The 71,502-nt window shown below is 50.2% G+C and overlaps 1 protein-coding gene and 2 long non-coding RNA genes across 7 annotated transcripts in view; 2 read left to right on the plus strand and 1 right to left on the minus strand.

Annotated features, from left to right (window-relative positions):
• The first annotated feature begins 9,603 nt into the window (after window positions 1-9,603).
• On the plus strand, window positions 9,604-14,245 carry LOC110309966. Its single transcript, XR_002379782.1, has 4 exons — window positions 9,604-10,043; window positions 10,828-11,091; window positions 11,213-11,384; window positions 14,195-14,245. It is a non-coding gene; the product is annotated as an uncharacterized LOC110309966 (long non-coding RNA).
• LOC115029214 lies at window positions 13,801-48,959 on the minus strand. Of its 2 annotated transcripts, none has more exons than XR_003834769.1 (3): window positions 48,790-48,959; window positions 14,449-14,579; window positions 13,801-13,885 (listed from the first exon to the last, which is right to left on the minus strand). It is a non-coding gene; the product is annotated as an uncharacterized LOC115029214 (long non-coding RNA). The 2 variants fall into 2 exon arrangements; XR_003834770.1 differs by lacking the exon at window positions 48,790-48,959 and adding an exon at window positions 18,573-18,617.
• A 16,973-nt stretch (window positions 48,960-65,932) lies between these two features.
• Window positions 65,933-71,502, plus strand: part of Zmiz1 (zinc finger MIZ-type containing 1) — a 206,056-nt gene continuing 200,486 nt past the window's right edge. For 3 of the 4 annotated variants that reach the window (XM_021182703.2, XM_021182704.2, XM_029468727.1), the window contains exon 1: window positions 65,933-66,305. The gene's annotated coding sequence lies outside the window, so the exon portion shown is untranslated. The other variant, XM_029468725.1, reaches the window with a different exon arrangement.

Raw genomic sequence — 71,502 nt, forward strand, 5'->3', positions numbered from 1 at the left:
AAATGATGTCAGACTATGAAAGTGACGAACTTTGACACCACATCTAGGGGAGGTGGGTTAAGAAAATAAAAAGGAACATCAAGGAGGGAGCATGGCAGCATCCAGGCACGCATGGTGCAGAAGCTAAGAGTGCCACCTCTTGTTCTGTAGGCAGTTAGAAAACTGGCTTCCAGGCATCTAGGGCTAGGAATTTAAAGCCACGCCCACAGCGACACACCCACTCCAACCAGGCCACACCCACTCCATCAAAGCCACACCCACTCCAAGGCCACACCTACTCCGACAAGGCCACACCTCCTAAGAGTGCCACTCCTGGACCACAAATATACAAACCATCACACACTGCTACCCCAGTGCCCAAAATAAACATATTTCTTTTGAAAAGGAAGTGAAAAGACAACTACAAATAGGAAGAAAACGCTTACAAATAAAAACTAATAATGAAGGAGACATATTGAGGATATACAAAGAAAATCTACAACTCACTGAAACAAACAACCAGAGCAGGGTTAGCTCAGTGGTGGAGCCTATGCATAGAGTTCCGGGGGTCTTGAGTTCAATTCCCAAAGGAATAGAAGGAAAGAGGGAGGGAGCGAGGGAGGGAGGGACGGACGGACGGAGAAATAAGCTTGTCACCAAAGAGAAACAAATGAACCACTAGTCCACGAGAAGCAGCTCACTGGCATTAGTCAAAGGGGAACATGAAGGAAAACCACAAGGAGACACCTCATGTATGGTGTCTTATGAAAATGGCTTATGAAATGGCTTATGAAAATGGCTCTAACTAAATTTTAAAAATTAAAAAAAAAAAAAGCAGGAAGCAACAGACGTTAGAGAGAAGGTAGAGAAACTGAAACCTTCACCCACTGATAGTAAGCATGCAGAACTACGGACTTATTGTTGTGCTTTGCCTTGTTTTGTCTTGTGAGATGGGGTCTCACTTTGTAACCAGAGCTGCCCTTGAACCCTTGCGCCTTCTGCCTCAATCTCGGGAATGCCAGGATTCCAGAGTGTGCCACCACACCAGGCTGCAACTGCCATGTTGGAGGAGAGCTGGATAATTCCTTAAACAGTGTCCACTGACCATATGACCCTGCAGTATGAGTCCAGGAAGAAATGGAAATCTACAACCACACAAAAGGATGGTCCATAAGTGTTGGACATAGGATTATGTGGAGTCGTCACACCTTGGAAGCAGTGCAAATGTTTGTGAACTGGAGACAGAAAGCACTAGAATACTCCTTATCAATGGGAAAGAGGTGTCGCTAGAGAGCCACGCCCCTTGAAGCATTACACGCCGATAAGTCAGACACAGAGACGTACCATCCAGGAGGCTAAGATGGTGACTTGCTGAGGGTGCTTACTACACAAGCAAGAGGGGCTAAGTCTGGTTTTCCAGAGCTCACATAAAAATGGGCCCGGCTGTGCACATCTGAGAGCTCAGTGCTGAAAGTGACAGGGCTTGAGTAGAGACAGACGGACGGACAGACAGACAGCCTAGCAGAGAAAGAACAAGCTCAGAAACAGACTCCTCAGAAAATGAAGTGGAAAGAGAAGTTGCGGAAGACACATCACACTGACCTCTGGTTTCCATATGCACGCACACACATACATATTCACTGGAACATACATGTGCACAGCCACACACATAAACATATGTGCACGCAAAAAAAAAAGTCATAATGTTTTAAGTACATTAATGATTTTGTATTGGGCCGCATTCCTAACTGTCATGGGATACATTGGCCTGAGGGAGTGATTCCCAGCCTTCCCGATGCCGTGACCTTTTAATGAAGTTCCTCATGCTGTGGTGACCCCCATTAAAATTATTTTCATATCTGTAAGTTGCTAACCTTATGGATTGTAATGTAAACATTTTTAGAGATAGAGGTGTGACAAAGGGGTCACAACCTACAGGCTGAGAACCATGGCCTAAGGCCAGACCTGGGTGCTTAGTAAGGGCTTGCTTACACCCCACCCCAGGGACACTAAACAGTAACAGACAAGGGTGACCAACATCTTTCCAAGTTATTTGGATGCTCTTCAACACTGGAGTCCCAACTCAAAGTTCACCCCAACCTGAGTTAACAAACATACTGTGCAGGACCATGGCCAGTGGTCCTAAAAGCCACCACTAGGCCTCTGTCCCCTCCACACAGCTCTCAGCATAAAAATCACTAATGAGGGAGAAGAGGTTGGAGAGATGGTTAAGAGCACTGGCTGCTCTTCCAGAGGTCCTGAGTTCAATTCCCAGCAACCACATGGTGGCTCACAACCATCTGTAATGAGATCTGATGCCTGCTATTGGCATGCAGGTATACATGCAAATACAGCAGTCATATACATAAAATAAATAAATCTGAGAAGGAGGAGGAAGAAGAGGAAGAGGAAGTAGATAACACCAGTGGGGATGTTTCCAAGTTCATTTCCATTTCCCCACAGGAAACTTTCACCAGAATGAATCAAAAGTTGAACCTGCAATTCCCCCCCCCCCCCGCCGCTATGAGTTCACACACACACACACACACACACACACACACACACACACACACACACGTGAGAAGCATTGTGTCCAAGCAGTAAAACAGCCTGGCTGTCTTGCTTTAGCCCCTCACCTGTCAGGCTCGGCTCTACCCCACCCAGGCACAGCCTGCCAAGGCAGTGAGTAGTGATAGGTGGCTATTGTCTCTGTGTCTTCTTTGGCAGACAGAGCTCTGACACTGGAGCCTGACAGCCTCTGAGACCTTTGTCTCCCAGGCATGGCCAGTGGCCATAATTGATATGGATGTCAGGGCTGCTGTCCTTGCCCAAGCTGGCAATTAGTGCTTGTGTTGGTGGCTGCCAGGGATTCCTGATGCTGCAGAGCAAAGACTTGTCAGGTTTGTGGCCACGCGGCTCATTATATGGGGGACATGGGCTCCCTGCCCCCACCCCCTCTGATCTCTCTGAAGCAGAGAGGGTAGCTGAGCCACCTTGTCACTTCCATCCTTTGTTCAAGAAGGTAGAGCGGAGCTGATGGTGACAGTCCATCTCCATCTATAGGTCCTGGGTCCTACACAGAGTGACCAATGGGAAGGGCTGTGAGAGAACTCAGGGTTATCAGAGAACTACAGCAGTGAGGGGCATATGCCTTCAGGAGTCGGGCAGGCACAGCCCATAGAGTAACATGACTGGGCTGGGTGGCATTCATGCTCAAGTTCCTTGTCAAAAAGGTGAGCAGTGGGTCAGATCCAAATTCTCTAAACTGTGGGTCACATCCACTAATAGCACATATAGATAATTTAGTGGACCAAGGCATCATTTTAAAGACCAAGAACAGGAGCTGGAAAGACAGTGCAGTGGTTAAGAGCATTTACTACTCTAACAGAGGACAGACATTGGGTTCCCAGCACCCACATGGTGGCTCACAACTATTTGTAGCTTCAGTTCCTGGGGATCCAAAACCTCTTCTGACTGCCAAAGGCTCCTACTTGAATGTCACACACTCACACACATAATTACATATTTAAAAATAAATAAAGATGGCTCCATGGATAAAAGCTAACAATGCAAACATAAGGACTAGAGTTTGCATCCCCCAAACCCACATAATAGCCAAGCAAGCATGGTAGCCATCTGTAATCCTGCCACTCAGGAGGCAGAGATCGGGGAGGGGCTTCCTCAGGACAAGGCTAACTAGACCAGCTGGAACTGAAGAACTTGCGATTAAGTGAGAGACCCAGTGCCAAAATATAAAGTAGGGAACAATCAAGGAAGCCCATAAGTGCTAACTTCAGTCCTCATGTGCATGTGCACAGAAACATATACACATTCAAGCATGCACATGCGCACATCACTATACGGAGAGAGAGAGAGAGAGAGACAGAGACAGAGACAGAGACAGAGACAGAGAGACAGAGACAGAGAGAGACAGAGACTAGAGTAGAATAAAAGCTAGAAGATTAAAATAGAGTAGACTCACGTGCATTTCCTGCACTGAAGACAAGTGCAGTCTCCTTAATTTTTGTTCAATTATGCACGCATAACATATAAATGAGTGTTGTACAACACAAAAGGTTTCTCGGGTTGTGGGATCAGTGACAAGGATGGGGCTGGCTACTCCAACCATTCCAGGGATCTCGGTTAAAGAGGACTCTAGAGGAAGTTAAAGTAGAGGAAGGCTCAGGTGTCTTCAGGAAATTTCCAGATTTGTTGCAGTAAGAGGTAAGCAAAGCAATCTCTCTTAGGGCCAAGGGTTCCCACCTGCCCTTCCTGGCCCAGTCCTTTAAGCATCTGTGAACTGGGTTGTCTGGGCAGGAAATGAGGTGCCTCTGCTGGCATCTTGGGTGCAAGCCTCCTTGCTCCCTGCTCGTGAGCCAAGTCACACTGAGGGATGCTGGGATACAAGGACTCTGCTAGTTCTGTGTACATGCGAAGGAACAGACATCAGTGTAGGATATTACACAGAAGCACACAGCAGATCTCATCACAATCATGTAACACCTACATCCAACCCAACAACAACAACAACAGCAATCTACCCTGGTGTGGCGAGAACTGCAGAATCCCTTAACTTCCAGGGACCATGCACAGAAAACACCATTCACTGACCCCTGCCGCGCACGTGACAGTTTACACAGCACTTTCCTGTACATCTTATACACTCATCGCTGTAGGGTCCCCCTCCCAGCTCCCAAGTCACAGTTGAGAAAACAGAAGCCCAGAGAAGCCCAGCAGCCTGCTCAGGGACGTGCAGCTAACAAGAAGATTAGCTAAGAGGCCACTCAGCCTGCCTGAGCTCAGCCCCACCCACCTCCGCCCTATTTATTAAACCACGCCTCCCTGAACAGTTTGGGATCTGACAAGCGTAGTCATTTTGGAAAAAAATCCCCTGCCAAGCCGAGTCAAATTTGACAGAGTTCAATAAGGGCTTTATATTCTCTCTTTGCTATTAAATCATACTTTCTTTTAAAAAGCTTGAAGCTACACAATTCACTACTGAAGCAGCCTGTTCTAGATGCTGGTAAGGTCAAGACTGGTTTCCACCCTCAAAGTGTGCCTGGCCCCACCCCCGCCCCGCCCCCTGCTACCCCAGTGAGGCTGTATGGGCCCTGAAGACAATTATCTGCCCTGAAAGCCGGCCCCTCTCCAGACAAAGGCACTCCCCCACTCACATTTATCAGTTTTATTCCCTTAATGATTCAAACTTGTGCTGCGATGTGCAGCTCAGAACGGAGGGTTTCATGGATTTAACAGTTTTATTAATTTAGGAGGTTTCCACTGAGCGCCAGAATGGCTCAGTGTGACAAAGAAGGTATCATAAATGAATTGATTTGTCACGTATCAGAATGTGATCCAGCAGAGATTTCATTATTGGAGTTATTTTCCTCCAATTATCTGCAAACTTAAAATGCTAAAGAGCACCCCCCTCCACCCCCACCCCCAGCAGCAGCCGGCCTGGATCATTTGAGCAGGAAATAAATGGAAATCAATGGCCCAAATTTGCTGCCACATGCAAAGGCCGCCCAGCCTCCCTCCTCCCTCTGTGTAGCCACTTGGGGAAAACAAAGCCAGGGCACAGAGGCCACAAAGGCCACCTGCAGCCTTGAGGCATGCTGTGCCTGTGGGACTGAGTCTTATCCCAGGGCCCTGGCCCCAGATGACCAAAGAACAGCCCTAGGCAGCAGCCTGCCTGGCAACACCAGCGACCGAGCATGGGGTGGGGGCTGGGGGTGACTATGGAATGAATGAGTGCTGAGCAGGGAGCCTGGATCATCCCAGACACTCAGAAACTCTCACTCCACATCAAATGTGGGTTCACTTGTACTCCCAGGCCACCAGATGCTGTTAGCCTCGGCCTGGGGATCCCCACTCACCCCAGCCCTCTCCTGTGTCCTCTACCTTCCAGTCTTTTCACTGCAGGCTGGTCCCTCCTCCCCTTGGGTCCCTGCTTCCTCTCTGGCCCAGGTTCCAAGCCAGCCTTCCCTATTCCTGCCCACTGAATCTCCTATCTACCCCACACAACCCCTCCTCCCGTGCCTCAGTTTTCTTATCACCAAGAGGATCATGGTTACAAACTCTAGCTCCCTGCTCAGGGCATTTGTATACAACACACCAGTCCTTCTTTGCCACTGAATTTGAGGTTGTGCCAGGCACCCATGAAGATCATCGAGAAAGGTGGAAACCACTTGCCTTCAGGGAGCAAGCCCCCTTTCATGACCACACAGAGATGAACCTGGGACTCAAAGCCTGACATTTGGCCTAAAGAATAGGACTCCAGGTTGACAGGGCTAGCTAGCTGCAAGGGAGAGACACGGAGCCAGCACCTCCAACATGAGAATTCTTTTACCTACCCCTTTGGAAAAGACACTAAGCCTGTCATAACCAGCTCAGTGTCCAGGGGAGAACAGCAAGAGCCACTTACTGTGTGTGACACCTTTTCTAGGTGCTAGGACAGCTTGGGCCCTTCTCATTTCTTCCTGAGGAGATTTTTTGCAAATGGAAGGGGGAAAGGTCCCAAAAGAAGAAATGAGCTGTGTAAGGTCACACTGCCCAACCTAGCCCAGGTCCATGTGACCAGAGAACACTTGCAAAGATGTCGTCCCCTTGCCATCCCCAACTGCACTGGCTTCCATCCCAGTTAGTGGCAACTGTCATCCATCTGGTAGAGAATGCAAAGGCTGAAATCAAGGCCAAGAGGGAACAGAGCAGGGCCAATCCCCAGGTGAGGGGCAGGTAAGCCAGATCCCACTTGGTCCCTTGCTCCTGGAGTATCTTCATCTGTCCCGAGATGAAGCAGAGGCTGTGGCTGGACCTCTTCAGCATTACTGAGTGAGTGTAGCAGAAAGCACATGGAAGACTGGAAAGTTCCCTGCCTAAGATGCTGTGTGGGGGAGGGGGGTGGGGGGTAATTGGGGAGGCAAGGACAGGCCTTGGGTCACACATGCTGTGCATTCAGGAAGCACCCTTGGGCCTCTTTCTGTCCTCGAGTGGGGCTCTGCATCTAGACCCTTCCAAGTTACTCACACCCCTAGAGGGCAGAGGCCCACCTATGTTTGTCAGCAAACACACTGGCAAGGCTGAGCATACTCAGCTGCCCTACACTGTACCTTCCCTTCACAGGAGCCTCTCAAGGAACCAGGGGCTGGGTTCCGGTGATGAGGAGCACCCCGCTCTACAGCAGACCACAACACCCCCCCGCCCCCCAGCTCGACAGATAAGCTCATTGCACACAGATGTTAGTTACATCTGACACAGCCATGTGTACACACTGGCCAGGTCCTGTGTCCACACAGATCAAGTCTCTCCTCCTCCCCATCTCCTTCTCTCTGCTTGCCATTCCAGCTCCAGAAAGCCCAAGAGCTCCTAAGGTCACGGGCAGCACTGACAGATGACAGGCAGCCACAGAAAGCCAGGGGGAAATGAACAGGTCCCAAGTTTAGCAAGATGGCTCCCTTCTGCCTCTAGGACTTCATCACCTCCCTGACCTCCAACAGCCAGTAAAGGTGTTTAATTCGTGTCCTACTAAAAATAGCTTCCTAATGGAGTCCAAGGCTCTCTCTGAACATTAGTGCAGTGACAAGGGACGTTGGTCTCCATTAGCCGATCCCTGGGCATAGAAATTCTCATTTTTCCAGGGTGGGCTAATGTTTCTGAGAGTCCCACTTCAATAGGGACAAGGGACATACTGAAGACACTAGAACTTGTCACTAGGCCACCATAGACAAACAACTGCCAACCAGTAGCTCAGGACAAAGACTTGGCCCCACAAGCCCCAGGGGGAAGTGTGAGTCTCTTGCTTGAGATTTCATCTGAACCAGCTAGCCTGTCTTGCCCTGGCCCAGAGCTGGCTGCTGTGTGCACAAGGGAAGTCTTTGAGATCTCCTTTGACATATTCTCAGCTCTCCCTAAACCAAGGGTCATACAGGGTACTGAGGCAGACACAAAGAATAATGCCCAACCCTCAGGCCTGCCAGCCGGGTCAAGGGCTAGACAAAGCAGTAAGAAGCTGGGGACTCAAGGCCTCTGAGGTAAGCTAAAGGAAATAGGGGGTGTAAAAATGTATCCAGGGTAGGGCCCTCAAAAGTTATAACATTCTTGTCAGAAAAAAATCCAGGAAAGCTTCTTGGAGGAGATGGCACTTGATCATTCTTGTTCCGTTCCGTGTTTGCATAAACAAAAGATGTACACTTATTTTTGGAGCTGTGGTGTGGGGTTGGATGGGACAGAACCCAGGACTTTACACACGCTAGGCAAGAGCTCCACCACTGAGCTACATTCCCCCAGCACTAACAGAGAGTCATTTCGGGGGCTGTGAACCCCACCAGTGCTGACTTGTAGAATTTCTCTTAAGATTCATTGCTGAATTTTCCAGGCACAGCCAGATCCTCTCCACCATTGCTGGATACACTGTGGAGTTCCGACTCTTACCAGTGTAACCAGCTTTCCCAGAGTAACAGCTGAAAGATGTCGAATCAGTTAGAGCCATTCAGGTGAACGTCCATCTTCTCCCTAACCCCAGCCCTAAACATCACCCCATTCTACCTATTCCCTCCCTCCCACAGGTCTCAGCTGAAGCCACCTCCTCCAGGAAGCCCTCTCTGGATGTAGCATTTCTACTATGCCCCACTCGGCACCTGAACTGTATGCCCCTTACATTTTAACTGTATTTCCATGTGGGGTTTCTTAGTCTTGCTAATTCTTTAACTTTCTTCCAGACCTTGAGTTTCATGAGGCCTGAGGTCAAGCCTGTACCCTGCCCTTGCATTCCCACAAGCGTGGCCAGCACATACCTCTTCACACACACTTTCATTTTCTAAGATTCCCATTACACAGATAGAGAGACTGAGGACCCAAAAAAGGAGAAGCAATGCCCATCATCCAGTGTCAGCTGCAACGTGCAGCTGGAGGCCCCGGCCTCTCAGACCCTCGTTCCCTCGAGCTGGGAGCTGAGTTTGAGACAGACAGCCCCGAAGGGAAATCAGTTCACCTTGTACCACAAGTCAGACCCATCCTGTTTTCCTGAACATCTCGTGTGCACAATGGAATCCATTTTACAACTGTTGAGTTCAGGCAAACCAGCTTCTCTGATACGGCTTGTCGTCCACCTTTGCCGCTGGAGCGCCAACCGCCCAAGGTCAGAAAGATGAGTTGACAGAAGGAAAAGACGAATGCAGAGCCTTTGCTCCTCTCTCCACGAGAGCCCCCTGTCAGAGTCTCAGTGTGTCCCCTGAAGGGGGCATACGGGGCTTCCCTGCCTACTCCCTGCTATGGAGTTTGGAGATCCACCCCCTAAAACCTCTTATCACCACACTATTGGTGTTGGCGTCTGTCTATCTGGACCTGTTCATCTTCAAAGGCCCACACCCAGGAGGCTGCAAACTCAGTCTCTTCCTCTTTGGATATCCCTGGGCCCTTTATCTGAGCTCAGCAAATGCTGTTGGGTGCGCCCTCTTCCTATGTGGTTGCTGCCTGCCTACCCTCTACCACGCCATGGTACTTCCCAGAGTGTCTTGTGCAGGACAGGAAGTGCGGCCCCACTGCTTCCTCTCAGAAATCCCATAAGCAGAGAGGACAGTGAGGGTGGGGTCTCTCAGGAAGGGCTCTAGCTACTGTTGTCCCACAGTGCCTTTCCTGTGAGCATACAGCATTACTCTCCATTGTCCTTCAACCTAGTTGTCACTTCCTCCAGGAAGTCCTCTCTGATTACTACTGCTGCTCCCAGGCCAAGAACACTGCTAATTCAAGGACAAGCGCACAGATTGGGACTTCACCTAAGAGGCCTTGGGCAAACCAGAAGCACATAGTGGTGCTGTGAAGACCCCGTGAAGCCGAAGGGCACCTGTGCAGAGAAGCAATGAGAACCAGTGTCCTCGGCAGACAAGAGATGGTGGTGACTGGCAAGAGGCAGGGGACAGTGAGGCGGAGAGGAAGCAGACAAAACCAAAGGACAGGAAGGACAAAGACCTCTGGGGTGAAGACAGAATGAAGGGATCTAGTGGGTAGTAAAAGCCCAGCAGACACCTGGGTAATGGAAAGTCACTATCCTGGCACTCCCAGAGGAGGTAAGAATTTCCTGTGACAGCCATGAGGCTGAGTTGAGCTGCAGTACACCTAGTATTTTTGTTAAAGATCCCTTATGTGTGCACGGGGGAGGCAGAGCCAGGCATATCTCTGAGTTTGAGGCCAGCCTGGTCTACAAAGTGAGTTCTAGGGCAGCCAGGACTATCCAGAGAAACCCTGTCTCATGGGATGTGGGGTGGGTGTAGAGGGTTGGGGGTGGATCCCTATGTGGAGCTAGCCAGAGAGCCCTGGGACAATGAGTCCCTCTGACAACCACCTTATCCAATCAGAAGGAAGAAGACCTTACTGGAGACCTCTCCCTCTGCTTCTCCCAAGAGCCCCCTGGAGTTGAGGCTTCAGACAGACCCAGCCTTCACAGCACCTGCTTCTGCCAGCTGACTGCTTAACCACTCTGCAGGGGTCATCCTGCTGGCTAAGACCAGGGCTGCAGAGCCAAGCCTCAGGCCTAGCTTGGCTGTCTGTGGCTGTGGATCCTCTGCTGACCATCTCTAGGACTCAGTTTCCCCACCTTTGGGAAGGGGATGCTATTAGTTGCCACCCCGTTAAGTGCTTTGGGGCTCAGAGAAGTGGCCACTGGGCTCTAGCAATGGTTTGGTCCCGAGCCTGGCCTAAGAAGTTCAGGACATAGGTGCAAGGCTTGCCTTATTTCTGAGGTGTCCAGGGTGGCCTCTGGTCTGGGAGAGGAAAGACAACAAGTCTCTAAGGCCTCCTCCCAGCCCACCTGCTTGTGAATGTATTCTAAAGGTTTTATATTTGCTCCCACAGTAGCTGATGGAAGGTGTAATGGCCATTGTCAATAATGGTTGCCCCTCAGGAGACTGACAGCCCAGCAGAATCTCAGGACACTGGAGGCCATACGTGTGAGGTCATATCTTCCCTTGAGAGCTGCAGTGGTAATCTTGTCTCTCCAGAATGTCCTGTGATGAGCTCCTCAAAAAAACAGCTCAGACTCCTCCCCCGCCTCAAGGCCCCTCTGCTGACTGAGCTTACTGCCTACCACCCCCAGTGCCTCCATCCCTAGACTAAGAGGTGCCCTGCCCATGACTGTGAACCTGCCTGCTTCAAGAGTGCGCTCAGGCCTTTATCATAGAAGCAGTGGCCAAGCACTGATCCCAGCTTGCCGCCTCACTCTGCCTCCCTCCCCATGCAGCTCAGCGAGCACACAGAAGCCAAACAGAAGCAGGACAGAGGGGAACCGTCCAACTTCCTGCCAAGGTGCTGAGTGGACAGACAGGCTTCAGAAGACAGGAGAAGGGGGAGAAAATTGGTGGCCTTGACCGTAAAGAGCACTGATGCCCTAGGGACCCATTGCATCCAGCAAGGTGATATGAAGCAGACTTAGCTGGTGCTGCTTCAGGAAGAGTGGGTACCCTCAGCACTTCCCCTCAGGGAGATTCAGTGGGCCGGGTCAAGAGGAGGGTGGCCAAGGGTCTCCAGTTATCAGTAAAAGGGAGGATTTCGAAGACACAGGAAGCCTAAACCTCGAGGAGGGGAAGAAGGCTGTGCCTTGGCTAGAGATTCAAGTAGAACCGAATTAAAATGACCTCCTCTTGTAATAGTAAGTCATGTTCTGCCCACCAGACTGCTTCCCCACCTGTCAAATGCCAGTGGCAGCCACTTACATTTCTTGAGAGTTTGCATATACTGGGCACCTGGCACTAACCTCACCTACATTAGCACACTAAGTTGTGTCTCGGGATGCCACAAGGAAGCAGCCGTTATTCAACCAGCACTTTACAGCTATTTTTACTAGGGCCCAGAACATCATATGTTCTCAGGTCCCATTGTGAGGTACATGACAGGCTTCAAATCCAGGCAACCAGGTTGTCCGCCAGCCCTTGGCCATTCCCCTCTGCTGTCTTTCCTCAGGCCACCAACATCCATACCTGGGGCTTTTCAGGGTCACTTCTCAGGGTCACTCAGGGTCAGGGGCTTCCAGAGTCACTCATAAAGTAGGAATAAGTACAGTTGTCATATGTGAACGTAACTCACTCACACAGTAAATCTGTGCAGGATCAGGGTTGCAAAGCCGTTTGCAGAGGAGAAAAAAAGAGGCCTAGCCACCTGCCTGGGACACCATGCTTGCAAACTGCAGAGGTGGGAGCTGAGCACACATTGTCTGGCTCCAGAGCCACCATTTTGCTGTCTGAAAGGATCTGCCCTGGTCCTGCATACAGCGACAGTAGGGGTCTGGGGGGACCTTTGCACTATCCACCTGCATCCGTCCTTCTCTCTAGACATGAAGTTTTATTCTGCAGAAACTGAGGTGGAGTCCCGCATGTCCCCTGTGTGGTGGACTCTGGGCCACACTGTCCCTGCCTGCTCTGCTAGTCTGGCCAGGAAGTAATTAGGTAGGTAACCCAGAAGCATCTCTTGGTCCAGGAAAACTGAAAGAATCTGGAAGAGGGGGTGTCTTTCAGAGTACCGGTAAACATAGGCTAACCAGAGGGTAACCCGTGGGTGAGGAGACATGCCTAGAGGAAGAGGGCACCTCTGTTGAGTCAAAGTGACAGACGGGCTGGCAGGGTGGTTCAGTCGGTAGGAAGCTCTTGCTGATTACTGCTCAACAACCTGAGCTCAATCCTTAGAAACAGCAGAAAAGAACTGACTCCCGAAAGCTGTTCTCTGACCTCCACACATTGTGAGCCCTAGGCATTCATACGTGTGCATGTGTGTGCACACACATGCATGCACATGTACACACACACACATACTAACAATAAGGCTTTAAAACATTTAATGAAAGAGTAAATGGGTGAGAGGCACTAGCCCACAGGTGAATTATGGCAGCCAACAGATGGAAGGGCTCTCAGGGCTTCTCATTCTAAAATGTCCCTCCATATTTGTTGGGGACAAAGTGACAGGGAACAGCCAGTGGAGACATCAAGGTCATTTCTGACACACAAGTCTAAGAGAATGACAGGAACAGCTCCTCCCACCCAGGGCCCAGCCCATCCCTAGCTCTGTCTTGGCAGAAAGCCTGGGCCGTGTGCCTGGGCTCACACCAGCTTCCAGCCACCTGGGAACACACCCCTTAAATCATTACTACCGACTGTGGGGGTGGGAGTCTCTGATGATGATTGTCCTTTCAGGTTGCTTGTCTACAGCATCATAACATGGTACTCTGGGGGTAATTAACCAACAGGGCTGTTTGTCCTTCATTCGGAGCTGGTGTGAGTCTGAGTGGGAATCTGTCCTTCTTCCCAAGAGTGGAGGTGGTGGCAGACCCTACTTATTCTTGAAGCAGAGTGACACCATCAATAAAGGCCCAGCCAGTGCCATACCAGGGCTCCCAGGCCATCTTCCCAACAGACATTCCAAATGACATCTGATCCCTTACACATCTACCTCTGAATGTCCTGGACCTCTCCCCAGAATGTCTCTTCATCCTCATTCATAACTCAACCTGTCCCTTCAGAGTGTCTCCCTGACCCTTCTGTGGACAGAAGTCAGCCTGGATCAGACCCAAACACTTACTGGCCAGTGAACATCTCAGTGTTCACAATGACCCCTTGGCCAGCTACTCCAAGGGAAAGCTCACTTAAAGAATGGAGACCTAGTTCAATGATTTCTTAGGCTCTGATGGTATTTGGGTTAGCAGAGGTAGGCCTTGATCTAAGAAGGTGTGATAGCCTAATGGGGTGTGATGTTACCTGGAGGAGGCCAGGCAGGAACCCAGGGCTGGAGGCTGTGGGGTCCCCCTATCACATCTCCTTAGGTGAGCCCCACATACCCTGACTTCCTGGGTGCAGTGCTCAGTAGAGACATGAGCAAGCTCAGAGGGGAGCAGTCAGGCCTGATGTCCACCGAACTGGAACTGGATCTGGAAAGGACAGGGTTGAGAAAGCCCCAAGGAAACCTGCAGCGCCTCCTCCACACAGACCGACAAACACTGTCCTCTCTGTAGACCACCCACAGTCTATGATGGCTCATGGCCTCTAAGCAAGGAGGTGAGACCCAGCCTGGTATTGTAGACCACTGGCTCCCTGACAAAGGCCTCCACCACCCAGGTCTAGGTCTCCCCAGCCTATGCTGTCTCCCAGAATAGCCAGTTTGATCTGTGTCATTCATAGATGGCTGTCTAGTCCCAGAAGCCAATCACCACCTCTCAGAGCATTTTCTGTTGTCCTAGGAATCACTCAGACCCAGGCAGGATGCTGTTCTATCAGTCCCTAGATTCCTGGGGGATCTCCTCAAGCTACCTTGGGAGAATGAACAAGGCCAGCCCACATGGATGGAACCAGGTCTGAAGTACGGATTCTCCCGAGGCCCTGAAGAACCTGGCCTTTCAATAGCCCATCACTTTGTCCCAGGTAGAGAGTATGTGAATAATTGTTAAGTCAGTTTTCTGTTGCTATAACCAATGCCTGGGGCGAATCAACTTACACAGCAGAAAGTTTCATTTTAACTCAGCGTCTCAGAGGCTCCAATTCATGGTGACTTGGTCCTGTGACATTCATAAAACAGCATATCATGTTGTTGATGTGGGATGGGGCAAACTGCTTATATCTTGGTAACTATAAAACAAAGAGAGAAGGACATCTGGGACTCTCCATGGTCTCTTCAAAGACACATTGCTAATGACTAATTTCTACCAAACACCACTCCCCCTCAATAGTTTTGTGGGCCCAAATCTTTAGGAGGGACCTTTAGAGAATATTCCAGACCCAGACTATAGCAATTGTGTGTCAGGAGCAGTTGGGAGAGGTCAGGAACAGAAACACAAGACAGAGTGAGAGAATACTTTGGACATGTCCTGTGCGCCAGGCACTGTCCTTGGAGAGCAATATGCACTCATTCATTTTGTCCCCAGAACAAGGAAGCAGACATCCACAGAGATGTCTAACCGGGCCAAGGTTATGGGTTCAGTGATCAGGACTTGGAAGCGAACTTGCTATGTCTTCATATCTCCATGGTACGCCTACGGACCGCCTTACAGGCTTCCCGGGGCAGCCCAGCATGGTGCAGGGATGAAACTGATATCCAACCTGGAAACCAGCTCTTGACTCTACTGGAGCCTGCACAGTTGCAGGGTCATTGTGCCTAAGGTAGAAAAGACGAGATCTCTCTCTCCCTCTGGGGCAGGGCTTCAGAGGGCCCTGAACTTCTCTGTCAACCTCAGCCCACTTAAGTGTGGTCACTGGGCCAGAGAGTGTCTGTCTGCTGCCACCTCTGGATTCTTTTGCCCCTGGGGCCTCCCCTCAAGCACTGGCTCTTAGGCAGCATGCTATCACCGTGTCCAAATGTTTGTCATCTCTTGACACTAATATTATTTAAGGCATAGAGTCTCATGTAAGGCTTCCTTTTAGCAAGATTGTCTCATTTAATAAAATTCCCTGTCTCTGTCCCCCAAGGTAATCATGTTGATGGCAGCGCAGTCCCCGAGCTGTGATTTGGTCTGGGAATAGAATTATCAGGAAGCCTGACTTGGCTGTCACAGATGCTCTGCTTGGGGTTTTCCCTTGAAGTAAACAGAAAGAGTCCCAGTGGAAGGAGCAACTCAGTAGGGACTATGGCAGCTGGCCTCCCCACTGGCCACTCTGTCCTCAATGGTCACCTCTCAAAGGCTCAATTAGTAAACATTTCTTAGTCTAGGGTGGGAAATGGCTACTGTTGATGCGGGTAAGTTACCTGATCTATTCTCTCAATCTCTCTCTCTCTCTCTCTCTCTCTCTCTCTCTCTCTCTCTCTCTCTCTCTCTCTNTCTCTCTCTCTCTCTCTCTCTCTCGCCCTCATTTTGCTGAATGTATTTTTGTTTTTGTTCTTTGAGATAGGATCTCATGTAGCCCAAGCAAGCCTCAAATTCACTTTGTCATAAGGATAGCCTTGAACTTCTAACCCCCCTGCTTCCACCTCCACAATGCTGACTTATAGGCATGTACCATCCTGCCTGGTTTATGCAGTGCTGGCACTTCGTGCATGCCGGCGTGTACTAATTGAACTATATCCCCAACTCTCAAATACGGTGGATGAAAAAGACAGAGACTGCCTGGAACAGAGGAGTCCAACAGAGCCAGCTCAGATCCTGGCCACACCTCCTGCTACTGTGACCTAGACAGGGTTACTTCCCTTCTGCAGCCCAATGTCATCTAAGACATGATCCTCATCACAAGGATGTTAAAATCAGTGGATAAGCAAGTGAAGGCCCCATAACACGAACTAAAGAGTCCTCTTCTTCCCTGCCCACGACCCAAAGAGAGGGACACTCTGGAATTTTATACATATTTAGAAAGAAGATTAATTGAGATAATGTATGCCAAGTAGTTGACATGTGGCAAATGTTCAGGAAACTTTTGCTGTGATTGTCATTATTATTCAACACCACCACAGCCACCACCACTGCTGCCACCAACCACCACCACCATCACCAGAGCCATGTTTACCAGTGTTGATGTTGTGTATCACCACCACCACCATCATCATAGCCATGTTTATCAATGTTTACCATGTTCATCACCTCCATAACCATCATCACCACCACCATGACTACCTCCTCCATCGACTCAGCCATTATCACTGCCATCATCATCATCCTTCACCATCAGCACCATCACCATGCCCACTCTCTCCATCATTATCACCACTGCCACCACCACCATCAGCACCACCATCACTATCACCTTCATTAGATGGGTAGGGAAGCCCTTTGGAACTCTAAAGGTCACCCTCATTCTCACTTGCTGTGTAGCCATGAGCTGGACCTAAGTGTCGTCTTCTCTCTGGACTAAGTGTCCATCTGTGAACTTGGAGACCAAAGTCATGATGGACGTATATGGTGGCATGTCACTCAACCGGGTATGCTGGTTCTCCCTGGACTAGAGGACCCAGGAAAGACCAGGGGCCTCCTGGACCCCAAGGAGTTCCAAACCTATAAATGACACATGCAAAATCACATATGACCAGAAACTGGGCCCAGCAGGCAGAGAGGGTATTTGAGTATTTGAAGACTCCAGGGGAACCAATCTAGAGCTTACTATGCTCTGCTAGCTGATGACTACAAACGGTGAGCCATGCTCTGCAAAAGGACACAGGGCATGCATCTGAGAGATGGGTTTGAATCCCTCAGCCTCCAGGCATTCACTGATGGTCCTTGGAAGCACTGAGGCCAGGTGTACACCTATCTCATGGCAGTCCTGTCAGAAGAACGTTCTCTTAAGGGACCTACAAAAGAGCTATGGACAGAGTTAAATAGTGCCAGAAGGAGGTGGTGGGCCACCTTGGCGTTCTAGCAGAGACACTCCATCCCAACAGGCAAACATCAAAGAATAAGGAATCACTTCTGGAATCCCTGTGGGGTCAGAGCCCACCACAGGAGGGGCATCACTGCTGCCCATGGGATGCTAACTGAGCCAGTGAGGGGGTTGATGACAGTGAATCTGGGAGCTGATGGCTGGCTGAGTTGGCAAAGGGCTTTCCATACAAACAAGAGGACCTGAATTTGGATCCCCATGACCCATGTTTGAAAAAGGCATAACAGCATGCACCCATAACCCAGACTCTGGCAGGAAGGAGACAAGTAGGTCCCTGGGGATCACTGGTTAAACAGTGTAGACCATTGGTAAGCTCCTGATTCAGTGAGAGACACTTTCTAACAAATAAGGTGGCATGTGATTGAAGAAGACACCCAATGCGGTCCTCTGGCTCCATACATGTATACACGCATATACGCACACATAGATAAACACACCGTGGCAGATCACATCTGTCAAATGTCTGTTTCATGCTTCTGGGCCCACATCTGACTTTCAATGGGACTTTACCCTTTATTGAGTCTGTGTACATCTATCACTGAACAGAGGAAATTTGACATAAAGTAACTTCAGATTTTAGTTCATAAAAGTACTGCACCTTCCAGAGGAACCAGCATCCTGGAAGGAAGTCTCAGCAGCTACATAGAGAGATGTCATGCAAGTGCTTGCATGCTACTTTAACTGGGCTGCAGGGTCAGCATCATGTCACATGGGAGGGTTATCTTCAGATGATAACACCCCAGCCAGCGTTTAGAGGGATATGGAATTCAGGCAAGCCATCTCTGTGGTGTGCCTGATCCAGCTTCTGAAAGCACAGTCTGTCTCCAGTGGTCTCCACATGCCAGTTTTCGGGAGGCCATTTTAGGCCACCATGGAGTGTGTAATGCAGAAGTCATATCTCTAACAAGCCACACTAGCGAAAGCCAGCCAGGAGCCAGAGAATAAATGAAGCCATAGGAGCCACCCTCCTGGAACAACAGCCAGGGAGAAGGGACATGGGACACAGAGGAGAATGCCTGCCTCTTATAGGAAGAGAGCCAGGATCTGAGGATGCTCCATACAGTCTGCCTGAATCTTGAAAGCCATTCTTATGTGGGATGGAGGCTTCATCCCACCTACCTGCACACATGTGCCCGTTGCCCAAACAGCCATGATACCTTTCCATCGTTTACCCGTTCCCACTCAGCCCTGATTTGTCACACTGCCAGCTTCCCGTCACACACACCTTCTTATCTGGAAACCCTAACTAGTCAGTCCTACCTGCTTCCCATAGAACAAACTCTCAGGCCAGTGGGGCTTCCATGCTGTGAACAAAAGAGGTAGGTGAGGGTTGTATTGTTGACTTCAAGAGGAGCTTCCTGCCTCTGCCCTCTGCATGCTGGCCTCTGTTCCTCCCTTGCTTTGGATTGTCTCAAAGCCCTTCATATACCCAGCCTTTTCTATCACAGACTCTCTAAAGAGCCCTCTACCATTCACTTTTCCTGAACCCCACCAACAATGGCAGCTTTTAAGAGAGTGGGCAAATGTATCTCTGTCAAGGCCAAGCAAGGGCCTCTAAATCTCCCGTGCACCTTCCCTGAGCAGTACTGGGCAGGACTTTCAATTGTGCAAGAAAAGTCATTCCCAGCAGCAGAAAGCATCCCTATCGCCCATGTACTCCCAGCATCTCCTCCAGGCTTCTCCACCCCCATCCCCCCAGGATCACACCTAATCACATATACTACCACAGGAGCAAGGCTCGTGGCTTCCTATCGTTCCTGATAAACAATAACCACACTTGATATCTCAGCCACTGTCACTCAACTAAGATTTCCTCATCGGGGACCCCACATCATGCGACACAGCTCCAGTTCAGGAAGGAGATGACCTGCCCAAGGTGTTCCAAGTGATGAGTTGCAGAGTCAGGGCAAAGCCAGAACTCTCCCTACACTAATGCCTTAGGGTCTTTCTCACTCCAGTGCTGCATGCTGGGCCTTCTAGTAAGGAACAGACACTAGATAAATATTTAGAGAAAGGCACAAGACCATAGCTGATCCTCACGGCATGGCAGCAGGCAGAAACCAACCCTCTGCAACCATTTCCAATTCAAATGCCTTGGCTGCATGGGTGACTCCTGATGCACTGATGCCTTTTGTTTTTTTGGGTTTTTTGGGTTTTTTTTTTTTTTTTTTTTTTTTTTTGAGGAGTTTGTGCTTTCAACAATAAGAGGTAGTAGGAGGATGTCCCCAGAGAATCCCTGGGAATCACTTCTGCACCATGATTTCAGATGGGAAGTGGAAAACATTTTGCAGCAAACAGGCTTTGCTTGTTAACAGAGGGAGGGAAGCAAGAACTCAGATCCCATTATTTAACAGGTGACAATACTCATGCTGCCAGAGTCAAGGGACAGATCTGAGGTCACTCAGATAGGGATGGGCACCAGCTGCCTTGATTCCCAGGCTAGGGATGGAGCTCTTGCATATCCTGTTACCAGCAGCTCTTAAATGAACTGCTCTGGTTGGCTTTTGTGGAAAGGGCAGAGGGCACAGTCCCAAATGCAGGCAGAAGCCATAAAGAAGTCTATCCGATAAAGGCTCATTGTTCCCAAACACCTCCTCCGGCTCAGCCCCCAGTTTCTGCAGCAGGTGGTCATCAGCTCACATGGCCAGAATCCCCTTCTTATATTGTACTTTCTCGAGAAAAGGCTACGCTGTCCATGCCTTGTCTATGGCACCAGGGTGGTGTCCCTGCACCCCTCAGAGGATCTTCTAGCCAAATGCCTAGAAACTTTCCAATCTCCACCAAACCATAGTATTTGAGGGTGGAGGAAGTGTGACAGAGGCTACTTAGCACCAAGTGGAAAGCAAACCCACCTCATCCATTGACCTTGAGACCTTGGGCAAACTTTATCTCTCTAAACCTCGGTTTTCTCGTCTGTTAAGTGGGGCTCGCTGGAGCTAAACACTCCTCTGCAAGTGTGAGACTGGCCCTGTCACAACTTAGAATCACACCTGCCCTGTCACCAGGACTTCTGCTCTGGTCCAGGCCAAAGAAACACCAACAAGTCAGTCCAGATGGTCTAGTCCCATGGCCACTGGAACCAGACAGCACCCTAAGGACTAGGCCATCAGGTTTAGCAGGGCAGAGAACTTTGCTAGTTTCTCAAGAACACTTTTAAGCAGTGACACAGAGGGACCTGAAGTGGGGTCAGGAAGCCTAGTGAAGCCAGAAGGTTGCCAGTGCAGTGTGGTGAGGCCAGAGAATGGCTGGAACCCAGACTCCTGCTCATCAGAGGCAAGCCACCCATTGCAAGGCCTGAAGGGTCATAGTCCATAGAACATAACAGAGGCTGCCAGGGCTCTGGGTAGCTTGAGCCTGTAGTAGGGCATGCCTCAGAAGCCAGCACCAGCTCTCTCCAGCCTGTGAGTCAAGTCCTGGGTCAGCCGATGACACTGTGCACTGGAGTGGGCACTGTGTGTACACTCGATTAAGTCTTGCTTTGCTCTGGTGATTTAGAGCATTCCCCAATCCATAAAGGATTCATAAGGTTATATAACGCAATAAAATAGAAACGGGCATAGCACAAGAAGTGAAAATCTGACTGATATAAAAGAGACACTCCAAGTCTTAAATGTTATTCAAAGTGTCAGTCTTTAGAACGGAGTCTCCTAGTAGGAAGTGCAACAAGGGACTCCCAGTTGGTTACATAACATCCATGACACACAACAAATAACGCTATAAAGCCCCACGCTTGGGAAAGTCAGAACTGCTTCTCATTGTAAGACAGACTGTTTCCTGGCAGTCTTCATTAGAGAATGTCACAGAAGAGACAAAAAGACACATTTGAGAGAATGATATCATACCAGCAAACTACTCAACAAAAGGAATCCCATAGAGACCAAAATACTGTTATTTTGAATACATCTTTCCCTGGCTCAGCTTTAGGCTCGGGTAGGTGAAGTTGAAGAGATTTAACAATGGAACAATCTTATCTTCATTGTTTGTTAGCTTATCAAATTTCATTTATGGCCAGTGAGATGCCTCAACGGGTACAGGTGCTTGCTGCCAAGCCTAATGACTGGAGTTCGATCCCCAGGCCCTATAATGGTGGAAGGTGAGACCTAGCTTCAACAAGATGTCCTCCGCACATACATACATACATGGCGTGGTATGAACACTCATACATGTGTGTGTGTGTGTGTGTGTGTGTGTGCACGTGCACTCACGCTCTGGGTAGCCCTGGGAGTCCTGGAACTAGATCTGTAGACCAGGCTGGCTTTGAACTCAGACATCCACCTGCCTCTGCTTCTGCCTCCCAAGTACTGAGATTAAAGGTGTGCGCCACCTCCTGGCCTAACTAGGGTCTTCAGGGGAAGCCAGGCACTATGGGGAATGGATGAGGGGCCTCACAGTCTAGGAGGTCAGCCTAGTGAGATCCAAGTCAGATTGGTGAGGCTGCTCAGGTAAGACCTGACTGGGTGTGTAGGTGTACAGAAAGAGCAGCACAGGCTGGATCATCAGAAGTCACTGCCAGAGGAACCCACAGCCAGGAAAGAGACCCCAGAGACTGGGCTGTTCTCCTGCCATTGTCAGAGAAACCTGCAGCAAAATGGAGCCATGCTGATGATAACCACCCCTTAATTTTCACAGACAGGAGATATCTGTGTCCGCTGGAGGAGCAATAGTCATTTTGCACAAGCCACTCTCAGATCAAGCCTACCTAAGACTCTCCAACCTGAGTAAGAGTCACCTGCCCAGAGGCCTTCATTTCACAGGTGAGGATCTAAGGACCCAAGAGGAAGGGAGCTATCTAAAGAGTCACAAGTGACAGTTCTGGAAGTGCAGAGCCAAAAGGAAGCAGTGGGGGTGTGATGGTGGGATTAGGCAAGGCAGCCAGGAGCCTTGAGAGAGCACCAAGGAAACCAAGGTAGAAGAACCCTGAGCTTGGAGCCCATTGCTGGGACCAGGCCATAGGGCTGTGTGCCCCATCCTGAGTCTCTTCATTTGGTCACCTCATGGGGCTCCTGAGAGGAACAGAAAGTGCTTTGTAAACCATTAAGTCCTATGTGCTGTCCCAAGTGTCAGGAAGAGGGTGACTTCAGGGACAATGAGCATTTGTAACCCTATGCTCAGCTCTGACGGTGGCCTTTGAGGGAGGAAGGTGGGTCCTCCTATGTCACAGACCACAGAGGCTAAGTTCACTCACCTACCCAAGCCCTTCCAGCTCAGAATGGGTAGGAAAGGGATAAGAGTCTAAGTCACACACCCAAGAACACAACAGACACACAGTGGAACATGGGTAGGGGAAGCAAAATCCAACCCAGCAAATCCAGAAAACATACAGACACATCTCATGGCCTCCAGTGTAAACAATGGTTTGCCCTGGTAGCAGGAGCTCAACCTAACTCCTAAACATGGAGCCAATGGCATGGAGGGGCTCTTCCATGGTAACCACGTGATGCAACCCACCTACCACAGCTGCCTTGATCATGATAAAGTCCTCGGATTCTCTGATCTTAGAACAGTTTACATGTCTAGCTCTGGGGCCTGGGATTCAGCAGGTGGGGCACAGCAGAGGTGGCATGGTTCTATGCCACGGTGTCTAGGGCCTGGGCTGGATACAGACAGGAAGTCTAGGTGAGTGCACTCCCCAGGGACTGTGGGGCACCATGCCTCTGGCGTGGCATCCTGAGCTTCCTCTGGACACAGCAGCCTGGGAGGGGACACTTCCTACTCAAACAAGAGCTTCAAGAGCAAGTGTCCTTGTCATGTAATGGAAGCTAGGAAGCAGGGAAACTGGATTAGGGTTAGGGTTAGGGTTAGGGTCTCTCTGGCCATACTCACTGGATATGGAAGTCACAGATCTGCTCACATTCCAAGGAAGGTCACAGAGACCCAACTCCTCTGTGGGCAGAATGTCCAAGGATGTGCACCCATGCAAAAGCAGAGAGGGCAGGGACCCACCCTTCAGAGACTGCTTAGCAAGGCCACTGGACAGCATGGCACAGTTAGCTAGGATGACCGGAGACCCACCCAGACCTCTGATGCTTGTGACCCTGGCCTCTTTGGCTCCTGGATCTTTCCCTAGAATGATGAGGAAATTAAGCCTGGCACTCCCCAAAGCAAGGTCAGATCCCATCTGATGCGGCCAATGGCCCTGAGTGAGCCACTTAACACTGGAAGCCTGGGATTCTACTTCTTCACAGTAATACCTTTTCTTCCCTCCCAAGGCTCCAGCGAAGCCTCAGAGGAGACAACATGTGTGAAACCCGGACACCACCAGTTTCTTTCTTGGGGTTGAGGTGGGGCAGGGTACCCAAGACAGGGACTGTGTTTGAGGGACTGATTCACCAGGTCCTTGCTGCAGGGGCATGTCTGCACTTGACACTGTGGCAAATACCTCTCAGGCATGTGGCCCCAGCTCCAATTATAGCATTCTGGACACATCTCCTGCTTCGGAGCTGACAGGGACCCCTCAGAGTATCCACAGACAAGGAACTGGCTAAAGACCCTCCATCCCTGACCCAAAAGAGGCTCTAAGGGCACATGGATTTGTGCCTCCCTGGATTGCCTAAGCTGACTGGGGATTCTTCAGACCATTAGTGATTCACTCAGACCATTCAGACATGTGTCCAAGCATGTCACTGGAATCTGGGAAGCCATTGTGGAACAGTGTTTCCAAGGAGCAGGGATGGAAAATGGGTCTATCTATTTTACCTATCTGTAAAATGAGAATACTCACCTTCTCCCTGGCTTCGTTCTACCCTGTGCTCACCCAAGGTCATCACCACAGTCACGAGATTCTGATCTCTACTTGCAAGGCTTCTGTGGCAGGAAGTCTAACACTCATAGGCAGCCTGCTCACGTCTAGGCAGCACAGATAATTATAAGAATTCCAATCCGGAGCAGGGCGTAGTGGAGCACTCCTTTAATCCCAGCACTCAGGAGGCAGAGGCAGGCAGATTTCTGAGTTCGAGGCCAGCCTGGTCTACAAAGTGAGTTCCAGGACAGCCAGGGCTATACAGAGAAACCCCGTCTCGAAAAACAAAAACAAAACAAAGCAAAACAAAACAAAACAAAACAAAACAAAACAAAACAAAACAGATTTCCAATCTGGGAAGTAGTGGCACAGGCCTTTAGTGTCAGTACTTGGGAGGCAGAGAGAGGCAGATCTTTGTGAGTTTGAGGCCTGTCTGGTCTACAGAACAAGTTCTAGGATAGCCAGGACTACACAGAGAAACCCTGTCTCAGTAAAAACAAAAACAAAAACAAAAAACACCACCAAAAGAATTCCAAAATCGATCTGTCTTTCCTCTCCAAAACCCAACCCCAGGCCTACCAAGGAAAGGCAACCAGGAGGAAAGGACAGGGCCTGGACTCTGGCATCAGGAGGAATTGACCACACTCTAGTCTTGGCCTTTGAGTCCTCGAGCCTTAGTTGTCCTATCTGTAAAATGAGAATAATGACAGCAGGCTGGGGGCAGGTTGAAGAGATGACACTGCACAACTTGCATGAAAGCATCTGGGACAAATTCACCCATTTTCCATCCCTGCTTGGACACATGCAAACAGCTGGTCTGAAGAATCACCAGGGAGCACAAATCCATGTCTCCCGACACATGGTTGCTACTTCTAGGAAAGCTGGGGATAGAGGGATTTTCCATTTCAATTGCTAGGTACATCTTATCATGTACTAGATAAAAACATCCATGCAATGGATGGATGGTGGATGGATGGATGATTGAATGGGTAGGTGGGTGGCTGAATATATGCATAGGTAGAATGAATGTATGTCTATATGAATGAATGAATATGAGTGAATGGATATGTGGGTATATGGATGAGTGGGTGAATGGGTGGGTTAATGGATGAACAGATATATGGATAGATGAATGGGTGAGTAGGTGGATAAATGTGTGAGTAAGTAAATGGATAGGTATGTGGATAGATGGATGGATGGATGGACGGATGGATGGGTGTATGGATGGATGGATAAGTGGATGGATGGGTGGGTGGGTGGATGGGTGGGTGGATGGATGGGTAGGTGGATGGACGGATGGATGGATGGATGGGTGTATGGATAAGTGGATGGATGGATAAGTGGATGGGTGGGTGGGTGGATGGATGGATGGGTAGATGGATGGTTGTGGGAAGGTAGGTTGCTGGTAAGATCATCAAGTTAACAGCTTCAGTAGGTCCCATCCCATTGGAAGTACCCACCTCTTTATTTATTGATTGATTGCTTTACCCACCTTGGACTCTCCCGGGGGAAATATCCTGTTTTTCTTGAGAGCAGGGCAGTGTAGAAAGCACTCAACACAGGAAGAAGCTTTATGAACATGGGTAGACAGATTCCAGCAGATTCGGACTCGGGGACCGGGGCAGACCTGAAACTAGGTTTCTAGTCAGTTCCAGTTACAAGTGAGCTTCTTGGTGCCCCACTAGCCACACTGGGAGTCATTCGTGTGTCCCCACAGAAGAACTGGCTTCAAACAGCTGCTGCATGACAAGCCTGTGGACATGATTTGGTGCCCAGGCTTGGGAAGGGGACCAGGGGAGTAAGAACGCACCCTTCCACCCCTGAGGGGCATAAGGGCATGACATTGTCCCACTCCCACCTCAGCTAATCTGCTAGCCAGCTCCAGACACATTCCTCTCAAATAAAGACCTGGAGCCGCTTGATTGCATGGAAGCAGAGCCTCATGCCTGGAAGGTGCCACTTCCCTGCAAGAATTCCAGCTATGCAGTAGCCCCAGTAAGTAGGACAAGGTGTTCAGAGGATCTGGCAGGCCATCAGCCTGTGATACGCTTTGCATCAAAAAGAAGCCCTGGATAGAGCCCCTGACTTCCCAGAACATACACATACACACACATATATAAGCAAATGTAGAAGGACCCAACACCTCCCCCCAGAACCCCAATGAATTTAACAGAGCCTCATCTCAAGGTTCAGCTTGGTCACTAACTCATCACGTGCCTTCAAATCATTTGTTCTCCCTCTGGGTTTTGGTTTCTCTACCATAAAATGGACTCCTCCTTGCCCTGGAAGGGATTTGTATCATATATGTTATGATATCTTCATATTTTCCATTCTTTCACCTAACTGATATTTGTCAAGCAATCCCCGTGACCCAGAACTAACCCATGCCAAGTGTTCAAGGAAAGAACTAAGTTGGACCTTGTGGAGCTGGCCCCGTTTCTGCTCCCTGGCACCTTGACCTTTTCTCATGCTGTTGTACACAAGTACACACAACTGCAGGAGAGGGGCTGTTATCCCATCATCCCTGTATTACATAGGCACTGGAAGTGGGGAAGCTGGGGACAGGCCTCAGCTCTTGTCCTCTAGCTCTCTGGCGGGAGAACTCTACCTTCTGTGGTGGTTCGAATAAAAATAGTTCCCCTAAGTTCATAGGGAGGGGCACTATCGGGAGGTGTGGCCTTTTTGTTGGAGGAAGTGAGTCACTCAGGGGTGGGGCTTTGAGGTCTCCAAAGCTCAAATCCAGGCCTAGTAGCTCACAGTTCACTTCTGCTCTCTATGGATCAAGGTGTAGAACTCTCAGCTCCTTCTCCAATGTCATGCCTGCCTGCGTGCCACCAGGCTTCTTGCCATGACAATAATGGACTAAACTTCTGAAACTGTAAGCCTGTCCCAATTGAAGGTTTTCTTTATAAGAGTTGTTGTGGTCATGGTGTCTCTTCACAGCAATAGAAACTCTAACTAAGACACCTTCCAAAGAACCCTCTCACAACCCTCCAAACTCCACACACATCAAGATCTTGGAAAAACACCAGGCCATGGAGAAGTCTTTTCTGGGGTCCTACCCACCTATAGAGGATCTAGGCTGGACAGAGCTTCTACCACCTTTCCCCGAGGCAAGCTGCCCAGCATCCCCCTTATCAGTGAGTACCTGTGTCACGGGTGTTACAGGAAGGCTGGGAGGTCCTTCATAGACATCCCATCCCACCTGCTCTGTCTGTCACTCACTGCAAGTGCCCACACATGACCCAAGAGGCAGAGGCAGCCAGACATCAAGAAGGGAGATGAGGATGGCCTCAGTGCAATAAGTCGCAATTCACCAATCCTGAGCCCAGACTTACATAACTTCAAGTCCCACTACACAAGGACACTTTGGGTCCACAACCTCATTTTTAGCTATGTGAGGTAAGACTGTGAGCTTGTAAGGACTCAGAACCCCAAAGATCTCACTCAGCTTTAGTGGGAATCTGCCCCCTCTCCCTCTGAAGAAGTGTTGAGAAAATGCCCCGTCCTTTCTGCCCACCCAGTCACGCTCTCCCTGCCCTCACCCTAACTGTCTCAGCACCAGTAGCTGTGTGTTCTCCTCACATCTGCAAGCACAGGTTGCCAATGTAAAGAACCCAAGTCTTGCCTGGGGCTTTTTTGAGCTTCCTGGGGCATTTGCCAGATTGAGGCGGGGGAGGGGGGTGGGGGGCAGAGGGCTGTGGGACACCTAAGAGATCCTTCGGGTGTCTTGGGCACTACTAAGACATTGGTTCTCTCCGGGCCTGTAAAGATGGAAGGCTAATTTTTCTCTTACACCTTTCCCTTTGCAGCCTATGAAGGGGCCTTTAGAGCTTTGATGACAAGTGATATCAGAAGCTAGAACACATAGGCAGGGCGAGAAGTCAGCTGTCTCAGCTTCTGGGAATCACAAAAGAGAAGGGCAACTGCAGAGCCGTGTGGAGGAAGTGGCCCAGCCTCCAGTGCTGATTGAAGCCTGACTAAAAGGCAGCTAATCCTGAGAATCAGGACCTCGGCCACAGTCAAGAAGAGGGAATGCAGGACTCAGTGTAACAGGCAGGTGCAGTGAGGTGGGGGAAAGTGTGCAGTACAGCACATGGCTACAGCTATAGGACTTGCTATGAATGGAACACATTCTGGCTCTAGGTAGCTTCACCGTATACTCCAGCTCTTCCTCCAATCCATTGGTTTCATCCAATCCAGTTCTCACAGTGGATTCTTCATTGGGCCCTTTGGGCCCTGAGCCCATCTGGGCCCCTCTGTTCCTTGCCATCTTTGTTGCACAACACAAACAGCTTCCACTTCTGTCCTGCCTCTGAGACTCAGGACAAGCAACGACACATGGGGTCCCTCATCATCACCATAAAGCTGGTTAGCACAGCTCAGACAGTGGACACTTGCAAGGCCTAGTGTTGTACCCTACAGAAGGGCTTGGCCCTGGACATATCTAGTCTAAGGATATTTGTACCTGTCCCTCTTACTATATGTAAAGTATATAACAGCAGAACATGGTCTTTCAAGGTCACACTCCCAAGCTTAGTTTTCTTATACAGAAACAGTAAAGGAATCAGAGTCTACTCTTCTATCCCCACCCTGTGTCTGATACCCCAGCAGGACCCAGTGAGACTGGAACCTCTCTGGGAGCAAGGGACATCTAACAACATCCATGCCTACATCCACCTATTCTTTCAGAAGCCATATCTTTGAATACATCCCATAGGCTAGGCACTATGCCAAGTGCTATCTGCCCATAGCAAGGCTTGTCCCCAAACTGGTTCAATCAGTGTTTGTAGACTGATTCTTGGCCTCTCCCATCTGCCTGGACAATGAAGATCATGACCATGGGTGGGCCCTGGAAAGACTCCCATGAGCAAGCCCCTGACTACCAGTAGCTGAAACACAGCTGTTTCTCCCAGCAGCTCTTGTGCCTGTGACTTTCTCTGACTTCCTCTGGGGTGAGCAAGGCTCTATTTCCCCCAACATAAGAGAACACAAGGCATAGAGAGGTGTAGTGTCTGTCTGCAGACACACAGCCAGAGCTAGGAGCTCAGGTCTGATGGGTGCAAATTCCAAATTTTAGAATGCGACCAGCTCAGGCAAGTAGAGATGTGTCGGAATGTGCCTGGGAGTCTGGAGTTGAGATTAGTCTCGAAGGCCAGCATCAGGCACTGCTGAAACCAAACCCCAGCAATGGCTGCCTTTACCAGCTGCTCAGCTGGGTAATGTGCCCTCAGATGTCTTGTGGTAAACTACAGGACATCTGTACCAGACAAAGCCTGCTGTCTGTCTAAGAGAAGAAAGGGAGAACCACAGTGCTTGTAGAGCCATTGGTCCCTGGGCAAGGACATGAAGTCTGAGAGTTCAGGGACAGTTCTTAGGGAAGCCGGAAGAGCAAGCAGAAGCAGAATCCTCCTGCAGAGAGGTCAGCTTCAATTAAAGCATCCAGCCTGGGGGGAGGGGGGGGCGAGGAGGGGGAGAGGAGGAGGAGGGGCGGAGGAGGAGGATGGGAGGAAGAGGAGGGGAGGAGGGAAGGAGGGGAGGAGAGAGAGGGGAGGAGGAGAGGAGGAAGGTCTAGGGGTGTAGAGGCCTTCCAACATGTTTTTCTGCTCCTCAGTCACAGAGGAGGCACTGTGTACCAGTGCCCAACCAGTATCCACATTTTCTAAAGGCAGGCCCGAGTTGTCAATCCAGAGACTGGACAGAAGAACTCAGCTCCACATGTAAGCGAGTTCCTGTCCCTAGGCAGGCACAGGCCTGGCCCTGGCTTCCTGATCTGTCTTGGCTATTGAAATCTAATGGGAAAGGGGGTGCAGAGGAGGCCTGGGATCTAGGCAAACTGACAGCTGAAGCATCAGCAAGACCCAGCCCAGGAGTCAGGCCTGACTGAGCTGGCTACTATCCAGACAGCTGAGCCTAGCTTGCAGTCCAGGGGCACGTGACACTCCAAGGACCAAGTAAAGGCTGGGCTCTCATGTGAGTCTGGCCACTCAGGACCACTTGGCAGGCAGCAGGGATCGGGGCCTGATGCTCTTCCCTGGTCTCAGGTTGGATTCCTACTGCTGAGACCTGCATGCATGTGGGAGCCATCTTGGCTGTACTGCCCATGGAACACATCTCTAAGGTCCAGCCTTGTTGTGCTCCCTGGATGTCCATAAGCAAGCCAATGGCCATTTGCCTGTGACTTCGGTGCCCCGGGATGAGAACCATGACCAGGTTCCTGCCTGTCCAGTGCCATGCTGGTACATGCACCCTCGTGTGCAGGTTTATGCACACCCTGCACCAGTATGGCGCTCCATGCAGGAGGGTGCCCTGCCATAGAAAAGCTGGCAAGACAGCGAGGCAGCAGGCCTACAGCGAGGCCCCTAACAAAGGCGGGGCGTTGGCAGGCAGCAGAAGAGGGACGGGCTGAGATGGATGTGGCTTGGAGCCTAACAGGCCACCAGCAGCCGCAGCATCTGCTTTTTCTCACCTCTAAAGGGAATCGATTTGTCTCTGACTGATTTCCCTGACGTCTAGTTTTCTTCTCCGCCCGGCTGTCAACCCAGCCACTGTGCACAGGGCGGGGGAGGCCCTGGCCGTCAGCCTGCCTGCCTGCCTGCCCGCCTGCCCGCTCCTACCTCCCCATGCGCCCACATGCTCAAGGCTGATCTCATACTCATAGCCACAAAAAAAGCCCACACCCCACAGACAGCCTACCCACCCCAGACACAAACCCCACAAGATATGCACATCACACCCACACACACAGAGACAACCTGCCCACAACATAGACATCCCACATAATACACATAACACATACACACACACAGATAACAACCTGCCCACAATACATTCACAGCCACACACAGGCAACTGCCCACAACATACACAACATACACACCCTACACAATACATACCCAATACATATATACACACAACCCACCCAGAACAACCCACTTACAGATAACATGCCCACAACACACACATGCCACAATGTATATGTATATACATGTGTTATATGTTATCACACTCCTACCCATAGACAACCTGCTCACAGCATGTACACAATACACAGACTCTCCCTTTCAGATGATGCCTCCTCCACAGATATGTACCCTCACACATATATACACACATATATAGACATACCTCTCACCTGTATTTAACAGACCCACACACCCTAAAGTAGATACACAGACCACACATGCTCCGACTTACAGGTAATGTGCCCATTATACCCCCTCCCCACCTGATACACACTCCACATATATCAGTCCACAGACAACCTGGCTACAAACATCCACATACTATACATACCCCACAACACAAAGACAACCAGCCCACATTACATACACAACACACAGAACATACCCCCTAATCTGGCAGACAGATAGACCTGCTGCTTGCAGTGTAAACATACCCATGTGTGCCAACATGCAAAATGGACACACCACACACACTGTACACACAGATGGACACGCACAGCCTCCACCTTTCCCCTAGGGACCACAGATATACCACCCATCCCACACACACCACATACTAATGAGACCAGAAGAAGCCACCCTTTGCACATTGCATTACCTTGCCTCTCTGACACAAGTGCTCCTATACCCCGTACATATATACACACAACCCCCTATAGCATGCTCAAAACACTCATATGCCACACATTGCATATACATCCACAATCTGCCCATAACAAGCCCACAGTGTGCACACTCCACAAAACATAAACACCATTAACCAAGACACTTTCCATGTTTACACAGACATCTTCACACACACACATACACACACACACATACACAACCTCTCTAGCTCTCCTGCTCCCATCTAACTCCCAACCCTCACATTGCTGACTGCCACACACGCATACACACTCCCCCACCATATGCGCATGCCTTCCATTCCCATAGACCTTGGCCTCACATCCCTTCCCCATGATTGGGTATCTGCAGGTTCTCCAGGGCCTGCCTCTGTGTGTGGTGTTGTCCTTCCTTGGACTGCCCACCCTTCTTCTTGTCGTGGAAACCTGTACAGAGGGGAAGCAAAACTACCAGAACCCTGCCATGTACCCGAGGTCCCAAGAGCCTAGGAGGAAGCTCCTGGTTATAAACAAAAAAGGCAGCCATAGCCAAGCTGGCTATGGGCAGGACTTGAGAGAAGAGTGGGACCCTCTTAGGTAGCTTGCTACAACCCAACCTGGGTGCAGTGTTGGATTCTGGTAGGGCTCAAGTGACTTGGGACAGGAATGAGGAATTTCAAACACCCAGCACCACATGGGGCAGGACTTCCAGGTAATTCCCTGAATAGCCAGTCAACAGCAACAACAGCAGCAAAAAGAACACCACACTGACTCTCAGTCTACAGAGCATGACTGTGACAACCATGGACTAGGGCCTCAGATGCCCAAGCTTGGCAGTCCTCTCAAGAACGAGGAGGTGAAGGTGCCAAATGCAGACAGGGTCCCATAGATATGGCCAGTGAGTTTAGATTGTTACTGTAAACTTAACAGCACGGCTAAAAACTCAGATCAACCCAGCCAACTCCAGGAGACAGTGGGCCTATCTGCCCTTAGAAAACTCCTAAGGCCATTCTCTCTGTACCATGCCCATCTCAGGAGTCACACACCCTCAGCCTGGACCAGTGAGGTGTTGATATGTGCATGTGTGCACAGAGTATGACCTGACTGTTAAAGCAGAGGACTGGGGTGCTCAGGTGGATGGGTGGAACATCTCCACAGCTGTGTGGCACTCCGTTGGGATGCGAACGGCCAAAAGCAGCCAGATGCAATTGTGACTTGGATGCATAAGAAGGTATAGGCAGGATGGGGCTTGTGTCCCCCAAGATGTATACACTGGGGTGAGTGTGGAATTCCTTATAGGAATTATGAGGTACAGCTCCAGATAAAGGAGAGGCTTCACTCTTGAGCTCATGTCCTCCCCACCCCCCACCCCCGGACTTTATCTGGCCAGGCAGCCCCGCTCTCAGCTCAGGCAGCAGATAATTGATTAATAGGACTCGTTCTTGGCTCTTTGAGGTCTGGTTGTAGATAAGAGGAGACGGGAGCACCAGCTCCAGGGGATGCCCTGGATTCCAGGACTGAGCTCTGAAGTCACAGGTCATAGGTGAGCCTATTCCAATCCTTCACCCTCCTCCTCCTCATGCCAGAGGTACACACACCCTCCAGGGCAACAGGTACAAGGCAGATGCCCCAGTAAGACCCTGCAGGGCCGTGGTAAGGCTCACCCACCCTCACAATGGATTCAGGCTCATCTCCAGCTGGAACAGGGATTGGCTTCATGTCCCCACGAAGACTATACAGAGCCATGCTCATGAGTGCACGGGCTCCCAGGAGAGTGTCCCCAAATTCCTACTTGTCTCCATCCACGTGGCCCTTCTTTACTACCTAGGTACACTGAGGTTAGCTCCCAGAGCCCCCAAAGCCACTAGGCATACATAGATCCTGCCTCTGTGACCTTCAATGACCCCTCTAAACCAGGAAGTGGATGGGAAGACAGCAACACCAACCCCAAAGGCCTAGCCTAAGGAAAACATGGAGGAACACGGACAGATCTGCAGCATGCTGGGGTGCAGGATCCCAGCTGATGTCTGTGTGGGACAGGAGTGGAAGAATGGATGTTCACAATGTGTTCTGGAACAATCCTGCTAGGAAGGGCCCTTCATTTATTTTCTGTTTTGTGCCAGATACTGTGTGGCTAAGCTATTTGAGTGTCTTTCACACAACCTGTTCATAACCTTGTGAGCAAGTCCTAATACCATCCACTCTGGGCTTCTCATCTGGGAGCTGTGAAGTGAGTAGCTAAGACTGGATAAAGATCCCTGCCCCTGAGAGTACAACAAAAACCCCAGGTTCATTGGTAGAGGACCTCCAGATAGCCATAGACTCCTTCCAGGATCAGACCTGAAGTGGCTGGGGCTCCTAGGGCTGAGGCAGGAGACCGAGCTGCAGAAGGTGATAAACCCATCCCTGTCTCAGTGTGGAATGAAACATTCACTGTGCTCTGCAGGTCAGGACAAGAATATGCACCCATGCTCCCAGAATGCATGCTCTGGTCCCTCCATGGATGCATGTGCCCCAACAGCCCTCCTCCACACCTTGCAGATCTCTGATGGCCTCTGGGGGAAGAAAGAGGCTGCTTCTACATCCAGCTGACAGGTAACACTCTAGAGCCTTCCTGTAACCCTAGCCTATCATCAGCATAGCATCCCCTGCATCCTGCCTCAGCATGGCCCACTCCCAAGCGGTACAGCTACCAAATCCAGGGCTCCTGAGCCAGTAAAGCTCCCTCTCAGTGGAGAACTTGAGGCAAGAGCACATGAGCTACAGACAGGCTGAATGCCACACAGCCCCTCAGTCACAGGGCTGGGTGTAAGCTCAAGTCTCCCAGTGCTTGACCAGACCAAGCTATGTGGCTCACGCTATCCACCCTTCCCCTCAGTCTCTACCCTCTTCTAGGTCTGCCCCTCTTTCTCTGCATCTCTTCTGCTCCCAAGCTTTCCTCTTCCTGTTTCTGCTTCCTTGTCCATCCTTTTGTTTAAGGGCAGCACTACACTGTCCTTTGGTTCTAGATAAAAGGCTTTCTCAGGCTCTCCTATCCATTTGTGCTATACAACCCATGCCCTCGTTGTGCAATGGGACAGAGTCTCCTGAGCTCTGTGAAGGGTCACAGGCTGCACTGTATCTTGCCCTTAATTATTCTGTGGTGTGTGTGTGTGTGTGTGTGTGTGTGTATGTGTGTGTGTAAATATGTATGCAGGTACATGACTCTCTGTGTCATGTGTGTGTGCAGGTATATGTACCTGTGTGTGTGTTATATGTGTGTATAAATATGTACGCATGAACCTCTATGTCTTATGTGTGCATGCATGTGTGTGTGCAGGTATATGCATCTTTGTGTGTGTTTTATGTGTATGGAAATATGTATGCAGGGACATGAACCTCTGTGTCATGTGTGTGTGTATGTGTATATGTGTGGTGTGTGTGTGTGTGGTATTGACTAGAGGTTGGCATCAGGTGTCTTCCTGCCTCATTCTCCACTGTATTTTTTAAATGGAGTCTCTTTGCTGACCCTGGAGCTCACCGATTGGCTAGACTGGTAATCACTGAGCTCTTGGTTTCTCCCACCCCTCCCAGCACTGACTCCCAGGTGCCATTCTGGCTTTCTGTATGGGGACTGGAGGTCTGAGCCGAGACCAAGCCGTCTCCTTGGCCCTCCCTCATTCTTCTGAGAGCACAACCCCCAAGGGTTTGCCCTCTCTCCATACTGCCTGTCATTGGAAGAAAAGAAGAGAGAGAAGAATAGAAGGAGGAAAAGAGAACAGAAAGGAGAGGAGAAGTAAGACATTCGCTCCTACAGAGATTGTATTGGAATGTTTTACTATGTGCTCTGGCTCGGGCAGCACCTTTGTTAATGGCATGTCAGGGTATGGCACAAATTTATAGCTGAAGGTTTACATCACAGACAGCTGCAATGAATGACAATAAATTAATTTAAAGTGCTACCAAAGTATATGTGCTTATGAGCTCCGGACTAATAATTTATAAATGCATGCCTTTTATAATCCCAGCCTTAAGTCTTGAAAGCAGCTAGTTAAAAAGCAGTCACATGACATAAATTATTTTCATTCATATCACAGTGTATGGTGAGGTAGTGAAAAAGGAGAGGATGGTGGTCACCAGTCTATTGCTTCTGCAGCCGGAGCCATCTCTCCTTCATCCCTGTCCCCTGCTTCTATGAAAACTGGACCTTGTATTGGCTGGCTTTGAGTCAACACAAGCTAAGGTCATCAGAAAGGAAGGAGCCTTAGTTGAGGAAGTGCCTCCATGAGATTCAGCTGTAAGGCATTTTCTCGATTAGTGATCAATGGGAAAGGGCCCGCTATTGTGGGTGGTGCCATTCCTGGGCTGATGCTCCTGGTTTCTATAAGAAGGTAGGCTAAGTAAGCCATGACAAGCAAGCCAGTAAGCAGCACCCCTCCATAACCTCTGAATCAGCTCCCACCTCCAGGTTACTGCCCCATTAGAGTTCCTGTCCTGACTTCCTTCAGTGATGAACAGCAATGTGGATTGTAGGCTGAATAAACCCTTTCTTCTCCAACTTGCTTTTTGGTCATTGTGTTTTGTCCAGCAATACAAATACTAAGACCGACCTCATAGTCCCTGGCTCTATCTTAGCACTGGGCAAGCATTCTCCCAACATCCTGAAGCCCCTTTCCTAAGGTACAGTGAAACTCCCCTCCACTATGAAGTCTCTCCTCCACTATGAAGTCTCTCCTCCAAGCAAAGCGTTATGGGGATGTCTTGCTCCTTGGAGAGAAAAACAGCAAATATTATTTTGTGTGTGTGCCATCAGCACAGGCATTCTCACGGGAGGTGGGGGAGAGACTCCCTGATCCTCCATAACTTCACCTATAGAGCCAACTTCCCAGCAGATAGCCCTAACAGGGTCACTAGAACTGAGAAGCCACCAGTAAAGTGCACTTTCCACTATCTGCCTTATGAGGGCAGGAGCAAGTTCAAAGTGCTTTATGACATTGGGAACCGGCTGAGCTGCTCAGACAAACAGGAGCTGCTCTTCATAAATGGGAACTGGCCCTTTCCCTTGACAACATTGTTCCATACCCTTCTCTCCCTAAAGTCAAGCCTCATTCAGGTGCCCTGCACCCTTCACTGCGGACCCTGCCTGCTGCTACCTTGTTGGGCCCATCCGGTCTCTCATTAGTTCGATCTTGCATTACCTGGAAGATCTTCCTAACACGTGGAAGCTTTTCCCACCAAGAGGCTGAGTCGGTTCTTGCGTGTTTTGATTGGAGTTGGCTCTCAATTTGCTTTGGCCTTAGATTAGGTCTTCAAGGACACCACACAACTTCCAAGCCTGGATCTTCAGGTGCTTTGCATCCCATTGCTCACACCCAGGTCAGCAGGCCTAGCCTGGTTTCCTTCCCAGACTCAAATGCCCAGCTGCCTCTTGGGCTTTGAAGGCTTTTCAGACATATGACTCTGTAGCTCCCACCTTTGCCTGTTGTCTCCGCCCCCATCCCTTCCTCCTTACTTGCTCTCTCTCCTAAGATTGCAACTGCTGTCTATTCTATTGCCAAGTCCCAAATCTGCTGTTCTATCTCTGTTCACTGTCCCCACCTCACATAAGATCAGTCCCAGGGGTTAGGAAGATGGCTCAGTGAGTAAAGTGCTTACCTTGCTAGCATGAGGACCTGAGTTTCATCCCCAGAACCCACATCATAAATGCCAGACATGGGGACCAAAGAGATGGCCCAGTGGTTCAGAGCACTTACCGCTCTTTAAGAGAACCTGGGTTCAGTTCCTAGCACCTACATAGTGCCTCACAAATGCCTGAAGCTCTTATGTCCTCTTCCGCTCTCTGTGGCCACCTAATACTTGCATGGTGTACATACATACATGAAAACAAAACATTCAAACATGTAAAATAAAATAAGAATATTTTTATTTTCTCATTGTCAGACATGGTGGCATATACTTGTTATCACAGAACCAGGGAGGGAAGGACAGGAGGATCCCCGGGACTCATGGATCAGTTAACTTGGCTCAGCTGGTGAGGCACATGCACTCACATTCATGTGCAAGCCTGCGCGAGCACACACACACACACACACACACACACACAGAGAGAGAGAGAGAGAGAGAGAACACAGAGAGAGACAGACAGACAGAAGACAGACAGACAGACACAGAGAACAATGACATCCTAGGTCTTGGTATGGTAACCTCTCTACTAGCCTTGATCATTTCATTGAAACTGCTCTCTCCAAATCTAGGCAGCTTAACCCTCCCCACACTCACTCCAGTCTCTACTCATGCATTCTGTCTCTTCTCCACTGAGCAGACCTTAATTCTATTGCTTTGCAGCTTAAGTGCCTTCAGTGGTCCCAGTCGACTTCCTAATAAAAGTCACACACCTGGTAAGACTTATGGGCTCTCCACATCTGCCCCAGGACCTCTCCAGCCTCATCTCTGACTGCCCCTCATTCTGAAGCTGGACTTTCTCCTCTACCCGTGAGCTATCACATGACTGCTCCTTCTGCAGGGACACCCTTCCTCCATGGGCTAGGAGATGCTATCCACGGCAGGCCTTGGCTTCTCTAAGAAACCTGTCTAAGCCTATATCCTGTGCTAAGTGACTGCCCTGCTGGTTTCCCCAATATACCCTCACTTTTTCTCTGTCTTCCACCCACACTCTCCCCTGCTCTTCCTTTCTGACCCTTCCATCTGCCTGAATGCTCTTTGGGGAGTAGTTAGTCCCTCATCAAAACAATCAACTCAGAGTGGGTGGGCAGGATCCACCTGTCTCAACCCAGCACAAGAGAGGGCATAGGATAAGAGTACTCCAAAATAACAAATGACAAGTGCCATCATGCTGGCCCCTCTGATTCCCAGCAGAGCTTGGTTCTGACCATTTAAAAAGGAGTCTCTGCCTTTAGCCACCATTTATCTACTCAGCCTTTTAACAGTCATCCACTGGTTCACCATGTGTCAGACACAGGAATGACAAATGAATGGATTAAGAGAATTACCTTGATATCAAAAGGACAATGCTACTAAAACATATGGAGGCTTGGAGACTTTCACCAGCCCTGTGCTAAGGGAAAGAAGCCAGACACAAGGGCTGCATGCTGGTGGGTTTCATTTCTGTGATATCTGAGAAGAAGCAAGCTACAAGTGATGAAAAGCAGACCCAGTTTCGCAAGACTTGAGCCTCGGGAGAGAGTCAGGTGGAAGGTGAGTTGTCTCATGGCTCAGTGGGTGAGTGCACTTACTGTATAAACATAAGGACCTGAGTTCAAATCCCTAACACCCATGATAAAATCTGCCATAGACGTGCACACACCTGCAACACCAGTTTTGTAAGGGGAGATCTGTCTATGGGTGTACTGGCTAGTTTTGTGTCAACTTGACACAGCTGGAGTTATCACAGAGAAAGGAGCTTCAGTTGGGGAAAGGCCTCCACTGTAAGAGATCCAACTTTCTCAATTAGTGATCAAAGTGGGAGGTCCCCTTGTGGGTGGTGCCATCTCTGGGCTGGTAGTCTTAGTTCTATAAGAGAGCAGGCTGAGCAAGCCAGGGGAAGCAAGCCAGTAAAGAACATCCCTCCATGGCCTCTGCATCAGCTCCTGCTTCCTGATCTGCTTGAGTTCCAGTTCTGACTTCCTTGGTAATGAACAGCAGCATGGAAGTATAAGCTGAATAAACCTTTTCCTCCCCAACTTGCTTCTTGGTCATGATGTTCGTGCAGGAATAGAAACCCTGACTAAGACAATGGGCTTATCTCTAAGTGCAATTAGAGATCCTGTCTCAAAGAAATAAGGTGAAGGTGACAGAAAGTAGCAGTAAATATCATCCAGTGGCCTTCAAAGGCTCATTAGGAGATGGGATATAGTATAGAAGAGTCTGATCTTGAGGACACAACCATACAAACTTCCAAAGCCGGGTTGCAAAGAGGATATAGGTGGAGTGAAACAGAACAGAATTGTGGGGCTTACTCATCTGTTGTATGTGTAACAGAAGGGACCAGAAAAAAAAAGTATTTGAAGCTTTAATGACTGGGAACTTCCCAGAATTAATGTCAGACCCACACAGACACAGGAGACTAAAGGAATACTGCATACTCCTCTCTCACTCTCTCGTTCTCTCTCTCCCTCTCTTTCTTGTCTCCCTCTCTCTGTCTCTGTCTTTCTGTCTCTCTCTGTCTCTGCCTCTCCCTTCTACAGAAAAACAAAGATGAAGAAATAAGTACAAGAAAAAAGAAAGGAAGAAATAAAATGTATGAGAACAAATATAAGGACTGAATCATGCTTCCCAGACACCATGCCTGCAAAAAAGGAGTAAGATGAAATATTTAAAGAGTTGACAGAAAAAAAAATGTCAACTACAAATTTTGTTTCCTGCCAAGTTATCCTTCAGAAGTGAATGAAAAGACAAGACTGTCTCAAATAAAACAAAAGCTGAGAAAATCTGTCTATACTCGATCTGCCTCGAAAGATATGTAAAATGAACTTCTTAAGAAGCTAGGGAGATGGCCTTGGGACCTGAGTTCAAATCCACAGGACCCACATAAAAATGTGGCCATGGCTGCACACACCTGTAACTGCAACCTTGGGCACTGCCGACAGGGAGCCCACTGGCCTGTCAATCTTTCCAAAATGACAAGCTTCCAGTTCAATAAGAGACCCTGTCTTGAGAAAAAAAAAAAAAAAAGTAAAGGTGGATTCAGGAAGACACTTGACATCCTGCTCTGGTTTTTGCATGCCAGGGCACGAACGTGTGCACCTGCACACAGATGTGCACACACCACACACAAACGCAAAAGGAAGTTCTTTAAAGAGAAAGTTATCCCAGTCAAAGCCTCAGACTACGAAAGAGAGGAAGAGTACTGAAGAAAGAATAAGAAAAGGGAAAAGAAATGGTTTTTTAATCATAATTCATACACCAGACAGCAACTTGTTTAAAAAAATAGCAACAGAGTGCTCAGCTATCAAAAAGATTAATATGATCTGTGCTTGATTCAGCTGTCAGTGGAGAAGCTTCGTCCTGCAGAAGATGGGAACAAATCCAGAGAGCCTTGGGCAGACATGACACACAAAAAGAGACCTTAGAAACACTCAGCTCTACGTGGGACTTCTCTACCAAATTCCCCCCTTCAGAGCTCAGGGAATCCCTGAGTGTGGAGCCAGAGGAGACAAAGGACACCAGGAGAGCAAACCTCTCTAAATCAACCGAACAAAGCTCGTATGAGCTTACAGAGACTGACGCAGCAAGCCTAGGGTCTAACACAAGTCCGCACCAGGTCTTCGAGTATATATTATAGCTTTCATGTAGTGTTTCTATGGGGCTCCTGAGTGTGGGAACGAGTGAGTCTCTGATTCTTGCTCCTTCTCTTGGACTCTTTTCCTTCTGTTAGTTTACCTGGCCCAACTTCAATGTGATGGTTTTTGTTTTATGTTATTACATTTTGTTTTATCTTTTTATATTTATATATTTGCTGCTGTGTTTTGCTGCTAATTCTTAGAAGCCTGTTCTTTTCTAATAAGGAAAAAAAGGAATGGATTTGGAGGAGTAAGGAGGTAGAGAGAAATTTGGAGGAGTAGATGGAGAGAGAACTGTAATCAGGATATATTTTTTTTAGAAAATAATCTCTTCTTTTAAAAAATATTTATTTATTTTATTTCGTGTTTTCCCTGCTCATATGCCTGTGTGAGGGTGTCAGGTCCCCTGGAACTGGAATTATAGACAGTTGTGAACTGCCATGTGGGTGCTAGGAATTGAGCCCAGGTCTTCTGGAAGAGCAGCCAGTGCTCTTAACTGCTGAACCATCTCTTCAGCCCCAAGAATTTATTCTTAAAAAGAATAAAATGTTAGAAAGGAAAATGAGGAGTGAGAGGCTTTTATGTGAAACCCCTTTCTTTGCCCCCCACCAAAAAAACCTAGACGATCTTAAATCAGTAACCAGAAGAAAATATTCTTCAAGCAAAAACATGTGAACCCAAGACTTATCAAACTTTCATCGTCTGGATATAAGGAAAAAAACGAAATGAAAAAGAAAAAAGGAAAGAAAAAGAAGGCTATCGCTTGGGACAACTAACTCCACAGACTTTCTCCTTTGCCTAACATCCTCTTTTCATCAGGTCAAGACTGCCAGGACAACAGTATCCCCATTTTATATATTCAAGAACTGAGGTACAGAAGAGTCACTTGGCAGAAGTGTGGAACTCACTTCAGAGCAAAATGTCCTCAAACCAAAAGACAGGTTTTCTTTTTCTACTATTCTAATAAATTTGGATTACTACCCCCTGCCACAACAGACACTTTGCTCAAAATAATAGCAACAATGTATTCAGTGATCCTGTTTGTGGGAGGTTAAAAGACAAGCTCACAGGAGGGATAACCAGGAATACTTTGTAACTACAGAATACTTACAGCTAGTGACACAGGTAACATTATTTGACAAGGGAGTTAGAATAGTTACAAATATGTATCGAATGCCTATTGTATAGACTCCGATGTTCCTAAGAGCCCAGGATTCTAGAGTTTTGTCATACATGGCATAGGGAAAATAATCTAAGTCAACTATTTTTAAAAGAAGTATAATTGCAATACTGGGGAGGCAGAGGCAAGTGGATCTCTGAATTTGAGGCTAGCCTGTTCTATAGAGCGAGTTACAGTACAGCCAGGTTACAAAGAGAAACTCTCTCTAGAACCCCCACTGCCCCCCCCAAAAAAAAGGAGGAGGAGGAGAGTAGTATAATTGATATCTAAGAAGACAAACTGGATCATATAAGGTGATAAATTAAAGTCACAAAGGAAAAAAAAAAACAAAAATCAAAAGCAAAAACAAAACCCAGAATGCAAGCTAGGAACAAATTAAGAGCAACAGCTAAACAGCTCCAGATATAGTATGAAACACATACAGCTGTTTGTATGAGCTTTGACTCTACCTCACATGGGCAATTCACAAAGACAGAGTCAAAATCAATCACTTATACATCTCAACCTCAAAAGCTAAAACTTATAAAACATCAAGAAGAAAACCCAGGAGATTCTGGTAAACAAGCCATGGGAAGCACATGTCCCTCGGGTTAGGAGAGTGACCAGACACGCCCCAGGTATGGAGAAATACCTGCAACACGTTCATAGATTGACAAAGATCTTATATCAGGAATTTACATGAAGACTCTTTGAACTCAGGAATGACAAAGCCAGTGGCCCAATCGAAGTGGGCCAAAGACTCAACTAGTTACTTCATCAAAAACGGTGCATGCACGTGAGAAATGTCCAATATCCTCAGTGTCATTAGTCATTGCAGAATTGAAAAATCGCAACAACAAAGAATTACCATTTATACTGGCCAGAATAGCTTAGATGAGTGACAGGTAATATCAACTATATAAATAATATGGGGTAAACAATGCCCTTTTGGATTGCAGGTAACCAATGTGTGCAAATACCTGAAAAAGAGTTTGCTTGGCTCTCCATTTTCTGTTTCACAGGTAGCCCAGGCTGACCTAAAATTTGCCATGTAACTGAGGATGACCCTTAATTTCTGATCCTCCTGTCTCAACCTCCTGAATACTAGGACTACAGGGGTGTGCTGCTTTGCCCAATTTATGTTGTGCTAGGAGTTGAACTCAGGACTCTAAACACCAGAGCAATATCACCAGATTCCCACCAATTTCTGATAAAGGCAAACACACTTGTAACACACTCTTAGATATTCAGCAAACAAACCCACATCTAGGCATTGACTCAAGAGAAGCGAAAGCACACTGGTCCACAGTGTATTATTTATTCTGTGTATTAGTCTTTCAGTGATTATTTATTGAGGACCTACTGTGCACCATATCCTACACTGTGAGAGATTTGGTCATCATGCTCTTGTAAATCCCAAAGTCAGACTTCCTAGATTTTACTCTTAACTGGTAACTGGGTGATGTTGCTCAAATTCCATAGTGTGCCTCAGTTTACTCCTTTATAGTGTGGGACTCCAGTGGGGCTTGTCATAGGTAGTCAGTGCAATAGCACTGGAAAGTTACTTGACAAGCTACAAATGAGCTCTGCGGTTGCCATGGTTACAGTCTGGAAGCCCCCATACTTGTGCATCTGCATTCAGTCGGTCAGAAAACTGGGCTGTAACCCCCGTCTTCATGTCTTTACTGTGAGACCAGGAGAGGGTTATTTAACCTCGTTGTTGAGCCATTCCTGTGCCTCTAGTTCTTTAAACAACCCTTCCTCATCAGGTTGATGGGGATTAAATGAACTGACAATCCAGGAAATGCTATTTTATTTTATTTTATTTTATTTTATTTTATTGAGATGGTATGTCTTTATGTGGTCCTAACCATGCTGGAATTCACTTTGTATACCAGGATGGCCTCAAACTCATAGAAATCTGTCTGCCTCTGCCTCTGCCTCCTAAGTACCACCATGTAAGGCTTGTCCTTGAATTTTTAATGTTCCTGCCTCAGTCTTCCAAGCTGGAATTACAGGTAGGCACCATACCTAGCTTTAGAAATCTTAATTATTCGTAGACTTTGTACAACTGATACATTTTAGCAAAGAAAACTGAAGCCCAGTGACAATAACCAGAGTAACACAGCAAGTCAACCGGGACAGGAACCCTGCTTCCCAGCTCAGAGGAGAGCAAATCTGACTACAGCCAAGACAGTGTTCCTGTTTCCTGTCTCCACACCATAGCAGGGCCCCCAAAGACCAGCTCCAAACACTAGAAGTAGGTTAGGAAAGGAAGATCCTGCCCCTCACCCCCAAATGGGATTGGCCTGAATATGAGGAGGTCAGGCCAGAGGCACCAGTGGTCTACAGCCATTTGATCCTGAATATGCCCAATTTCAGCTGATCTCAAGTTGAGCCTAGTTGGTGCTAGAATTGCAGGTGAAGCACATTATCCCTGGGAAATCACCCAGTCCTGGTTTCCATGTGACCCTGCTTGGGGCTTATCCAAAGCATGAGAGCTGCTACCCAGACATAAACAGAAGCAGGATCCTCTGTCCTGTAGCGTGCACACACACACACGCACGCGCACACACACACACACACACACACACACACACACACTCAGGTTGAGGGCAGATTGATAGAGTTGGAGTCTCTCAGTAGGTCAGATTGGAGGCAAGGCATGCTAGGCCAGCTAGCACTCTATCTAGACAGCAGACTTGAGGTGCTCTGAGTACTACCCAAGGGAACAAGCAGTTCCAAGCCCCCAGGAGTTCTGTGTCTTGCAGCAAAGCCACCTGCCTGAGATCAGCCTTGTCTCCATTCTAACAAGACATCTGTGTGCCAACTATCAAGCCAAATTGCTTAAGCATCACTTAGGGGCCAAGCAAGGATGTAGAAGCTTTCTCCATGGGCCCAAAGCTGGCTAGGGTCCAGCATAGCTCTGGCTCTTCTTCCAGGTTGGCCTTGGAAAAAAAATCACTAGAAATACAAGGTTGAGGGAGTAGGCACAGGGCACTCTGGGAGCAGGTGGATGGGTCATGACAGGGTAAGCTACAGGAGGGGATAATAGCCAGTAACCCAGGTGTACTGGCTAGTTTTGTGTCAACTTGACACAGCTGGAGTTATCACAGAGAAAGGAGCTTCAGTTGAGGAGATGCCTCCATGAGATCCAACTGTAAGGCATTTTCTCAATTAGTGATCAAGGGGGAAAGGCCCCTTGTGGGTGGGACCATCCCTGGGCTGGTAGTCTTGGGTATAAGAGAGTAGGCTGAGCAAGCCAGGGGAGGCAAGCCAGTAAAGAACATCCCTCCATGGCCTCTGCATCAGCTCCTGCTTTCTGACCTGCTTGAGTTCCAGTCCTGACTTCCTTTGGTGATGAACAGCAGTATGGAAGTGTAAGCCGAATAAACCCTTTCCTCCCCAACTTGCTTCTTGGTCATGATGTTTGTGCAGGAATAGAAACCCTGACTAAGACAGCAGGGGATCCACAGAGGAGATAGGTGTGCTGGAACTGCAGGGGTGAGTAAGGACTTGTCGCAGGGCACAACAGTGTGTGCAGTGATGTAAGATCATGAAGCAGACATGCAGGGAGCCTTGACAGGCTATACGGTGAGATGGACCAAGTATGTTGAAGGAAGCCTAGGGCACCAGACAGCCCAACTGACTTCTTCTGGGCTCAGCTAAGCTGAGCTTCCATGCTTGCTGCTGAGACCCAGGGAACCAAGACAGATCAGGTACACCCAGAGGAGCACACTGACACTACCCCCCATTCCACAGGCCAGGGATCCCACCTGCTCTTCTGGCTAATGCCTCCAGGAAGTCACTGTGACCGCACCCCAAGATTTTCAGACTAGAAGGCCAAAAAGAGAAATTGAATCTAAAAACAAATTAGAAAATGTTATACTTTACAATTAGCTCCAAGTTAACTCTCATCTCCTGGATAGAGGACCCATCAGGAGAAAAATGCTTCCCCAAGCATTTATCCCAGGTTTGAACCCCTAGATCTATCCAGCGAGTGTCAGTTTCCTTAAGCATCAGAAAGAGCAGACAATGGGATTCTCATTTCGTATGTGAGGAAATCATGGAGTGCGGAACACCTCAGTGACAGACAGGTCTATGACAACCCACCCACACAGAGACTGTAAGTGGAGGTCAGAGGCGTCTGGTTCCTCCCCACCTGACACCATGAAGGGGCCCAGGACATGGGTAGGACTGGCTATGTCTGGTCTCAGTTATCTGTTTGTCCCATGGACAGTCTTGCTGGTCATGAACTTTGTAGTTCTGGCCCTGATCCTGTAGTTTCAAGAAAAGAGATTATAGAGAGAGACCATAAACTCTCTATGCCTCAGTTTCCCCATCTGTCACACAGGCTTGCAGTACTTGTAGAGAGGGCATGCTGCCAGACTACAGTTTGCAGGAACATGAAATATCACATTACTTATTGCCACCGTGCCAGGGAACCCAGAGCCTTGCACACACGAGACAAGCACGACCATTCGGGCCACCTCCCCATTTTAGAATATCACACACATCAAGCCTGGTGGGGTGATGCACCTTTAATCCCAGCAACAAAGGGGCAGAGGCAGGAGGATCTAGATTTGAGGCCAGCCTGGTCTATGTAGTGAGTTCCAGGATAGCCAGAGTCCCTTGGTGAGACCTGGTCTCAAAATAAACTAAAAGATGATAAAATAGAATATCACACTCTTGAGATTTCTTTTAGGAAGCTGAACGTGGCCACCCTGCCTCTGACAGTGCCAAGCTCTCCAATCTCTGTCTCCCATTGGAAGGCAGATATCCTCAGAGGCCCAGGAAGGTTAGGCAGGGTCTGTACCACCCAGTCTTTTCTAACCACCACTGAAGTTCCATGACCTGAGATGGTGTGGCCCTGGCATCTTGTGACATCTTGTGGCATCTTGCTTCAGTGGGTCAAGGTTGGAGCAAAGCACCAGACCCATTCTTGCAGGGATGCAAAAGGCTAGATCACACTCCAGGCCTGGGTCTGTAATCTGTTTTCTGCCCTGTCTGACCCTCTTCCAATCCCAGCCCTCAGGAGCTCCCTGGAACTCACGCCTCAAAACCAATGAGAAAGGGGGAGGGGAGAAATGAGAGAGTTTCTGGCTCCTGGCAGGCTTGGGGATGTTCTGCTGCAGCCTTCAAGCCCCAAAGCAGAGAAATGCAGAACCTGGTGGGTGTGTTGGCACAGGCTGTAATCCAGGACCCGGGAAGCTAAGGGGGAGGAGCTTGAATTTGAGGCCAGCCTGGGCTACACAGAGTCCATCAAGGAAGGAAAAGAAGAAAGGAAGGAGGAAGGGATTGAGGGAGAGAGGGATGGAGGAAAGGAAGAAGAGAGGAAGAAAGGAAAGAGGAAAGAAGGAATAAAGGAATGAAGTGAGGGAGGTGGTTTGGAGCCATTCTGCAGGAAATAACCAGTAAAAATTGAGCATCCCTAATCAGAAATGTCCAGAGTCTGAGCTTTTTTGAGTGTGAATATGATGGTCACCCTGTTCCCTACCTGCAGATGGCCTCCTTCACTGACCCATCTCCCCCAGAGGGCCGGTAGGAAACTGAGGATTGACAGAATTCCACACTGTTTCATGTGGAGCTGCTTGGAGGACAGAGGGCATAACCAGCTGTGACTGCCCAGTAGTAGCTCACATGACCTTCATCCTCAAACCCCTCCCCCACAATCCTTTGGCTCTCACCATCCCACAATGCAGTCTGTGCCAGAGATGGTGGAGAGTTCTGGAGAGCCTAAGATTCTTAGAGAAGCATGTGTCACAAAGCAAGGTGCTCACGGCATTTGCACAGTGTTCCTGCTCCACTGAAGTCCTATTGCCAAGAGAGAAAAAGCAGCTGGCTCGTGCAATGGGTGTGTGACTGCCAGCCTTGTAGGGTACACAGGTCCTAATGACAGTTAAAATTAGAACACACTGGAGAAGCATCTTTATTATGAGACCTGAGCAGCATGGGGGGCGGGGGGAGGGACCCAGGTGCCGCACAAGCTAGCTCAGGAATAGAAAAGACCACTGTCCTTTCTCCTGTGCAGACCAGAAACTGTGAAGGAAGCCTGAATTCCTGCCCTAAGCCCTGGCCTGTCTATCTGGGAAATGGGTGCAATGACCCTTATAGACTGTAAAAGACAAAGCTGGACTTCATTTAAAGAAGCTTGCTGAATGGGGCTGCGAGCTAGTTCAGTGTATAAAGATCTTTTCTGCTAGACAATCTGCAAGACAGACCTTTGCAGATTGTCCTGTGGCTTCTACACTGTTAGCAGGGCACCCTCAATCAATCAATCAATCAATCAATGTAACAATAAAAATCTTGCTGAAGAAAAGGTAGCTCTAGTCACATATCCTCCTCCAGGACAGAAAACCAGGGGACATGGTGGTTTTATTTCTGCCTCCTTGGCAACGCTAATAGGAGGGTCCTGTTCAAAGCCCCACCCAAGTCATGGAGGCTCATTTTTCTGCACGAATACTGGAGATAACCACCCTAGCTGAGTTCCTCTTCCTGTTCTCTTCCTGGTCCAATGTGACGGCAATCCAGAAGCATGCTGTCTAGGCTGCTTAGGCCTGCTCCAGGAGACAGGATGCAGGGAATGGGCCCCAAGGCTAGAGCTGGGGTTCTCAAAACATGAAGTTGATGAAAAAATGGATGCTCAGGTCCTGGGAGGTGGGTTCTGTGCCAACACTCCCCAGGGATGCCAGGGATGCTGCAGATTGAGGGAAAGGAGACTTCCCATCTCTTACCTGCCAGATGGAGCAAGCCAAAGATCGGGGACTCTGTCCCTGATGGGCAGGAGGAGACAATCTGACCTCTGTGATTCTTGCTCTTTGTGCGAAGGTGAGTCATTTATTTTTCTGAAGAGTTGAAATCCCCTTGGTGGCCTTCAGTCCTGCTCTGTTCTGCTGCCTTCAGAATCGTTCTAGAACAAGATCATAGCACTCATTTTCTCACCAACCTTCAGAGCTCCCCATCACTTCTGCCATCTTTCTCTACCTGGCTGACCACTAAAGCTTCCTCAGGCTCCTGCTAAGCACACAAGACCTCCGGCCTCCTGCATCCCAGCTCCAAAAGTCTTCTGGCTGCTAGAATCTCTTCCTTGTTTCTCATTCACTAGCTAAGACTTCTGATACTCAAGAGAGACTAAACTGTGTGGCTAAAGGTCCCACAGTGGGTGGACTTGAAATTCTAATTGAGATCCTAAACGTCACTCAAGCCTGAGAGCTTGACACAGCAGCTTTGGGAAGCTGTGTTGCTTAGCTCTGTTGTAGCCCCTGTGCTAGACAGACCAGTAAAGAAGGGTGAGTTAGGACGGGATGCTTTAACAGCACTCTACCCCGGGTGGAAGGTAGACTAGAGTTTCGAAGGTTGGCTCTCGACTGCCTTCTGGCTCAGCTACGGGCAGTGGGAACCATCTGGCAATGTATGACCAACAAGCTTCCTTAGGAACATGAATCAACAGTAGTATGCCAGAGCCGGGACCAGTACATGGGATCTGTCCGAGGGCCTCAAGGCTGTAGACACTGCCAGGAGTAACCCCAAATCCTACTAGGCCCAGATGCTGCCCATAGGTTACCAGCACACAGCAGAACTCTGAAGGTCCTAGACCACCCCAGCACTGAAAGAAGGCTTTTATTTTTTTTTTTAAGCAATAAGAAGCAAACATCTTCTCTGAGCTGCATATGGGGGTGGCAGGAAAAAAGATACATCACTTCAGAGGGGAAAGGGCAATGGGGTGGGGGCAGGGGCCAGGCTGAGGCTGCCAGGGAGAGTAACGGAGATCTGATAAAGAAGCCACATGCTGAGAGCATGGCTGGGGTGTTGCTAGGAGGCTGAGGTGCCGCATGCATTCTGGGGGGCAGCAGTAAGCCTGGGAACAGGGCAAGCATAGCCTGGGAGGCCAGCCATGTAGCCACAGTGAGAACTACTCAGCCCGCTGACTTCTGAGCTGCTTGGGTAGCTGGGTGGTCAGGTGCTACCCATCCTGCAGTACATCCAAGCCTCAGGTTCCAGCCTCAGATCCTGCCCTAGAACTGGTGTTTGGGATGTTTGCACTGCCTACTCTGTCTGGCCTTGGCCTCCAGGGTACAGAAACTGAGGCTTAGACAAGCCTCCCGACGTCAGTTGATGTTGTCATCTACAGGGTCTGGGCTAGCTCCTGCTCCTAGCCTGGGCTACTCAGAGAGAAATGGGAATGAGCATGGGACCAACCAGAGACTCTGAAGTGGCAGGCAATGTTCATGGCTGTTACATTCCTTCTGGGTTCACTATCCCTTAGGGGTGCTTGTGGGCCATCTATATTATCAAAATTTTGAAGGGTTGGGTGCAATTTAAAGGGGGTGGGAACAGTTCTCTGCCATGTGGTCCCTAGCACAGTGGCTTAAGCCAAACCAGTCTGGCTCAGAACTGAACACTTTACATCCCAGGACACATCCAGGCTGAGGCCCGCTGTGACTGGGAGCGACTTTATCACACTCTGGACTGAGATTCCTTTATCTGAGACTCTAGAGGCCCTTCCCAGCCCACTGTTTGACCTTCTCCATAAAAGGACAGGACTGGACAGACTACAACCTAATTGGAGAGACAGCAGCAAACCTCTTCTGGGACTGTCAAGCTTGTGCAGGTTCTGGGGCAAAGCCCATGATTCAGCGGGAGTGGTCTCAAGGACCCAGGTGGCACGCAGCCTGGTCCACAGAGAACAATAATAACAGCATCCCAGTAGCAGGGATGGTGCAGAACGAGCCTCAGATACTGCATCTGAGTGCTCCACTGGGTGGTAGGCACCCAAGACCCCAATAGCTTAAATGCAAAATCCATTCTTACCATTCTCTGAATTCCCTAGCTGTGCTCATTGACAAATGACTTGCACCAAAGTAAAGAGAAATGATGAAAACTCAGTGAGCAAGTTGAATTTCATTGCATTTTTTTCAAGTGAAGAAAGGCTTTTCACAGAAAGGAACCCCCCACAGAAGGAGCTCTGAAAGTGGATGTCTACCCCATGCTCCCTGATTCTCTGCACAGCTTCTTCTAATCGAAGTGGGCCACCTTTTGAGCAAGCAGCCAAGGCTGAGTGGATGGGCTCCAGGCAAGGCCACTTGGTACCATTCTACCCTGATGTGCATCTGTGCCTCCACCCTGATGGCATCCATGCATCCACCCTGATGGCATCCATGCATCCACCTTGATGTGATCCATGCATCCACCCTGGTGTGCATTCATGCATCCACCCTGATGTGCATCCATGCACTCCCTGATGGGCATCCATGGGAGTTCACACCATATGGCTGGCTGCCTAGTCACTCTGTTTTATCACTGTGTGAAGGAAAGTCTTCATGTTCCCAATAGCTAGCAAGGAGTTCCTCCTGCCTCAGTCTCCCTCCTGCTGGAGTCATAAGAGTGTACCAAAGTACCGGGCTGTTCATTAGTAAACAGGGGCTGGGAAAAGTGAAGCAATCTGCCTATATTCTAACTGCACCAAGTAGATAAGAACTGTACCTAGTCTGAGGGAGACACTAGTTTCTTAATTCTGTACACTAATGCCCTAAAACCAAAGGTGATGCAGGAAACAGACCAACTTGCAGGGAACTGGAGACATGAGTAAGACTTTACCTCTGACCCTCTGTGTCTCTAAGGCAAGCAGAGAGAGAGACAGAGTGGACTGAGGTTGGAAGACATGTAAAATATGGTCACAGACTGCATGCAGTGGACCTTGCTGTCCAGGCAGGAGCCGTGGTGTGTGTGTGTATAAAGAACCAGAGATGGGCTGTGGGTAGAAGAGCCCCAAGCCACTATGAGGTACTCCCATCCCACCCTGCATGCCCTGGAGGCTTCTGCACCCATTGAGGGTTTTTTTTTCCCACCACAGATTTTCTGAGCAGGATTGATGAACAACGTAATAACAGGGGCAATCACATTATTCCTGAATGCATTTTAATAAAAATCAAATAAAAGCAATTATGTGAATTTCCAAGAGGATCACCTCTCCTCCTTTCCCCGAGGTAGGAAATGGAATGAATTCAGGAAATCATTAAAATCAGAAACCCGAGCCGGTTGCACAAAGGCAGCAGGAAAGCCGGTCCCCATTGACACGCGGCAGCCAGCGGCGTGGGTGCCTGTCTTCAGCTAACTGAGTGGAAATTTCACCTATGGGTGACAGAGGGTAATTAAGGGCCAGAAGAGCCGCTTTGAAACAGGTCACCTTTCGGCCCTCTAGTGTAGACTGGGAGTTTCAAAGGGACCTAGCCTTCCCTCATAGGGACATTTCCAGCAGCAGCAGCAAGGGGCCTGGTGGACTCAGAGAGGGTTCTTAATCTATTCAGTGTCCTTCTATGGGGATATACAGAGCTCATGCCAACTGGACGCCTGGAGACTGAGTGCCCTGTCCTCGTCATTCCTCAAGGGAACAGGCTTATCACCTGCAAGATCCTTCTGACAGCCCATCACGTAACCCCTGCGCTGGTATGTTTCTTTCAGATGAAGGTAGCTGTAGCCAGAGGGGAGTCAGTGACATGCTCAGGGCTCCCCTGGTAAGGCAATGCCAGGTCTGGATTCTGGCTCTCCTGGGACCACCATGGCAAGCCCACATCCTGTGGTGTTGGTGGTCTGACCCAGTGGCTCCCACCAGGCATGGGGCTTACAAGATTCAACTGAGTGTCTCAACTGTGGCCTGGACTGATGTGACTATCTCCAGGTCGTGCAGGTATGGAATGAGGCTTTGCGAAGGCAAGGTGCTTGTTTATAGCCCCACAGCTGGAAATGAGGAGGAGCTAGAGGTTCCTCCTGGCTGCCAGAGTCCCCTGCCTGCTAAGCCACATGACCACTGAGGGAGCTTTCACTAAGACCGTCTAAGTGGCCTTTGGGAGAAATGCACAAGGATGGTAAGACAAGATCTGCCAGCCTCCATAATCACACCAATAGCCCAAAGCCATCAGGTCACCTGAAAGGAAAGCCCCCAAAGGACCCAGAAAGGACTCCCTGATCATGCCAAAGTCCCTCAAACACAATGTCTTGAAACTCAATTGCAGTGGGCACTGCAGCTGATGGTCCCCTTTGGGGACAGCCTGAGTTAAGAGATAGGCTGAAAGGCCTGGAACAAGCTTTTTGTGTATTCTTAGTTCCTCTGCCCTTTCTTGGCTCATGTGTATAGCCATGTGTGTATATGTGTACGTGCACTTGTGAATACATTGCGGCTGGGATGACCTAGTTCTCAGTTCAGACACCCGGCGGAGCTGTTCCTCCCTGTTCAGTCTCACTCTGCTCTGGGATGTCCTCAGTCTCTGCTGTTGCCTACAGCTGTGCACCCTCCTATAGGACATTCATGGAAATGTCACCGGGGGAATGCACAGCTTAGGTCCCAGGAAGCAAAAGAGAAGGGGAAGATTCGGGACCTTCCTGCTGTCAGCTTCCTTGTAGGGTTCTAGCAGGCCCTGTGCTGGTGGCATTTAGCATGAGAAGCAAGCACTGGCCACATGGTTGCTGGTGTCATGATTCTGGCCCCACTGCTGACCTACAGGCCACTGAATGCTAGAGACTCTGTCTGGGAGGCTGAGGCTATGGAATTGGAGGCTTGAGGGCTAGTGGGCAATGTAGGGCAACAGGTGAAGTTATTCAGGTCCCTGTGATCTAGTGCATGATAGGTTCTTTATATATATGCGCCTTGTGTGATGTGCAGAGATCAGACAGGCTTGTCCATGAGGAGAAGAAAGTTCCTGTATCATGCTGCACACACTTGTGGACTTGGGATCATATTATACACATAGTACGCATGTTTGTGTATGTGTGTGTGAACACACATGTGCATGCCTATGTGTCAACAACCACACTTACATGTAGGCATGTCTAATAACTTATACACTCAGCAAGGGGGTGTCAGAGCACCCTCAAGTACTAGGAGCCTCCCTGAGACTTATCTCCAATTTCACATGCCAAACTAGTCCACAGGTCCTTGGAGGAAGTCCATATCCATGGAGTCTCTCCCCAGGGCTTCCATGCACATGCTTACGCTGAGTCACTCTAGAAATGTTGGCTTTGGGGGCCAAGGCTCAGTTCCCCTGGGATCTGGGTATTAGCTACCTAACATCTCTGCCCTGCGAGTGGGTGCCCTTTGGGTGCCTAAAGATGCTGATGGACACAGAGATCAGATCTCCCAAGAAAGGCCTCCTTGCAATGACACCTTGGGGCTGGAGCTGGAAGAAGGAGCTGGGAACCCTGAGTGGGAAGGAGAGGGTGGTGCGGGTAGTGAGCACCACCCAGACAAACACTCAGCATGCCTTGCTCAAGGGATGTCCAGCTGCCAGGTGCTGCCGCCTGCCTGGCTGGCTGCACCAGGAACGTGTATCCCAGGTTCTAAGTCTCCAAGGTGCAGTTAGCCCAGCAATTCCGTACAGGTGTCCTGAAATGATTTCTTTTAAAAAGGAAGGAAGTAATGACCACATTTAGTATACTGGTTCCTTCTAGGAAGTAAGGGGTCGAAAGGCAGGTCTTCCCCAGTGTCTAAATAATCAGGAGCTTTTGGCCTGATGTGCTCATAGCCCACAAATAGTCTTCTATATGTAGGAAACATACTGTAGTAAAAGTTTAATTGTGTATAAAGCCAGGTTTACAGGGCTGTTGCAAGGCTGGGTTGGCTGAGAGGCCTCTATGATTCCCCTGAGGCTGGCATCCTCAGAGGTGCCCTAGCCTGCTCTGCAGCACTGTAGGGGCCTGGGCTCTCTTCCCAGCTCCACTGGGCGCACAGTTGATTCAGGTCATGTCTAGAACAAGACTAGGTATGGAAAGGAAGATATGCATAGAAAGCCAGTGCATTCTTCACACGGAGTATGCATATCTGCCTGGGTCTTGTGCTCTCTGTACAGTGGTGGACTCTGATGAGCTGCCGTACCACGTTCCCTCAGACTGTACCACATTAGTACCCAGTTCCTTGAGACACTTTGCCTCCCCATTCGCAGGCCTATTACAGGGGCCGTGAGGACCATAAGGGACCATGTGTGGTCTAGTTCCCCTTGGCATTTACAATTCTTCTATCAATGTTGGTCAAAACCAACCAAACAAAAACTTCCCGAACAAAGCCTCTGCAGTTGGGGCAGGACTGCAGTCTGGACTCTCCTCTTAATGACCAGAGCCTCAGATCCCAAGGGCACCCTGGGCTTCTGTGTGACATAGAATGACCAGAGCCCCTCTGCAGAGGAGAGGGCAAGACCAGGAGAGGGAAAGAAGAGTGCAATGCATATGCAGGCACGTAACCTGGTCTCTGGTCTCCTGCCCAGGGATAAACCCCTTCTGCTTCATTATGGGTATAGTGGGCCTCACCCTGGGAGCTCTAATCCCAGCCCCAGTGTAGAACTAAGGCTCCAGCTCAAACTGGGCTGGGACTGGGGAGGTGGGGGTGGAGGGAGGATGCATCAAAAGCAAAAGAGATTAGCATCATAGAGAACCCCTGAGGGTGAGCCTGGATTAATTCACCCTTTCACCCGCAACCCTCCCCACAGCCTTCCAAGCCTCCAAGGGCCCTGAGAGTCTGCCTGGGTTGGGGGAAGGGTCACTTTTCATTCTAGGGCCCTGTCACACACCTGAGACCCAGTTCTCACAGGAGAATGGGAGGAGCACTGATTTGGGCAGAATTACAGGGGAAAGCAGGTCTTACAGTGTTCCTGAGACATATGTTCTTCAAGGCCTCTTTAATGTACTCTATAAGGCCTGCCTTCAGGATCCATGGCTGGGCTATCCTAAGCTGGTGGGAGGAACAGGGTTCCGCATGGATCTGCCCCTTGAGGCACCAACAGAGCAGGCAAGCATTAAGCAATTAGCAACAGAAAACAGATGAGAAAGACTAGCAGACCTGGTATTGCCATCCCAATCCATGCTGGGTTCCTCTTGGCCCTACCTGGTTCCTCTCTCTCCCCCAAGTATGTCCACCCACCTCTAGCCTCAAGAGGTTCTAGCTGACATCTCCTGCCATCTGGTTCACCCGTGGACTAACTGCAAGGTCCACTCTTCATGCCTATTCTGCAGGAGAAACTACGACTTGGGATAGTGGAGAGATGAGCCCCACTTTAGGTGAGGTTAGAATTTAAGACTATGGAAGCTCAAAGACGTTTTTAGAGAATCAGAACAGCAACTTGGCCCAGGTCAGTCCAGCCAACTTTGCTCTATTCTGTCTTCAAAAGCCACTGCAGCTCACCAATAAGTGGATATTAGCTCAGAAGCTCAGAATACCCAAGATACAATTTGCAAAACACATGAAACTCAAGAAGGAAGACCAAAGTGTGGACACTTTGATCCTTCTTAGAATGGGGAACAAAATACCCATAGAAGGAGTTACAGAGACAAAGTACGGAGCAGAGACTGAAGGCATGACCATCCACAAACTGCCCCACCTGGGGATCCATCCCATAAACAATCACCAAACCCAGATACCATGGCAGATGCCAACAAGAGCTTGCTGACAGAAGCCTGATATAGCTGTCTCTTGAGAGGCTCTGCCAGTGCCTGACTAATACAGAAGTGGATGTTCACAGTCATCCATTAAACAGAGCACAGGATCTCCAATGAAGGAGCTAGAGAAAGTACCCAAGGAGCTGAAGGGGTTTGCAGCCCCCTAGGAGGAACACAATATGAACTAGTCAGTACCCCCCAGAGCTCCCTGGGACTAAACCACCAATCAAAGAAAACACACAGAGAGACTTGAGGCTCTAGCTGCATATGTAGCAGAGGATGGCCTAGTCAATCATCAATGGGAGGAGGGGCCCTTGGTCCTGTGAAGGTTCTATGCCCCAGAAGAGGGGAATGCCTGGACCAGGAAGCAGGAGTGGGTGGGTTGGGGAGCAGGGGGTGTGGGGGGGGAGAGGATAGGGGATTTTCAGAGGGGAAACTAGGAAAGGGTATAATATTTGAAATGTAAATAAAGAAAATATCTAATTTAAAAATAAAAAAGAAAGACAAAGGAAATTAAAAAAAAAAAAAAGCCACTGCAGGACTGCCCAACAGTCTGCTGAAAACTGTGAGCCTTATTCCTAGATGAGCCTCTGATGCCTCTACTTACAAGCTACCTTCACTCCTCCATCTGTCTCCTTTTGTTATGTCCCATGATCTTCCTCACATTGCTTGATCCATCAGTGGCCTCCCTGTTCCCTAGCAAAGGGCCTGGAGATGTTCCTTCCTCCCATGTTAACCACTTTATTTTGGGGGAGTCCCAAAAGGGCAATGCATCACTCCACCCTGTCTCTAGGCCGGGGTAAGGATGTGCAAAGGCTTGGAACATTACAGACACCCCCACTCCCAGCCTCTATAAACTACATGCAACTCACACCACCAACTTACTGCATCCAGTTCAACAGCTGGGATTCTAAAACAGGTTGTTCTGGATTCAGATCTTAGCTTTCACCCAGTATCTGTATGACCTGTCTGTGCCTTAATTTATCTTTGTACTTGACTGGTTGGATCTGGGAAAGGGTCCTCAGGCTAGCAGCCGATTCTTGGTGTTTCCTCCTCCCTCAGCCTCTGTAGTGTTGGGGTTATGGGTGTGTGCTACTATACCCACTGCCTGCTGTTGATGGAGATAGATTAGTTCCAGTGTCCCAAGCTTGGAAGGATAAAATGTGTCCCCATGGGTAAGCTCTTGGTCTAAGACCCTGAATTTTGCATTGTTACATATGTGTCTGCTATAAATAGTATTAGAGTCTAATGATTAGACCAGGAAGAGGCATTGGCGCAAGGTCTACCCAGAAGAGGATGGAAGTCCAGACAGGAACCGGAAAAGGGGTTTACATTTTAATCCCACTGAATAGCCAAAACCATCTTGAAAGTGGTTAATCACCAGGCCTGCCTGGAAGATAAAGAAACGGAGGTTCCCAAAGGTGGTGTGAGCTCCAGAGAAAGCATAGCCCTTGTGCTGGGCTGGGATGGAAGGCCAGGTCACATGGCTCCAAAGTCCACACTTTCAACAACCAGAGCTGCCTCTCTGTCTGGCAGGGAGATAAGCCCTGTACACAAATAGCTGTAATCCGAGGTAGAAAGTGATAAGTGTCAAAAGGGACGATAAAGGCTTTGGGAGGCTTGGCGAGGGAGGCAGGGCTGCCCAAGGCAGGAAGAGAAAGGGTGGCTGTCAACACAAGCTCCGGAGAGTGGGGATCAGCCGGTCTGAGTGGGGTCTGGGAAGTGGACAGGCAGGGTAGGTGGAGCCAGGGGGAAAAGATACTGTGTAGCCACAGTACCTAGCACCACATCCCGGGTCACCAGGGCCCAATAAATATTTGAGAAAGGAAGAGTAAAGAAGGGAAGAAAGGAGGAGGGAGGGAGGGAGGAAGGGCAGAGAGGAAGGTGGCTAATCCCATCTCCGCTAAGCCCTGGATCTACCCATCTCACAGGATTCAGATCAGGATGTGGAGGGATGTACATGGACAGTGAGACGGTTTGCTCCATAGCAAAAAAAAAAAAAAAAAAACCTTTCCAGCAAAGTCAAGCCAGACCAGACTCTTCTTGGGGGCCACCCTGTGTTGTAGCCTGCTTGTACTGACTTAGGAATGACAGCGGTTAAACTTTCACCAACTGTGTGAACTGCTAAGCATGCAGCACCGGGCCACTGTGGTAGGACTATTTACACTAAGGGAATCAACAGATACTACGAATCAGGTTCACCCCAGTCTGGAGAGCCAGGTGTTAAACATTTACTAGCACACCACTGGGCAGAGCTGCTCTGTGAAGGAGCGAGCAGTCTATCTACTCCGGAAGGGTGAGAGAGGGGTGGGGGGAAGCTGTTACTTCCTGGGAAAAATGAGGCTAAGGTGTTCTTGCTTAGTGAGGGGCTCAAGTCAGATGACCCGAGAAGCCCCTCTCTGCCTTCAAGTGCCCATGAAAAGTTGGGTTTAAGAAAACACTGTACCAAGATAATTACTCATGCCAGGAAATCATTAACCACTTGACCTAGAAGGTGGGAGTAGGGCAAGGACCTAGAAACCATGGGAGAAGCTGTGTGCTTACGCATGTCAGGAAAACCTTTTTCAGTCCACACAGCTAGGAAGACGCAAAACCAGGGCAGGAGCCCAAAGGCTGTGGGCCCTGGGTCCTGGGCTCCTTCTGGGGCCCATGGGTTGAAGCTCTGGGAACAGGCCTGTCTGCACGGGGCCTGTTTGGCTGGTTTCCTCTATCAGAATTATCAGATAGATGGTGGCGGCATGGATCCCATCTGCCTCCTCTTTATTGGATCCCTAGAACTAAGCTCTGTATTTGACACAGCTTATAGTCAACAATTATTTGTTGAATGAACCAAAGTCTCTGAGATCCTGTCTCGTGGCAACATCTAGGGCTAGGAGTGACATCTTTTGAAACATCACCTCTGTTGGTGACATGGAATCAAGTGATCAGAGTTCAAATCCTGACAAGACCCTGCCCATCCCCTGTGTGTGTGATATTGGCCAAACCACCAAGCCATTTTCCTCCTCCTTCTCCTCCTCCTCCTCTTCTTCTTCTTCCTCTTCTTCTTCCTCTTCCTCTTCCTCTTCCACAAAGTGGATGGTACAATCTGCCTGCCTCCTGAGGCTGCTGTGGCACTTACACGGGACAGAAAGTGCTCTTTACAAACTCAGAAGTGCTTTTCCCAGGGGAGGAGGGCATGTAGGAAGCCAGTTCTGGTAGCAGCTTCCTCTTAGACCCTAGCCAGTGTCCAGAATGTTGCTCTTGCAGGGCTGTTCGTTGGGGTAACCTGGGTCAGACTTGTCCATGGTCTGGAAAGGTCAGAGTTCGGGTGCAAGAGAGATTCTTCAAAGAGATGTAAGCAGAAGGTGATGGCCGTGGAGTCTGGGGAGCCCTTTCTGAAGAGCAAATGGGTAGCTGTCTCTGCAGAGAGCTGATGGATGTGCCTCTAGGCTCCCATTCCTCCACCCCTGCAGATGGCCTTCCTCCCAGTGGGGTGGTAGGAAATCCTCCCATGTTCACCCTGGAATTAAACCAGTGTTTAAAGTGATGTCCTAGAAGAGAGATTTTTGCAGCACCCTCAGACAGGTACCTACGGATCTTTCTTGATAGAGTGAGGGGCTACCTGCCAGGGAAGGGGTCCAGCTCACCCAAGGCTACAGGTGGGTGAGGAAGGAAACCATGATGGTGGGCGGTGGTCCTCCAGCCCTCCCAAACTGCACCTGATACTTGCAGAAGGACCAAGGCAAGGTCTCTGGGTGGCTAGCGCCTACTCCATCCATCTTACTCAGCGGGATTCTTGTTCCAGTTGGCAGCAGCCACAACTGGAAACAATGTTTCGGGTTCCCTTTTTCTTCTCTTTCATTTTAATTGAGGGGGAAAAGAACTGGAGCCACTCACTGAACAACAGCATCCTCAAGGCCTCTGGGACCATGTGTCCTTCCTAAAGAACACGGTTAAAGATGCTCAGACTCAGGTTGCAGAGTGCAGGAATGCCTGTCACTTTGGGAGCCCGGATACTATCTGTTCTTCTCTGTGATCTTGTGCAGATGCATGTTCCACCCTCATCTGCTTTTCTACAGCTTCCATGAGAGCTTGCCTTCCAGGCACCTGTCCAACAGCAGTGATTTTTCTTCCCCAAGAAACGGCATCCGAGCTGGGCAGTCCTTCCTGGGAACCTGGTCTCTCCATGTGTGCCCCATATCGCCACTGTACTTACTGCTTGCCAACTCGCTGGGTGATAGCATAGAGCAATGAACCATGCTACCCTTGGAGGTACCAAAAAGCCTCAGGTACCAAAGAGCTCTCCATCGTGAGGTATTACACTGGCGACTGAGATTTTCAGGGCCTCAGTTTTCTTATCAGTAAAATGGAGCCGTTAGTACTAATCCTCAACTCAGGTGAGGGCCAGAGTTCAAGCTACTGAGGACCTGGCCCATAGCAGGAACTGAACAGGCAATCGCTATGGTCACATGGATATAGAGGCAGTCTGGTAGCACTCAGGGATGGAGATGACGTAGACATCTTGGCTGGTGATATTATCAGAGCAGGCTCCTGAGCAGGTGGCTGCAGATATGGACTGGAAGGCTGGGATGGGTGTGTCTTAGAAGACAAAAGGAGCTTGTGCAAAAGCATGCAAGGAGTTGTATGCATGTGCTGGTGGCTCTCCTGGAAGCCACTAAACATGGAGCGCGTGAAGACAGGTTAGGGCAGGAAAGTGTGAGAAGTGTGCATACATGAGACACCTGAGCTCTTTTACAGGGCACTGGTGCTGCAGAATGAAGACAGGAAGTCACTGTGCTCCACCTTGGCATGCTGAGTTCATCTCCCCAGCTGTCCTTCATAGACTGGCCCCAGCCTGCTGCTTGGCAGAACTCTAGGTGTAGGGAGGGGGCGCTGCTGCAGGAAGTGGCCCACCTTTCACGCTTTCTCTGTACTTTCCAGGCCTGTGGCCCAGGGGAAGCCACCGCCTCTCTCTGTAGCACATCTTAGTCACTCATCGAAGTGCCACGGTGAGGATCAGAGGATGGCAAGACAAGATGACACATCCTAGCTGGGTATATGATGGCTCACAGCTGTAATTCCAGCATTCAACCAATGCAAAACTCTTTGAGTTCAAAGGCCAGTCTAGGCTATATGGCAAGACCTTGTCTTAATGTGCCCCCAGCTTCCCAAGAAACCAATACAGATGAGACCCAGATGGCCATAGTTCTGGGAATCGTTCTCTGGCACATCGGCTTTCTAGTGTTCGGAAAAGGGAGAATCATCTAGTTGGAACATAGAGGTTTTGTGCTAGAGGGTCCAGGCTTTCTGTGCTAGATCAACTATCTGCTCCTAAGATATAGAGGTACAGAGCTGGGCAGGACCCCAAAGTTCCTGCTCAAGCACAGGTAGAGACTAATTATGTTCCCGCTACTCACTGACCTAGAAGGGCTTAGACAGACAGAGACCAGTTCTTAGCAGGTGGTTACATCTTCCTCTGAAGCGCTCCAAAGGTCACCTCATCGCTGGTAATGCGATGAGCTCGGGGTGCAGCCGGACCTGGAACCCTACCCCAGAACGTCCAGGTAACCTCTGTGCTCTTCCATCAGCCTGGAGATACCAGGTTGGAGACGTGGAAGGAGAGGGGAGCGGTGAGTTCCATTTTCACATGCCTTTTTGGCTCCAGAGCAGAGAGGCAGGAACTGGCACCTGGTGGCAACCTGGTCCAGAGGCCATATTCACTGCATGCTGCACAGATCCTCCCATCAATGCCTCCCTCTTGGCCCTTGGAATCCCTGCTTCCTGGGATTCAGACTCAGCCTCCACCTCAGTCTTAATGGGTAGGAAACTAGAGGCACTTAAACCTGCTGGAAAGGTGGGTGTAAGCGGGGCCTGCATTGCACAACCCTCACCCTGGTGGGTTCGGAAGCTGCCTTGTGAGCCAGGGGGAATACAGGAACCTGAGTCAACTTGACAGAGTGGACTTTCCATCTCTGTTTCCACCCAGGCCCTACTGCTGCTGAAGCTGAGACTGGGAACTCAGGGAGTAGACAAACACCAAGGCTTGATCAGTGTTATGAGACTTAGCTTTTAGTTTACAGAGGGCTCAGAAAGGGAGAACAAGTTGCCTAGGGCTACACAGAATTTCTGGATAAGATTGCAGAGTGGTTGGCTAACAAGACGCCTCGTTAATGAGAGTCTGAGCAGCATGTGGACAAGATTTACAGTTCACTTTCCTCTGGAGGGGACAGTAATGTCCCAAACTGCAGGCAGTAAGTGAATGTCATGATGTCCTCACTCAGCACACAGTAGGCACTAAATAAACCATCCCTTCTAGGACTCCAGAGGGGGCCAACTGGCCCAGTAACCCCTTGAGCAGAGAAACAGAGATAAGGAGGGCCTGGGAATCCCAGTGCTTCAGGTGTGGGCTCTCAGAAGAGGCCTGGGTGTGAGTTCTTAGATTTACTGCCCTCAAGCTGTCATGCTCAGTGGGCGGGGAAGGCTGAAAGCAACATGGGCTCTGTCCTGCTAGACTCCTCCAGCCTCTGCAGCTACTTCTGGATTGCCAGGTGTACATGTAGGCTAGAAATAAGGGGTTGGGTACCAGCAAGATGGCTCATCATTGGTACACGCTATCAAGACTGAAGATCCAAGTTCAATCCCTAGGACCTACATTGGTGGAAAGAGAGAAATGATTCCCCAAAGTTGTCCTCTGATCTTCATGTGTGTCCCTCCCCTCAAATAAATAAATGCACGAAATGTAATTTTTTAAGAAAGGGAATGCGACAGGCCTTCTTCTGGGCAGGAGCTTTTGAACATGACTGTTACCGGAAGTCACCAATTTCTCCACTTCTTAGAGGTGACGAGCTCAGGTTACTTACAGATTTGGAGAAAGACCCACAGAGCTGAGTGCCCTGACTTGGTGGTCATCAAGGGGACGGGAACTGGCCCTGGTGTTGTTTGGATCTATTCTTGCATCTTGAAGCTGACAGGGGCTTTGGTGCTGAGGACGGTGGTGGCCTCCTGGGTGTGCCAATGTTGTGCCCGAGGGCAGGATGCCTGTGGCTCCTTCAGCAAACTGATTTCTCATCTTTCAAGTCCAGCTTTCCAGGATTTCTCAGACTGCCCTCCCCAACCTGGGCCATCCACAAGCTGGGGTGGAGTCGGGGGAGGTATTCTTCTTCTTGTTGTAAATGTACTGGGACCAGGCCATTCCAGTGTCCCTAGAGGTCTGGAAGTGATTTCATGCCACCCACTTTCCCCGGGGATACTCAGCTGCCACCTGTGGGTGGGTGGTGGAGAAAGTTGCTAACAGTTCATCTCTTGTGACAGGTCCGAGGACTGAGGCCAGAAATGTGCACCGCCCCCACCCCACCCCCACTCGCACCCGATAGCAGCAGGAGTCAGAATTTGCCTCCAGAAAGGTAGCTTCCCCGCACCCAGATACCCTTGCCCAATGTCCCTGTGGACCGGAGCTGCAGTCTACCCTCAGGAATTCCAGGCTGAGTTCTCGGCTGCCAGACAGTCACAGCTTTGAGAATGGATTCAAAGCGAGCAAACGCATTTTGCCTTCTTGTCTTGGTGATGGAAGGAGTGATCTCTCTGGCCCTGAAGGAGTTCAAGCCGAGGTCAGATCAGCCAGCCCTCTGAAGGATATTCTAAACTGGGGGGTCTGTGATGGGGGGAGCTGTCCGGCCGGCTCCCCTGTTGGCCTGCGGGGCGCTATGATCACCACCCAGGAGGCTCAGGACTCGCGAGTCTGCGTGGCACGTCTGCGCTCCCCTGCGGACCTCGTCAATCAAACTGCCGCCTTGGCGAGGCCAAGACTTCATCCGCCCGCCCCGGGTCCTGAGAAAGACCCCCGCCCGGGCTGCCTGCCCGAACCCGCCCCCAGCGGTGTCATTGTTCTCTGACGTCACGCGGCGGCTCCGCCCCTCTCCCCCCACTTTTCCTCCCCACCTCCGGTTCCCCCGGCTGGCGGCCAAGCAGCCTCCGACGACCCGGCAGTGCAGGGCTCCCCCCGCGGCCCAGCCAGGGCTGCGCCCCCTTGCGCTCTTCCCAACTTGCCTTTGTTATTCCAGCTCCCTTCCTCGCCTCGCCTCCGACACCGTGGCTGCCTGCAAAACACGGAGCACGGAGTTATCGCCACACCTGGAGTCCCTAGCGGGCTCAGACCCAAGCCTCCCCCGCCTGTCCTGAAGGGGAGCGCGTGCGCGCGCGCGGGTACAGCCTAGACGCTTGCTATTTTTAGGACTATATTACCTTTAATCGAGAGGCGGGTGGGGTTGAGGAAGGGATGTGAAAGAGTAAGGGGAACATGTGTGGTATGTGTACGCGAATGTGAGAGGTAGTGCACGGGGGAATGCCTCGTGTTTTGTTTTGTTTTTAAACGTACCGGGGGTGGTGTACACGATATTTGTGTGTTCAGTTGTATGACTCCAGGTGCACGGGCATAACTGGGATGGAAAGTGTGTGTACAAGTGTGTGGAGGGGGTCATGCGTGCTATGAGAAGTACGCGTGTCATGCTGTAAGGTAGGCGCAAACCCGTGTGCCGTTTGTGTAGGAGTTTCTGTGTGAGTGGTAATGGACGAGAGCCAAAGGGAGTGCGCACTTGGATACACTTGGGGGCCGGTCTGCGAGGGGAACCTCCGCAAGTGAGCGCACCTGACTGCTTCGTGAGTGCTCTTCGCCACTATAGGAGTGGAGCCCAGCCCTGGGCTGTGAGCTTGATTGGGTTATTTCCGCCTCTGCAAAGCGGGAGCGCTCGGCTCTCAGCGCCCCAGGCGCTCCCTACCAGGCACTAAGGCGTTCTTGCTCTTAACTTCCAGTAGTAGTGGGGATTTATGGTTCCCGCTGCACCTCTCGCTCTTTCTCAAGATGTCAATGGAGGCGCACTTCAGTCTCCCCTGCGTCACCCGTGGTAGTGAAGGTTAGGGTCCTCTCACCCTCTCTCACCCCGTTTTAGGAATAATCCCAAAGTCTACATGGAAGCTTCGCACACGGTGTCTCATTAGCAACCCAGTCACCCCAACTCAGCTGACAGCACCTGAGGTCTCAGTGCACTCCTGCAGGGGACCAGCAGGAAGCGGGTTACGCCTTCTGGAAGTAATTTTGCTCCTACCAAGGTGATCCCTTCCTAGGCACATCGGTCTCTCCTCTCCAAACTTATGGGATGCGGAGAGGGGGGCGTTAAAGAGCAGCGAAGGGAGGCGAGAAGAGGGACGAGAGTGAACAAGCAGCAGAGGAGGGTGAGGGTGGCGCGGAGCCTAACAGGGTTCGGAAGAGAGCTGAGACCTGGGAACTGAGAAGAAAGGGAGGAAAAGAAGGGAAAGGAGAGAGGCGGAAAGGAAAGGAAAAGAGAAAAGGAAAGCGCAGCGAGCGCGCAGATGGAGAGCGAACCAAGGCAAGCAGAGCTGAGCGCCGGAGGCGCGGCACTCCGCTCCCGCCGTAATTCCGTGCCGGCTTTTGCGGGAGGCCGGCGGCGCGGGGCCCTTTGGAAATAGAATAGCCAATGTAATCTGACACTTCAACTTGCTCGGCTCCGGGCGAGTTGATTCACTTACTCACCCCCTAACGCCGAGTTCCTTTTCACTGTCTGTGGACATTAAAAAAGCGAGCGGCGGCGGCGGCGGGCGCCCGGGAGAGCAAGCTGCCGGCCGGGCGAGCAGCGATCCGGCTGCAGAGCAAGCGAGCAGCGTCGGCGCAGCGCGCTGACCCTAGCCCCGGCCGGTGAGGAGCCGGAGCCGGAGCCGGAGTCGGAGCCCAGTGGATTTCCGCGCTCTCGCTGCGCTCCTCCCGGCTCCAGCCTGCCCTACACGGCGGTGGCGGCGGCGCGTCCTCCAGCGGTGGCAGTGGTGCTCGCAGCGCCCGGTAAGTTTGGGGACAGAGCCAAGCGCCCGTTAACACCAAGGTTTCCACCCGCTCCCGGCGGATCGTCGGGGTGCGAGCGCCGTGTACTATACTAGGGCTTTCCTCTTAAAGGTTTAGCTCTGGCCGGGCGAAAGAAGCCAGCCGTGCGGGCTCAGCGCGCTGCTCTGGCCGCCGGGGGCGGAGGCTCTGGCCACCAGCGAGCGCCCAGCTTGTGTAGAGCGGCTCCGGATGAGCGCGGGGACCCGGGGTTCTTCGGGTGTACGGGGCGCCGGTGCGGTTGTGCGCGCGGACCCGGTGCCCGCCTCCTGCCGGCGCGCCTCCCAGCCGTCGCTCCGATCAGTCGGGAGCCGGCCGGGATACGGATTCGGAGGAGGGAGGAGAGGATCCGGGAAGGACTGGCTGCGTCTCCCTTGCCTCTTTTGGAAAGATGTGAAGTTGTGCTCCTGTGTGCGTAGGAGAACCTCCGGGAAGGCGCTGGATTCTAGGGTGGCAAGGGTTGGTGGTGTTAAGTTGTACCTCCGAATTTCTATGGAGAACACACTTTTGTACATGGGAGATGGGGGCGCGGTTAAGTTGTTTTGGGGGGAGAATAACCCAGGGAAACGCGGCGCGTGGCTAAAGCAGGGCACGTTGAAGAGATGTGTCGAGGCTTCTCGTTCGGGCTTCGGAAGCCGAGGGGGCTTTCAGGCCAACGCCTGGCCCGGGCTGCCCCAGTCGGGAGGCGAGCCCAAGGGGAAGATGTGTCTGTGTGTGTGTGTGTACGCGCGCGTTGCAAATACGAAAGTAATTTCCCCGTGTTCTTTCTTCCTCTCTGTCTCCGGCGGCGGTGGCCCCGGGGGAGTGGGAGGCCGACCCGGGAGGAGATTGAGGGGCCGGGCCGGAGCTGAAGCTCGGTCGGGATTGTGGGAGGGAAGCTCAGAAAGCTTGTTTCACATTCCTGGCGTCAGGGCCAGGGAGAAAACAGTGGGGAGCACGGCCTCGGTGTCGCGGTGCAGGCTGCGGGAGCGCGTCGCCCCCTGGCCGGGGACATCTGTCCAGGAAGCTGGCCAGGCGGGGAGAGGGCGCGGTGCAGAGGGCAGGCTCCCCGCCCTGGAGCGGTGGGGGCGCGGGAGAGGGGCGGCCTCCTCTCCCGGCCATTGTGCGCCAGCAGATTTTCACGGGAGACTGCCCCGAAGCCGCGGGAGAAGGCCAGGAGCCGGCCACAGCCTCCGGTTTAAAAGACACTCCAGGAATGTAAACAACCCGGGCGGGAGGGCTAGCGGACAGGAGCGCGCCAGGATTGCGGGCCTGGGCCCCCCACCCTCCCCCGGGGACAGCGGATCGCCGCGGCTACTCTGCCCTTCCCTCTACCTGCCGAAAACTTTTCCTTTCTCTGGCTTACAGTTCCACCTTGTGCCTCCAGCCCGGAGCAGGGTGAAGGGCCTCTCCCACAGCCCGGGCTCAAGGAGCCGGGCATCCCGGCACCCGACCCGGGAGCCCTGGAAGGCCCGGCGGCCAGATCTCTGCTTCGATGCCGAGACCTCGGTCAACGTCTCCCCCGGGAACTGCAGCTTCTTGGGCTGGCAGTGCTAAGAGTAACTGGGGCTCTGAGCCTGCCCGCCTGGATTGCTTGCTCGCGTTCTCCCGCCCTCCTTCCCGCGGCTCCTTCCCCCGCTCTCCCCCTTCCCCTTTCCCCTGACTGCTTTTCCAATGCCCTGACATGAGGGAGGAAGATTTAACTTGGCAGCCCAAACAAATGTTCTCTCTGAGATCTCCAAGAAGCTGGCTGGCGGCTGGGCTGGCGGGGTGAGTGCACCGCTCGGCCAGCCTTTCCCTCCTCTCTGCACTGCCAGGGACATTTGGAGCCCCGTGGGTGGACAGCCCCGCGCATGGACAGTGGGGACCAACCCCCCGGATTTGGAAGGGCGGTCTGTGAGCTGCGCCTGTGGAAGCCCCTGCCTTGGCGTTACATAGAGAGCCATTGGCTCCAGCTGCCTCCTGGTGCCAATGGTTTTCTTAAGCAACAGTTTGCCTCTGCTGCAACCTGGGAACTGGGCCTGGTAGACCAGAGGGTTGACTAGTGCAGTCTCCTCCCTCCCTCCCTCGTGGGTGTGAGGACAGGCTGGTTACACAGGGCAGGGCAGGAGGCCAGAGGCTGTTCCCAGAGGTGCCTGGTTTTGCTTATTATTGTTTTTTTGAAGGTACAGATAAAGGGATGGTGGCTGGGGCTGGAGAAACAGGCGACTTGGTTGCTGGTGAATTCCGGGGCCTGCCTCTCTATGCTTGTGCAGTGACTGGAGTGTGGAAGAGTTGCCTGTGAGCTTTTGGGAAGTTTAGATGAGGGCGCAAGCTCATGGCCTTTCTTATCCGGACTGGTTTTTTAAGAGGTCCAAAGAAGGGGGAATTCCTGGCCCCAGAGCGAGGCAGAGGGCTTGTGAACACCCGGGAGCCTTGTGCTGACCTTTCCCTCTTCAAGAAGAGGATGTGGAGACGCCAGCATCAAACAAAAGGCACATTGAAAGCCCTATCTATCTGCCTAGGAGCGAGCGTGTGCGGCAAGGAGTGCAGTTAGAGGGAGATGGTGTTGTCCTCTGAGTTTTATGGGTTTTGGTTGTTTTGTTTTTCTCCAAAGGACAGAAGCATCACTGGCCCCGAGTCACACGGTTAGGAGACCTCATCTTCTCATATGAATCAGAAGTTTAGTCTTGGGAACTTGGAACTGGGGCTGGGGGAGGAGCTATAGAGTCTTCAAGACTTGAGCTGCGGTTGTAAGACTTTCTGAGTACTGCTCACAGTCTCACAGAGGGGACTGGACTTATAAAAAAAAGTTTGAATAAATAGCCTTGTCTGTGCAGAAACGGCTGCTGGCTTCTTTGTGGGGACAAAATGTTCTTTTTTTTTTTATTTTTTTCATTCTAAGGGAAAGTCAGGGAGAGGGATCTAGGGCAAATGAAGAAAGACCTAGAAACTGGGGTTTGGCTCCAACACCCCCTCCGTGTGTGTGTGTGTGTACACACTCACACATGTAACACTTCCCTAGTCACAGTAATCCCACATTTTCATCCCTGGCTACTGTTTAGATGACCCAACATGGCATAGTTGTCATAGGTTCACTCCTATCAGGAGCTGGAAGGACCCAGCTGAGAAGATTCACAAACCTGAAGTTTGTATATGTCCTCTGAGGGCAAGGGGAAGCTTGGATACCTAGCTTCAGCCCCAGGTTCATTGGGTAGTTTTGACCCAAGTCTTAGGGTAAAACGTTGTAAGAAATCTGTACAGCAGAGAGTGAATTTGGGGAAACATCTTTGGGTATGGTGGCATGATACCAGCATGGTAGGGCCTGCTGGGATAGTGACTGGGTCCCATACATTTTCATTCATAGCTGCTCCTGTGGGTCCTTGCCAGGCCCCTGCCTCTCTTGCATCTTTATGAGATTCCTAGGGTTTTGTGTAGATAACAAAGGCTGCTGCCCTAATTACCCCTGACCCTGACCCTGTGGCTGCAGTTTCTCCTGGTGACTACTGGATCCTCTCAGCAGGACACAGTGGCCTCTACCCAAGCCCTCTCTGAGGGGTTGGGGGGTGGGAGCATCTTTGTTCTGAAGATACCCTGAGGCTGGGGTTGCCAGCCTGCCTGGGTGCATGAAGCCTGGAAGCTCCAGCCATGAGGCTGAGGTTAGGCTCTCCCTCACGGAGGCAACACACAGCCAACCTATCATAGACACTGGACAGGGGGAAAGAAAACCCTACCAGATGGCTGTGGCTTGCTAGCTGTGTGGGCCAGGAGGTCACTCTGCTGGGCCTCGGTCTCCTGATTTGTAAAATGGGTCCAAGCCCAGAACTCCTATCATCCTACATGGTTGAGGATGAGGCAGATACAAACATTTGAGTCTTCATCCTGAAAGTTCCTCACACTTTTGTGCAGAATACGTCTAGGACCGGATTGGGGTAAGGGTTGCTGGAATCCTTTTCCAGAGGTTGCTCTATTATTCTTACCTCCCTGATAGCTTACAGCTGACTGTTCAGCCTCAGCTTGCCTGCGTCCTGTGATAGGGTTCTCACCACCTTTGGGTAGCATCTCTACTTACTGGACGGCTGTGAATGAGTTGCAGGCCTTCTGGAAAACCTGATGAACTTTTGGGCTTAAAATGCTTTGGCCTCTCCCAACCACAGACTCATTTTCCCTTAATGACCGTGAGGTCCGAGTCCTGTAGGATATGTGTGTACCATATCATAACGTAATGATGTGTACATGGGTGGTGGGGAACACCCTTCCAATGGCTGTTTCCAGCCTAATTGCGATGAGAGGGATGCAGGGGTTCTCTTCCATCAGCTCTAGGCTGGCCTCTTGACACGTTCTTCCCTTGAATTGGCGTTCAACCTGGGAGGAGCTGCGTAATGAGGGTAGGGATCAGGTCGGGGATTCATGTGTTTAATGAGAATCCACAGAGTGAAGACAGTGGCCCACGAGGCCCAGAACTATGCAAGATACTCTTAGGAGCTCTTGTCCAGCAAGGGCTGAAAGACCAGTCCAAATAAATAATTACCCACCAACCTCTGGCTGCCTGCCATGTGTACGTGAGAAAGGGTGTGGCCATAGCCCCTTCTTTTGCTGGGTAATGGTCCATCTAGAATCGTTTTTCCAAACTTGTTTGATCCCGTTAACAACAGTGTCAGCTACTGTATGGAATTACTTCCATTTAACAGAAAAGAAAACTGAAGCTCAGAGAGAGGCCAAGAGCTTGTGCCTAAGCCAGGACTCAACTCCAGGCCGTATAGATCCCCACATCACAGTGTATTGATCAACAGCCCCAACTATACAGGGATGTGCCACAGAATCCTGTGTGGACTGACCCCAGGGGTGGAATGAGAGAATGAGCAGAAACAGCAGTTCTTTCCAGGAAGGGTTGCAGGTAGACTTCCCTGCATCTGGCTATACAAGGTCTACGCCACTAGCAGCTTCACTGGAGTTCGTTCGTTCATTCTCTCCCTGCCCCCACCCCCTCCGCCTCCCATCTAGAGCTTACACTGAACCTCAGATGCTGCCTGCCTGCCTAGGTATTTGAATGCACCAGCTTCAGCTCTGCCTGGCCCTGGAGGAGGAAGCAAGATTGTCCCTGGGCTGCTATGGTTTCTATAGATACAGAGTGTGACTCAAACTGCCCCTCCTCTGGCTGAGTCAGTCTCCTACACTATGTAAGGTGGCCACCCTTGTAGGG

This window comes from Mus caroli, chromosome 14, assembly GCF_900094665.2.
Source record: "Mus caroli chromosome 14, CAROLI_EIJ_v1.1, whole genome shotgun sequence".
In the NCBI taxonomy this organism is placed as follows: Eukaryota; Metazoa; Chordata; class Mammalia; order Rodentia; family Muridae; genus Mus; species Mus caroli.